Source organism: Nuphar pumila, chromosome 5, assembly GCF_984573655.1.
Source record: "Nuphar pumila chromosome 5, dmNupPumi1.hap1.1, whole genome shotgun sequence".
Classification (NCBI taxonomy): domain Eukaryota; kingdom Viridiplantae; phylum Streptophyta; class Magnoliopsida; order Nymphaeales; family Nymphaeaceae; genus Nuphar; species Nuphar pumila.
Genome location: NC_143253.1, coordinates 125,747,682 through 125,819,770, shown reverse-complemented (window position 1 = coordinate 125,819,770; position 72,089 = coordinate 125,747,682). Strand labels below are relative to the sequence as shown.

General features: G+C 38.4%; 1 protein-coding gene and 1 long non-coding RNA gene across 3 annotated transcripts; one reads left to right on the top strand and one right to left on the bottom strand.

Annotated features, from left to right (window-relative positions):
- Window positions 1–23,006: 23,006 nt before the first annotated feature.
- Window positions 23,007–34,104, bottom strand: LOC149838570 (uncharacterized). Its single transcript, XR_016432196.1, has 3 exons — window positions 33,146–34,104; window positions 23,537–24,484; window positions 23,007–23,309 (listed from the first exon to the last, which is right to left on the bottom strand). It is a non-coding gene; the product is annotated as an uncharacterized LOC149838570 (long non-coding RNA).
- Window positions 34,105–40,394: 6,290 nt separating this feature from the next.
- On the top strand, window positions 40,395–59,393 carry LOC149838569 (uncharacterized). 2 transcript variants are annotated; one of them, XR_016431975.1, is made up of 9 exons: window positions 40,395–40,562; window positions 40,667–40,846; window positions 43,289–43,364; window positions 52,417–52,543; window positions 52,775–52,886; window positions 56,777–56,868; window positions 58,114–58,183; window positions 58,435–58,593; window positions 58,675–58,862. XR_016431975.1 is itself a non-coding variant. In XM_090006667.1 (9 exons), the coding sequence occupies exons 1-9, from the start codon at window positions 40,449–40,451 to the stop codon at window positions 59,009–59,011; spliced, it is 945 nt and encodes a 314-aa protein (XP_089862793.1). In that variant the 5' UTR covers window positions 40,395–40,448; the 3' UTR covers window positions 59,012–59,393. The 2 variants fall into 2 exon arrangements, 1 of the variants encoding a protein (XP_089862793.1); XM_090006667.1 differs by lacking the exon at window positions 58,675–58,862 and adding an exon at window positions 58,923–59,393 and having other exon boundaries at window positions 58,435–58,519.
- Window positions 59,394–72,089: the final 12,696 nt, after the last annotated feature.

Sequence of the window (72,089 nt, the reverse complement as noted above, 5' to 3'; positions counted from 1 at the left end):
CATTATTACAGTTTTTTTACTACATTAGAACACAAATAAGCATGATTCAATCACTATGAAAGTTTTTTCACTACCTTAGAACACATATATGCATGATTGAATCACTATGAGAGTTTTTTGACAACCTTAGAACACATATTTGCATGATTGAATCATTATGAATTTTTTTTTTGTCAGAATTAGAACACATCTGAATTTTGTTAATATCCTTCACTTTATTGCTAGCTAGACTATGTGTAATTCACTCATGTTACTTTGATTGCCTTAGCTTAGGTGCATTGCATATAATTTATTTCATTATATTTTGTTTATCAATACTAACATTTATTTTCTCTTGTAGGATGTTAGAGATAATCAGCGTAGAGGAGCTGAAGGGGCAGATCGAGACAATGAAGATGATGACACACAAAATCTTGGCAATGATTAGATTCATGTGTTGAATTTGTTATACCTTCTTGTTGTTTCAAAAGAAACTCTTTGTAAATGTTCACTTGTAAATAATTAGAACTTGGTGAGGATTATAGTGAATCAATAAATTGTTTTTAGTTGCTTTATTTATGTATTTTTTATGTGTACTTTGTTTTTTATTCACAGGATATATAAATTGTATCACGAGAATTTTTTTCTCGATATTTATATTTTAAACAAAAATTTTTAATTTTTTTTAAATTTTTTTTATTTTTTTTTTAAATTTTTTTAATTTTTTGTGACGGATTAGCGATGAATTTTATCCGTCGCTAATTGGTATCGACCTCTAATTTAGCGATGGATTAGGGACGAATATTTAACCATCACAAAACTAACTCGGGTGATGTTAACGACGGATTTTAATCCGTCGCAATTCTGTCGCTACAATAACGACAGATTCATATCTGTCACAAACCCAAATCTCTACAGATTAACGATGGCCTTGCGATGAATCATAGCATTCGCTACTTTATCGCAATTTAGCGCTGAAAGTAGCGACAAATATTTTCTGTCGCCAATTAGCGATTAGAAATTTGTAATGAAAGTTAGCTGCCATTAATCCATCGCTAAACTCTATAGTGAGGGATTGGCGACAGATTGTGGCAGTCGCTAATCCATAGATTTCTTGTTGTGTCAACTCTCACCATTTAGGGACATGAAAACACTGACAACAGTGATATGTTTGGTCCAAGATATTATAACGACCAACGTACCTTAAGATGATCATATCCTATTGCCACAATAATAATAAAATTGCAAGGTAGCAGTGTTGGCCTTGACCTGAGCCCTTGTGAAGATCTTCCATCCTTAGTCTTCACCATTTGCATGTGGATACCTGCTATTTGGATAAGAATTATAGAAAAATAAGAAGCTAATAGAAAGCAATCATGATGGTTTGCATAAGCCTAAACAAAAGACTAAGCTATAAGTTGTGAACCCAATCAGAGAACACACTACCAATAGATGAAACACATAGGGCACGTTTGGAAGAGAGAAAAACTCTCATCATAGGAAAAGAAAGTTTTGCCTATGAGAGTTTTTGATATAAGAAATTCTCCAAAAGAAAGTTTTCCGCTTGTTTGTGTCACATGAGAAAAACAGAGTGGAAAAATGTAAAAAAATGAGAGTGAGAATGGTGGTGGGTGGTGGTGAGATGGATGGTGAGATGATAGGTGGTGGTGGTGAGATGGGTGGTGGGGAGCGTAAAAATAAATTTTCTCTTGTTAGGAAATATTCCTCGACCACCTCCCATGAAAAAATGTTTCCTATAAAAAAATTTACTTTTTAGAAAAACTCTCTTAACAAAAAAATTTCTCATTTGAAAGGGTCGGAAAATCCGTAATGATTTTCTATTTTGCATCACTTTTCCTACATCTTTCTCTTCCAAGCGTGCCAGAGTGTGTGTGGACTTAACCAAATCCATCTAAAGATCCACAGACACATGAATCAAGGCATGAGGTTTACATTATATCCGAGCTTCCAACAAATAGAGGATCTCAAATTCTTGGATCTGAGACCCCATACCCACATAAAGATTCTGGATCTCTAGTTTAATGGTGGGTGGTCGGAACAGAGATTGGTTGGTTTGAGATGAACGGAAAAAGTGAGATCTTCATGATAATGTAATTTCCTAGCTTATCATGTTTAACTGGATAAGTGGGTGCACCCAAACACTTCCTTACGAGGTTGTTTTTTCTTGGCCTAACTAAAAACCAAAAAAAATTTGTTGTACGTTAAGTGTAGGGTCACTGGAAGCAATATAAGAGGGTGGGAAATAAGTTTTTTTGAAAAAAAAAATCGAAAAAAAAAAGTTTTTTATATTTGGGAAACACTTTTGTCATGTGTTTCCCAAACATTTTTCTTTAGTGGGATGCATGTTTATCATTTTTTTCATTTTATTAATTTATTATATTACTTTTCTTAAATGTTTACCATGTGTTTCTCAATCATTTTTTTGTTCTGCTCGTTTCTTGTTTTCAGTTTTAGATGCACTTGAAAAACCTTGTTTCCCATTTTTGTTTCCCAAGACATTTTTGGATTCTTTTTTTTTTGGCAATGTTGGTCAAGGGCCACCTCATGTGAATAGCTGGTACTGGACCACCAATATATGCAACTTACAACCATGTGGTCAAATTTTCATCTTGAAACCGATGGCATGTCGACCTTTCAAGAGTGGTGCCAATGTGATCCTCATGTGAAACAAGATACTAGCTTAGTCTTTGAAATCAATACATCAACCTATTGTGGCACTCTCAAAGATCATCCAAATCCACTATTATGGTGGGATAATGGCTACAATGGAGCACAATGAATTATCATCTCATTGTACACTTACCCTTTTCTTATATGTTTTCCTTGTAACCAAACCCTCGAATGGTGGGATATACATGTAGCTTGTATTTAAGCTAGTAATTGTTGATGGAGAAAGTATCTTTCGTCTCCCATCTTCACACAATCTGGGTCTTTTCAAGCATGGACCCCTGATCAAAATTGGGTCTATTCACATGCATTATCAATCTGGGTACTCAGAGCGATTATTCTTGCACTCAAGCCCAAGCTAATCCATTTGTTCAATAGTTGGGACCTCTTCGAAGGTCAATCTAGCTTGGGCCAAGTATCCAAGAGTCAATAACCTTCCTTGCCAGATGTCCACCCCTAACTTCTCTTCAATATAATTTGTAGCTCGTCAGAACTTAGAATTCAATTGACTAGAAGGTAGCATTTAACTCATTGGAGAAACCCTGCCTGGATGTGCCAGCCAGCGTTTGTCCAAGACACGAGTCGCACCACTAGCAGCACAACTCACACATCCCTCAAAACATAGCCCATGGGAGGACCACTTTTGTCCCATGAGTCAAATGCAGGACAATCCAATGCAAGGCTGCCATGTCCCACATATCGAACACTACCAAAGGATCCAATCTTGGGTTTATTAAGCTTTTGGATTTGGTCTCTTAAGCATGATTTACATCTTATATCTTATTTAAGCAAAGCATCCTAATTTGGGTATAGTAGCTTAGCATTAAAGATTACTTGAATAATCTCCAAACAATTTGACTTGATAGCTATTTGTAATAGGAATACAAAGTAGGGGAATTTCTTCAAATTTATTAGACTGCTAATTTTGAAATGAATGAAGGCAGGACCCTTTAGTTTTGCTCTATTGTCAAGATTGAGACATCAAAGTATCAACATAAGGAAAACTAATCCCTAAGAGCACGTTTGGAAGTGGAAAAGATGTAGGAAAAGTGATATCCAAACGAAAGAAAAATTCTCTCTAAGAGAGTTTTTCTAAAAAGGTTCTATTTTGATAGGAAAGATTCTTCCACCCCCTCTCATCCCTCTTTTGTTTTGCTGCAGTCTAGGAGATATGCCTCCTCGCAGCGTCCTCCTCCGTCGCTGGTACTCCCTCTCTCTCTCTCTCTGTTGTATTTCTCTCACTCCCCCTCTTTCTCTCTGTTGTTTTTCTCGTCGGTACTCCCTCTGTCTCCAGTTTTGATTCGTATGTTTCTTATGGTTCTTCCAGTTTGCAGCATTGTTCCACAAGGTTCTCAATCTCCAATTAGCACAATAGTGTACACTACTTTACCTGGAGAAACTACACTAGTTTACCAGAAGAAACTCATGGACTCGAATATACAAAAATTTTAAGGTATGCTTTTGAATGTTATGGTAAATATGGTCTTAGTTTATGGTTTTCCAAGTTTCAACATGGTCAACTTTTGAGTTGAACAAAAAATCAGTGTCTCTCTTTCTCTCTATTGATCTTGAGTTTTTGTTGAAATTAGATTGTCTTTAGGAGGTTGTTTTTTTCTTTTTTTGGATTGAAGTGTTTTGACAATTTTTCTTTTTTTTTCTTCCTGATTTTGCTTCCATTTCAAGTTTTTGATGTGCACATGTTTCTTGATGATTTTGCTAATTCAATCCATTGGTGGCATATATATTAATCTTTTTTTTTGACGTAGGAGCATATCTATTAATCTTAATCCATACCTTAGGATAGAAAAAAAGAAGTTACTTTTCTCTTTGTAGGATAATTTTTTTATCATGGTAGTTCCAAATTAACCGAGTGAATTGGCAATGCAGTTGTTGAAGTTGAAGAATTAAGCAGTCCTTTTACATTTACACCTCAACTCTAAGAAATATATTGGTAGAGAGAGCAGAAGAATAGAGTTCTCAATTATATGTTGATCATGCCTTGCCTGTGTAACACCCCAATCTGGGACCTCGAGAGTCCGAGTTCGGTTGATATTACTTTTCAAAGGGAAAGCATACAGAGTTCACACAGAGAAAACATGGCTAAATTTTTTTTTTTTTAATAACTCACTTTCTCCCACAATGTTCATCATTTATAACAAAAGAAAATAACAAATATAAGAATGTTCAATGACAAGAAAGATAAAACTACCAAGTACTATGCTGAAGAAGAAGTCGATCACATCTTGCTTGTGCTAGTGTGCCTGGAACCTACAGTTGTAATTATATAGAGGGGTGAATCTACAACCCAGTAAAAAATAATTCTAAGCAAATAAACACTTAAAACTTACAACTGTAGTGGGCTCTAAGTTCCTAGTCTGAATTTAGTTTTTAACACACCACACAAGTTTGTGTATTTTAATTATCCCCCTATTACTCTCTTAAAACCTCTATCACACAAACTAATCCTAAGTCGGCTATACCGGTCATAACCGTCTATGGGCATAGTAACCCATGTAGAATACCTCAATTTTACATGTTGGCCGGACAATAAACCATACATTCTTAGTGGTCTCCGAACCACTAGGCACTGCAGTGAAACAAAAAGGAGACCCTACCGGTAGCTAGCCGAGAGGTCATACTCAATCTCAATCTCGGTATGGTTAATGTTATATCCTAACCATGATAGTTCTCAACCATTCATAGTCATCTAGAGTCCCCAAACACTGTGTAAGTGTAATCTTAAGTCATAAGCTAAGTTCAATACATTGAACCATATTCTCAAACTCGTATTTCACTTGTTCTCTCACGAGTAATATCGTGAAATGATCACGACAGATCGCATTCTTTAATCTCAGGATAACATTAGAACTCATACTTATCTCATAATAAGTACACAACGATGTAGGGTCTCCACATCGTTAAATCACCGGTGACCGACTTTCTATGATGGCTGCACTCTGACCGCGAACTAGGTAACCCTTTCCACAAGTCGCCACTTCCGAGATTTAATGAGTTATGCATGCTAATATCAATATGTTCATTCATATAACATGAATAAAATAAATAGGACTGAAATCTAAACACAATCTCATCATAATAAATATTATCAATAATCACACAGATATGCTATTACAAAAATAATCTATTTCTAATATGCATGACATACAACAACTAACATGTATATGCAATCATCTCATAATATCATGCATGGTCATTTTACGCATATCATGTTCTTGCTAAAAAACTATCATGCTAAACATGCTAATTCACAATATTATAATAACATGCAACGCAAATGTTTATTCATATCTAAAATTACTTATAATATCATTTACCTCGAATACGAATATTGTGCTCTAGTCGCAATCGAGTCTCAAGATGTTTTAGCAGTAGGATTTGATCATTACACAAGTAAATTTATATTAATATATATCATATCTTATATTTTAATAAAATTACCAAAATACCCTTCCTAACTTGACTCATTAGACTTCAATTTTTGTGTCTTTGATTTGACCAAAATTAGAGGAAAAGTAGATTCTTTTCTACGATATGAGTCAAACACACCAAATCTTACTCGATTTCGAGTTCGGGGTGCAAAGTTATGTTCATTTTACCAAAATGGATCTTGGATACTCACAATGGCATTTTGGTCATTTCGAAATTATTTTTAAAAATAAAAAATAACTTACAGCCCGATAAAAATCCATTTATGAATTGGGTCTAAAACTATCTGACTGGATCCAGACCCATTACTGATCTAGTTCCAGAACTGTCTAACTGGATCCAGACCCAATTCTGATTCGGATCCAAAACTTATTCAATCAGATCCAGTTCTGATCTGGATTTAGAACTAATCCGAATTAGATCCAGTTCTATTTTGGATCCAGCAGAATCAGTCTGGATCCAAACCCAGATATCTCTGAATTTAGTTCTATTATGATCGGTCCAAGTTAATTGGATCTAGAATAGGTATGGTCCAAATCAAACTAGATCCAAATTGAGAAACGAGACTCAGTCAAACCCAACTCGTTATTCTCATCCTCCGCTCTCCTTTACGTAGATCGGGGAAGGTGGTTCCTCAATTTTGGGGGAACCGCCTTTCTCCCTTTTTTCAATTTTTTTATGACTTTATCCCCTCCGACAATTTCATTCAAGGGGGTTTTACAGCCTGCTTATGCATATCATGATGTTTATATGAGCTTTTCAGAGATCAATTAGAATTTGTGGACTACACGAGAAGGAGTTTTATTGAAGATAAACTTGTTGGATGTTTGAATGCTTTGACTGGTGGACATGGAGTTGCTCTCTCAGTTAACTGTTTAAAGACCCCATTAAGCTAGAAGAATATCATTTGAACTATACAGACATTTGTTAACTAAGTTGTCATTGTGTTGTCTACTAATGTGCTCATGTGATGCTGATCGTGCTGAAAACATGCTTTAGTAAAGCTTTGGAAAGTTAAACATGGATAATGGACCTGGCAATTTCTTAGAAAATTTACAATTGGATTTGCAAAAACTAAAGCCGGCTTTCAGAGTTTAATTGCCTTGTGCAGCTCTTTGAGATGCCTCCACTTTGGTTGTCTGATCAAACATGCCAGAATGAAGCTATTATGAACTAAAACAAGATTGTAGATATGGACAGATTTTCTGGAAGCTACTAAGCATTGCAGAACTCCTTTTTCTGTTTTTAAATGTCAAACCTGATATCATGTATTTGAAAGTTAATAGATGATAGTGAAAATGCAGATTAGTCTAAGCAGTGAGTCAGTGTCTCGAACAATAATTTTGCAATCTTGAATGCAAAATATTAAACGAAAAAAATGACTCGCAAGTTTAAGAAAAAATAAAAAAATGGAGGGCATGAAATTTTTTTATTTTTAAATAATAAAAAACTAATATTTTGATATTTTAATGTTAAAATGCATTTTATTAGTGCATATTTTGTTTTATTAGCAGTATTGTAAGAGAAAAACTATCATTTGTTAGCACTTTATATAAGAGGAAAATTTTTCCATGCACAAACAAACAAGTAAATTTTTTTTTCTCCTATCATTTTTCTCATGCTATACAAACAAGCAAAAAAAAATCTAAAAAAGAAAATTAATCGTATCAAAACTTTTCATTAAACAATTTTTTTTCTCTGAGAGCTTTTCTTGCTTCCAAACTAGCCATAAAGTTTTTGCTCAATTTGGCACCATTGGTAAAGAAAATGAGTACACACCACATCAAGCCAACGGCAGACCCGTATGGCATTATGATGCCAACAGCTGGGCCATTGGTGAGTCATGCACCCTATCTTGGGCTTCCCCTGTCCGAATAGGTCAAAGGCTAATATCGTCCGAACAACACAAGCCCCAAGCCCTAGGCCTTGCCCACGCTGGGATCTCCCCACCATAAAAAATCAGAAAAGCCGCACCACCAAACAGTTGGCTCATAATTACCACACCCCTCCCTAAGCTTCTAAACCCCACACGCCATCCTCTCGCCGCATACACTAGGATACCTTCTGATCGTTCAACACGTGTCCTCCATTACTCTGATCCTCCAATTCCTTTTTGACACATGTCAAAGTCACCTGCCATGGTGACACGTGGCGTAGTATCTCCCCTAACATCTCTCTCAAAAGACTAGGAACTAGGAAGGCCAACTTGGTAGTTTGGTATTGCTAGTTTTACGGAATCATTTCACTAAACTTGCGTTTGCGACTTACGAAATTCAAATGAAACGACGCTCCAAACAGAAATTCCGGCATGTCCACCGGGAATTTTTGTTCCCATAGTTTTCATACAAAAACTCCTAGAAACAACAGCCAAATCGCGGAAGGAAGAAAACAACAAAACGGTGAAGGTGGAAAATGTTCATTTCTCAAAAGAAGAGAAAAACTTTTGAAAAAGGAAGGGAGAAGGATGCTTGGTTGAGATTTTCATGTCTATTATACCTAATGGTGTGGAAAAAGCACCATGTTTTTTAATTGCAAAAGCGGGATGACAAGAGACGGCACCATTGGTTGTCTGTTCTTTGCAGAACCAGCATCAGAATTTTTATTCTCTCATTGCAAAATAAAGAAACGGAGGGAGAAAAAATGAGACACCCACCTCTCTAAAACATAAAACATAGAAAAAACAGAGGAAAGAAAAAATGTGATTGCCACAAAAGAAATCCTCAACTTCTCATTCCACTAAGAAATTTACATGTTTCCCGGTCTCTGAACAACTAAAAAGAAGGAAAATTTACATGTTTTTGGATCTTGTTCTCCTGTTCCATGAAAACCAATCTCTTCCATTCATTCATCCACCACCATTTCTTCAACTCTCCTCTCAAACCCAGAAACAAACACACAAAACCTGGATTTTTGAGTTTTCGAATGACATGAAAATGAAGAATAAAGAAAACCCATCATCATAACCTCACTGGTTTTCATCACCCTCACTCTGGTTCTGGTGCTTTGTGCTGCTCTTGGTTCTGGTTGTGATCACTCTGCTTCTTGTCACCACCTTCATCACAGCTCTTGATCACCTCCTTGTTCTCATTAAAGGAAGAGGCCTTGCTGGAGATGGGTTTTGCAATAAAAGTTGGATTGTGGTCACCTGCCATGATGACCACAATCTTCTGATCCAGGTCATTGAGGACCTTGATGGACTCCAAAGGCTTGTCGCCACCGTCACCCACATCACTCTGACCACCTTCCTCACCATCGTCAAAGTAGCCAGAGAGCTTCCAGTAGGAGCATGCAAGGATCAGCAGGGCAAATGCAATGAGCCCCAACATGGCAGCCAGGCCGCCAAAGAGGTATGGCACAGGGGAGTGCCAGTTAGAGTGCTGCTGCTGCTGGTGTTGGTACCCTCCTGAGAGTTCTGTTGCATTGAAGGTGCTGTCTGGCCTCATCCTTTGAAATTTGAATAGAATAGGCAAAGGCACGCTGACAAACAAGAAGAGAAGTGTGGGAAAAAAAAAAAGGAAAGTAGGAAATGAATGATGGTGAGGGTGGTGGGTGTTGGATTTATACAGCATGAAAAAACTAGGGTTTTGTTGGGGGAGGGGCCTCCCTCTCATTAAATGTCGTCACCCTCCAAGGTTTAGCTTTGCGAGAGTGGGTTTATGGTAAGTGGAGAGAGACCCCACCCGGGTTTGTCTAGTTAACCTTGTCTTGAAACTTTTCCGGATACCCGGATCTCTCTCTCTCCCTCATGAACAGTGAATCCCACTACATGCATTGCAGAGAGAGAAACTGCAATCATTAAAACAAAATGGAAAGGGGAAAGGGTTTATAACTTTATATACACTATTTTGTTGAGTGGGGAGAATGATTTTAGAATTATGAGTACATATTTGCCCCTTACCAATAATAAAGGGGTCGACCTATGAATTAAGGTTCCCTCGGCTGCTTTTTCTGTGGGTGATGAATGACTAAAATGGGTATAGATTCTTGCATCTGGACACACAAGAGGAGGCAATGGTTTTGAAAAAAACGAAAGAGGAACTTTATACTCCTCTCCATGCAATTAAAAAAAAAAAAGACCTCTCTTTAGATCAAAGGATGAAATCACCTAATTCACTCGCAAGCTCATCAGAAAAGTACACTCAACTTCAGCCTCGCTGCAAGAGACCCACCTATATACAATGGGAAGATGGCCATGGAATAAGTGAAGAGCAACAGTTATTTCTAGCTCTAATTTGGGTTGTATCTAAATTCTAAAACATGGTAGTAAAATCACCTTGGCAAATGAATTCATTAACGGCTTTCAAAGCTATTAAGTCCCGACTCGTGATTATGCTCATAAAGGCATGGCATTGACTCAATTGTCAAGGGCATAATAGAAATTGAAGAATCGGCATGTTCCGGGAAGCGGTTTTGGATGACGTGTGAGGCTTTTTTGGGAGAAACCGTGAGAGAGACGCGCATTTCGCTCCACCGTCACGATCATGACATCTGAGCTGTACCTGTCAGACTAATCTGCCACCGAAACGACGAAACTGTCCCTTTCCCTTTAACTTGCCTTGCCCGCAGCGCGCGGCGTTTTCTTTAAGACTCGGATCGGACCGGTTACGGCTTGAATGGTTCGTACATAACCAACATGGTCTGGTCCAAGACCACGCTTTCCAAGTTCACAACGGACATGGATCTCTCCTCATTGAAACACGGTCCATATGCAGCGCTAATTAAACACATGTAATGGGTTCACTAGTTGTTGTTTCCAAAAGGTCCATAAAAGTTCTAACAAGGTTTATGTGAGTACGGGTCTGATCATTCATAAGTGAGTCCTGGTTTAGGACCCGCTGGACATTATGCGGATACTGATACAACCAAATCCAACAAATCAAGGCACAAGCACCAAGCCTGGACCAGGACCGAGTTGTTTGTTGTTGAAACACCGGGTCATGCCCGAGCCAAGGACTGAACCGGAGAGGCTCGGCTTTCAGGTGGCATGACCAGTACGTGGGCCCCATGGTACCAAAGACATTCATTTGGGCCCCCACCACTGGTTCGCAAGTCGGCTTTTGTTTCATAAAAACGGCCGGCGATTCGGGAGGGCCGTTACGCGGTGGGCCCATGCTCACGCGGTGTAGAGGTCCATAGGCCCCCACCTTGATTCCACTACGCGCAAGCGCCAAGGACAACTCTCTCTCTCTCTCTCTCTCTCTCTCTCTCTCTCTCTCTCTCTCTCTCTCTCTTAGACCGTTCGATGTACCAATCATATCATAAGTGTATTTTACGATTGGCTTAAAAACAGAAAAGAAAGAAGAAAAAGCTTTTCCAAAAAGTATTTACGTTTTCGTGTGGCACTTTCTTAGTTGATTTGATGGGTGCTTTGTTGGCGAAATACAGTGATTAGTCATACTTTCATTTTTTACTTTGGCACATTGGTTTCTTGATGCCTGAATGGTTTTGTCTTTAATGACATCGTGATCGGTGTCCTCTCGTGTGTGCTTTAGCCTTTCCGGTGTGGATTAGTTTGGTCATTAAATCACTGATTGATGACCACAAACGAATTGTGGGTGGAGGGCATCATCCATTATCGGTTGCTTGAGGTTTGGGGGTGTCAATGGATCTGGTTTGGTTCGGACCCAGGTAGAATCAGACTCAGGCTTGATTTGAGATGATAGTATCGGGTCTAGATCCAGGTCTAATCGGGCCCACCATGAGATAAATCATACCGGGATCCTATAAAGATTATATGAACCAGACCCAAATCATACCTGATAAAATAATATTTTTTCTTTTTTACATTAAAAAATTATGAATCTTAGTTGAAACTTGGGTGGGATCTGGGTCTGGTATGAAACTTTACAAGCCATACCGGTTCCATATATTAATTGGATCCTTCAGGGTCTGACACCGATTCTAATCGGACTTTCTCATTTATTACCAAACCATGACCCTATAGGGTTTGGTTTTGGTTTGGTCCGGGTCAAACCAGACCCATTGACACCCCTACTTCAGGGGGGGTGTAGGGTAGTGTTGTTCCTGAATCGATTTTCAAAATGATTTATAGAATTGAATGAACAGGATCGAGTTGAATTGGCCAATTTTTTAGAATATAAAAAATCATAAAATATATAAGAAAATGACTGATTCCACCCTATTGGAGCTGAATCGGGTTGAATTGGTCATTTTTTTAGGTGGGCTTCATTTGGCCTGAAGCAAAATCGATTTTTTACCGATTCAATTTGGATGGGTCAATTTGCTTCATTTTTTTTAACTCCGAGAAACTGATGCAAGCGCATAGGCCTAACCATCCATGTCAGCGTAAAAAACTCTGAGGGCTTACCTCTTAACTCCAGGGAGTCGCCAAGCTTTAAAAAAAAATGATTTTTAAGTCTTAAACATATATAAGAATTTTAGACTGTTGATTTTTTAATTTTATAAAAACCTGCCTATACGTGTAAGAATTGGACAATCCAAGCGTCGATTCATATAAAATCAAACATGTAGAGCACATTTGTATGGTCATATTTACGAAAAAAAAAAAAAAAAACTTTCAAAAGCTTGGCAGCCAGGCTGTTGGCCAAAAAATAGCACGTCAGCTACTACCTGACGCACGCGTGTTAATGAAAAAAAATGACTTTTATTAGTGGTTGCTACCACTTCTGAAGATGGTTTTATGCCAACATCTTTAGTGGCGGTCAAAGATCGCCAGTAATATCCATGTATCCACACGGCGTTCGACATTACTCCTGCTCTTATATGTATACATTGAACTATGATAACTACAACGTGAGTTTTTGAAAAGTTCATTTCTATCACTTATTTCACAAATTCAACCATGCATGATGCATTTGGTAGGAATGAACATTTAGATCATGTTTTTTTGCCAACAAATAACAATGTTTTTTTATCATTAGAATTTATAATGTGTGTCTATGAACATTTAGATCATGTTTTTTGCCAACAAATAACAATGTTTTTTTATCATTAGAAATTATAATCTCTCTCTCTCTCTCTCTCTCTCTCTCTCTCTCTATATATATATATATATATATATATATATATATATATATATTAATGAAAACTTGCCAAGTGAAATATGCAAAATGGGTTTTTCCTTTAAATTATGACCATACAAATATGACTTATGTGCTTCATTTCATATGAGAGAGAGAGAGAGGGACCCTTATCAATCGATAACAGGTGGATATGACTGTGGGTGGGACCCGGAGGCATAGCCTGTGGCCGAAACACAGGACAGCCGAACCGGGCCGCGCATTATTGCGCAGGTTTTGGTCTATACCCATTTGGTTCGGCCGGCTGAACGGGCCCACCTCCATTATATGCCAGCCTGTTGTCCGTACATGGTTGCGGCCCGCCTGAAAGTCGCTTCCCCACCACACACACACCAACCTAACGAACAGGGACCAGGCTTCGTTAGCATAAGTGCCCATCCCTAACCAACTCAATTTTTAATTTGCACCCTACTGTTGATACCAATGTTGTCAGTCGAATCGGCTGATACCGATTCTCAAGTGATTCCTTCTGAATCAGCTAAAAAAAAATAAAAAATATTTAATGTCAATCAGAACCTGACACATGTTAAAACCATTAAAATAATATTAAAAATTAATTTTAAGCATTTTTTACGTTTATTAAAAACTAGCCGATTCAGGTTAGTATCATATCGATTTTCTGCCGATACGATAAGTCCGGATCAGGTGCAATCACATGGCACGATACAGGGCGATACTGACAACAATGGTTGATTTGATACTCCCCATTTTTACTCCGTACGACTGCATAATCATCATGTACCCCGTACCTCCATCCTATGACCACGGCCAGTCCGGATCAGGTGCAATCACATGGCACAAATTTTGTCCATTAAAGCACCTGATCGCCCTCCATCAGACCTTGGCCCCACAACTGACAGGCCTGCCCCTGGAGGCTGATCAGGTGCTTAACACAAAAATCTGTGCAATCATATTGCACCTGATCTTTTCACGACCACAGCCGCTGAGCCTGACATGGTCTCTACAGCCCTGCGAACGTGCTTGCCCATGCTCATGAGTTATGACAGTCGTCGCACACTGCACATCCTCAAAAGCATTACATGTTTGATACTAATGACAGTATGGTAATATCTAGAATATGGTTGCTGGCGTTGCTTGCTCAATTGGACCCTGTGCATGTGTTGTTTATGGTTTTCTTGTTAGGAAACAATACTGACATGCAGAGCGGGACCTGTAAAGAGGCCAATGAGGCTTGGGCTCAGGGCCCCTGGGCCCAAAAAAAATTTAGGGGCCCATTTTTAAGGCCAATGAGTATTGTTTAGGTATTTTATATAAATATTTTATACATTTTTATTTAATATAATATAAATATTTGGAATATTATATTTGTTTAATGTGAATGCAAATTTCATTGTTATTTTGATTCTTTAAAAAAAAAAATCGGAGGCGCTGCGCCCGAACTCCTACAATTAATAGGGGGCCCATTTTTTCCCTCCGCCTCAGGCCCCATAAAACACAGGTACAGCTCTACTGACATGCTTGTGGTGACATAAAATTCCCAATTTCTGTATCAAAAAATTTTGGCACATCGTTCGCACTACAAGAAAAATTGTTTTTGTTTGGTGAACAGATAGTGCCAGCAAAAACTTTTGTTGGCTCAAGAATGCTTCAGGAATGGCATCGCCGTTAATGCATTTTCTGGTGCAACTTTACACTGCCAAGAAAACGGTAATACCGGCGCAGTTGTGCGACAGTAATTAAAGATCATACACATAATTGAAAAGATCTTTTACTGGCGCAGTTCTGCGCTAGCAAAAATCTAATAATTGAAAACACAATATTTTGAAAATGTTGTGAGATGTTTCCAAAAGAAAATATAATTCTTGAAAACACAATAACGCTGAAAACATTGAACTCGGTTGAGCTACCACTTGTCTCAACCATTTCAAAATTAAAATTCATTCTGTTTTAAAATTACAAATTGGTGAAAGAAACCAATTGGAGGTCTTTAATTAATGCATCATTCTTCATCATCATCACCAACTGAGACCACCTAAAAGAAAAAAACCACAATCCAATAAAATTCAGTAAATATTTAAAGAGTGCCTTCATTAGGTCTGTCTAGATAAGGTTGGACCGACTGAGCAGTCACAAAGGCCATTGCATGTGTTTGACCAAGCTGCACCTCAGCCATACCATCATTCCTACAGGTCTCAACATAAAATACCAAGTCAATTTATAAAGAACCTTACATTCAATTTGCCAAGGAATAAATCTGATAAAGAAAACAGAAAGCATTAAATACAGGGGGAATATAGGACTGTAAATGCTTATATATAACAAGACGAGGTACCTTCAACAAGATTAGACCGTATCTGAAACAAAATGTGAAAGACCTTAGCTTAAAAACAGGACAGCATATGTGTGTGTCGGCATGTGTGTATAACACCCACATACAAAAGAGTAAGGCACATTAACTTAAAAAAAAGAAAGGTTAGAGAACATCAACACTTTATCAGAATCAAACATGATAGATCAAGCTTAAGCATAGTTAAGTCAAATGGAATCATCGCCAGAAGTAAGCATTTTGAAAACACGAGAGATAGAAGGGTCAAACTGAAAGCTTCTAGAATTATTCAAAGGGTAGGGAGTAAGCAACGGTAACCTACATAAGGTACCTGCATCAATCACTCCATCTCTGAACTATGTCAATCTACCTCCCGACATGGGAGAAAGTTGGAGATTAAGTACCAGAACAGAAAGGGGAAAGCACATATAATAGAAAAATTACAGGATAAAGATGTTGATAAGGGCCCTAGAGGCTGCTCTTTCTTATATAAAAAAAAATCCTTAATTTGTCAATGCTGATTCCAGTATTTATAGTAAACTTGCAAATATTTGTACAATGGTGATATTAAAAACTAGTAACATACTTGATACAATAAACAATATGATCCAAAATCCATGTTGCTGCACAACTATAATAAAAAAAGGACACTACTATCAATGTTGAAGCCATGTCCATGCCCTCCATAACCTACAATAGCAACACATGAAAAAAATAATTCTAAAATATATATATAAGCCTTTTATCATTAAAGAATATGAAAACATTAGAAGTTTACCAAGGGTTTTAAAAAAAAATATAGCACACTAATACAAATTTTTTATAACTGGTATCCAAATCTCCAAATATTTTTTACACAAGAGCCTATCATCTTTCCAATCTACCTGTGTCGGTGGACCTTTTTCATGTTCTTCTCCTTCTTCACATTTTACAACAATTACTTCTTTATTCTTAATTCATTTTGGTTCTCAGTATCTGGGATAATTAATTTTTCTTTGTATTCAGAGTCTACTATTTGTATGTCATCTTTCGATAATTGTGGTTTTTGTGTTGCCTGTGCCATTAGACCATCATTATATATTTTCTTGCTCTTCCTCTTCCTCTTCTTCTTCTTCTTCTTAGGAATAATTAGTGCTCTACGCACCTCATTTGTGTCATCACTGACATATGATGGAAGGTGAGGTGAGGGAGACTCAATTGCCAAGTGGTGTTTGAAAGGAATGGTGCCATCCATAAAGCATAGACCACAATAATTGCACTTTAGAAATTTTACTTTTATATATGTACAATATTTTGTCAATGGATCTTCATGTCCCCCCATTTTTATATTTATTAACAAAATAAAAAAAACAGTTAATAATAAAATAACAGTTCTCATAAATGCAAAATCATGTTTGTCCATTTATTTGTAAGATGAAATTGTAGAGGCAAAAAGAAAAGGAAAAAGAATCTATTAAAAAACAACATGATCTGTTCAAAGAAACGAAAACACATGCACTCAAAATGGCAACCCACTACATCACAATATTGAAGGAGAAAAAACAAAAAAACACAAAAAATCAGGGTATATCAGTTCGTGAACAGGCTTGTCACCACTGAATCAGGGCCATTTGTGAATATCTCAATAATTAGTCTTACAAATTGCCCCTTATCAATTTATTTGCTGGTGTTCACCTCTTACAAGTGATAAATGATCCGTGCAAGAAAATGAATCTATACAATCACATACATAGAAAGTTACTCAAGGCTTTTTGAAAGATGCATATCAAATAATTAACAATAATGTGAAATCTACCTTCAAAATGTCGATATAAGAACTTATATAAAACTGACTTCAATTCACATGGCCAGTTAACTTTATAAATAGTTCAATCTTAGAGTTCTAATTACTAGGGCATATTCACAGACATAAAAGGTTACTCAAGGCTCTCTGAAAGATGCACATCAAATAACTAACAGTAATGCAAAAACCTGTCTTCAAAATATCAATATAAGAACTCATATATGACTCGTAGGTCATTTAGCCTACATGATAACGATTGATATTGTCAGCCGATCGACTTCATAAAATAGTTCAATCTTAGAGCTCTAATAGGCAGGGAAAGACAGTCATTCGGTTGGTGGGATGTCTAATTTTCGTGAAGCCAGCTCACTCTTGAAAAGTTCATAGAAAATGAGGGAAACATCCAAATGAGAGAAGCTCTATTTCAACGATGGGCAATCATTCAGGAACCTAAGACACTAGAATCTGATTTAGGACCAACCATGTTTGATCAACACAAAAACTTTGTGCAGCTCTACAATGAAATATATCAATGAGAGCAAATAACCACATTGGATATTCCAAGTAAACTCATAAAATCACATCCTGGCAAAAGATAAAAGCAAGATAAACGAGAAAGATGATAATGATCGTCATGGTACAATAGATTCATACATTTTCACATGAAATTTTGAAAAAAAAAATGAAGATTATGAAATAGAGACCAACAAGAAACACTGAATTGAGCCGTAATTCACATGAATCGAACTATTAAAATAGCAAAATAACCAAAACACCAAAAATTCACAAAAATACACACACACACACACACAGAGAGAGAGAGAGAGAGGCTAGAAACCCTCGGAAACCAAAATTGAAAAACTTTTCGAGAAAACTTTCGTCGGAGCCCTTTTTCCTTGACTTCTGGCTTTTAATAAGACTAAACTCGGGCAGCTTAAACGAAGACGAAGGAAAAGAAGAAGAAGTCGACTTCTGGTTGGGGAAGACAAAGAAGAAGAAGAAGGGAGGAGGGGAGAGAGACTGCAACTATGCCGTAGGAGAGAGAGAGATGGGGGGTGGAGAGAAGGAAAAGGGAGGGTTTTCAGGAGGGAACGAAAAGGAAAAAGGGAGCACGTGAAAATTCTTATGAAAATACGACTTTCCTGGCGCAGTTCAGTTTTGGTCAGGAAAGGGCTTTTTTTTGGTGGCGCAATCTGTAACTGCGCCAACGAAACTGATTTTTTTCTAGCTCAAAGTTGTTGCGCCAGAAAAAACTCGTTTACCGTGGCGCTACCGTCTGGCTGCATCAGCAAACCCCATATTTTCTGTAGTGTCGCAAGTAATAGGCACAAAACGCATCCATTCTTGCTCACCTTGTGGTTCGGAGAAAATGAACAGTTAATTTCATGCGTTTAACCCTTACATCTTTTGTCGTTCCAATTTTTTTTGCTTTTTAAGTCGATTCCGTTTTGGTTGATCCTTCTTCTCCCAATTCTTTTCATTCAATCAATGAATGATGTGTTGGATTCAGTAGCTAAAAAACAAAACCATATCGGCATCCAATTATAATCAGACATGGTTTTGGCTTACCAAATGCAATTAAATGAGATTGAATCAGGTGAGATATCTGATAAAATCTGATTTATTGGCATCCCTAGATTTGGGGCATACAGGAATCCTGTTTACCCTATCATTCTTAGGACTGGGGTATCAATGAGAACACTAGTACAAGGATTTCCAGGAATCTTGGTGGTAACAAGTATTCTGTTTGGTGCATGTTGAACATTATTGTTCCTTGGGTAGATCTAGTTGCACCATGTCAACTGAATCTTGCAGGAGAGTATCCCCAAACTTGCCTATCAAATCAAAACCATCAGTACAAAAGAATAAAATCACCCATCCATCTTCAAAACAATGGGAACATATCCAAGTTCCTAGGAACCTACTCTTTTTACTTAACCAAAATCGACTTAAGTGGGCGTTTGGATGCACCCACTTGTCCCAAACACTTGGATAAGTTGGAGTATTGCATTCTTCTCCATAAACAAAAGATCCCGAACTGCTTTTGGGGTTCAAGGTCAAGAGGAGCTTGTTTGGTGGACCATGGAGTAGCATAGGTCTTTTATTCATCTAAAAACTTAAGTCAATTTTTGTCGACACTCTTCCTAATGGCTTCCACAGAGACTAGCATCTTTTGGCAAAGTCGCCATGGCTGGACTTGGTGCTTATCCATATCTAACAGATGTCTAGAAAGGAGTGCCCTTTCTATTTTTCTGTCTCATTTTTTTCACTTTTTAAAGCCAACGCACCATATCATATTTATGAGAATTATCCTTACTTTTATACAGTGATGCTATTGTAAGCAACTGCCTGACAGCTCTCCATCTCATGCCTGTTTCTTGAATAAGTGTGAGATGGACGGCTGCTGTATCAGCACCTTTATGGAATATCACTGTTTAAAAGTATTTCTCAGTTTTTTTATGTGCATGTTCTTTCCTTTTTAATAATGTAAAAAAAAGAAAGGAGGGCACAAAGCCTCAAAGGGTTTGGTTCAGTGGAAGGGGCCTTGGCCACTAGACAAGTGGTGAGAGTTTAGTTCCCATATAAGTGCTTAATGATGACAAGGAATAAAATTCAAAGTGGGTAATTACGCCCTTGCTTATACCTTTGCTCAGCCTAAGTTGACCGGCCCCTTTGGGGGCAAGGGGTACACCATGGGTTTATTACGCCATTGGAAAAGAGATTGTAAGTACGGTAAACTTAGACAATGCGACTGAAGGTCTCTGATCCTGAGGGTATGGTTTTTTCCTTCTTGATGGGAAAAAAGAAAAGGAAAAAACTGAGATATGTTGAAATCTAGTCTACACACACAGCAATATGGCGTAGTGCACAAAGTTGTTCCCTCCGTAGGTGGAATGCGTATGACGTCGTCCCTCACCTCACTTTATTCCCACTAGGCAGTTTTCTTAGCCACCTTTACTATTCCATCCTTCTTGAACAGTCGAGGATGTAATTCTTTATAATGATTGATTCTTATGCCCTCACAGTTAGGACATGAGCAAATTTTACAAGAGTTCAAGGTAAATGGTAAAGAGAAACGAGGCTTGAAGGAGAAGAAAAAGAACTACGTGGTTCAGCAACCAGAGTTGCCTACGTCCACGGGAGAAGGGATTCTTTCTTATTTTTCACAATTTCATACACCATGTATTTATAAGAAAGAAAACAGAAATCTTATGTTTATCCGTTTTCAATTTGTTTTGAATTTGAACCTTCATTGGCTCCTTCTTTTACGCCTTCCATCATGCAACAGTTTTGGCTGAAATGTTGGGGGTTTGTTGTGTGAGCATTATCTCCATTATCCTTGCGTGATCCATTATTTTCATGTGATTGGTGGCAGCACTTAATTCCAGCGTTATGCATATCTTCAGTATCATAACGGTCCATGATATTAGCTTCATGTGTGCTGTGTGTATCTTATATGCCATTACACGTGCTTTGGCGGTTATGCTGATTACTCCCTCGCAAATGAGTCATGGGATTTAACCACAGGTCGAGTTTGGTTCGTAATGTTGTGAACACTCCCTTGGTGAGAGGTTTAGTGAGAATATCAGCCACCTATTGAGAGGAAGAAACAAACTTGGTAATAAGTTGTTGTGCCACTTTTTCACGAATAAAATGATAGTCAATCTCGATGTGTTTAGATCGATTATGAAAGACAGGATTGACTGTCATGTATAATGCAGACATATTGTCACAGTAGATGGTTGGTGATTGTTTGATGAATACTCCAAGATCTCGAAGGATGTAGGTGACCCAAGTTAGTTCAGCTGCAGTTGATGCAAGTGCCCGATATTCCGCTTTTGAACTAGACTTAGCAACAGTAGGTTGCTTCTTTGCACTCCATGATACACAGTTACCTTCAATATAAATGCAATATCCAATGGTTGATCGTCATGTCAATTGGCATCCTGCCCAATCAGCGTCAGAGAATCCGTATAAAACCAAAGGATTCTTTTTGAACATATGAATCCCATGTGATAATGTGCCCTTTATATATCGTAGTATCCTCTTGACAAGTTGGAGATGATACTTGGTAGGAGCATGCATGTATTGGCTGACATAATTTACGCTGTAAGCAATATCAGGTCGTGTGAATGTTAAATATCGAAGACTGTCGACAATACTTTGATAAGAACGAGGATCTGAGTGGTTCATCATTTGAAGGATTCTGAGGTCGTCCAACCATAGGAGTAGAGATAGGCTTGCAATTAAGCATTTGAGTTCACTCTAAAATTGCAGAGGCATACCGTTGTTGATCAAGGAAGAGTCCATGATGGAAAGAAGTTACTTGAATACCCAAAAAATGATGTAAGGGCCCTAAATCTTTCATTGCGAATTCATGACTCAACAACTAAATAATATGCTGAAGTAATGAGGGATTACTGCCGGTAATGATCATATCGTCAACGTAAAGAAGAAGGAAGATACTACCTTGAGAACTATGGTAGACAAATAAAGAAGAGTCAGAAATACTACAAAAGAAACCAAGTGTGAGCAAATATATGCCAAATCTGTCAAACCATGTTCGGGAGGATTGCGGAAGACTATATAGAGCCCTCTTGAGTTTGCAGACATGGTGTGGGTGTTGAGTATCCATGAAACCCGGAGGTTGTTTCATATACACCGTTTCATCAAGGAACTCGTGCAAGAAAGTGTTTTTTATGTCAAGTTGCTTAATTGCCTAATTATTCATGAGAGCAATGCTGAGAACAATCTGAATGGTTGCAGGTTTAATAACTAGTGAAAAAGATTCAATAAAATTGACTCCTTGTATTTGTGAATATCCTCAAGCAACAAGTCTGGCTTTTAATCGTTCAAGAGAACCATCAGATTTAAGTTTGGATTTGAATACCCATTTGCATGAAACAATATTGGCATTAGGAGGTGCGGGTACTAGTTCCCATGTACCTGTTTGGTGTAGAGCATTTATTTCTTCCTTCATAGCGTCGAGCCATCCTGGATGAGCGAGGGCCATCTTGATGTTTGTTGGTTGCTGTGGTATTTGTTGTTGAGCCAAAAAATATTTTGGGTTGGGTTTTACAATATCCGATTGGCTTCTAGTAATCATGGAATGGGTGATAGTAGTTGGAGCAGAAGATGTGGGAGTTGTGCCATGTTGCAAAATTGGACTTAAGGAGTCTAATGAAGCATCAACTTGAATGTTTGGAGAATCACCACAGGAGCTATGTTGCTGAGCGATTGCGATAGTCATTGGTATTGGTCGATTCTTCATGAATATCTTCTTCAAAATCTTTGATCCATCTAGAAAAAACAGATGAAAGTCTAGCTGTAGATTGATTATTTTTTAAAGGATATATACTTTCATCAAAAATTACATGGCTGCTGATATATTGCTCATCGAAAATAACGTGAGCCTGAAAAAGCATAGAAAGAGCCAATTCTACTATACTCCGGTGTTTTCTCTCAGCTCTCCCGTTTTGTTCAGGAGTGTGAGGACATGAGAAGGTATGTTGAATTCCTCTCTTTCAAATATTGCTCAAAATGATTTCCAATGAATTCTCCACCACACCACCATCTGACTGAAAAGTCTTAATGATTTTTTGATGTACATTTTGAACCATTATAACAGACTCCTTGAAGCAATTGAAAAATTCTGATTTGAGTTTTAATGAGAAATACCATGTAAAACGTGAAAAATCATCAACCCTTATAGAATAATATTTGTATCCTTGTTGTGAACATACGGGAGATGGTCCCCAAAGATCGCAATGTATTTTCCCAAATGGTTCTTGACAACTTGATTCCGAAATAAAAATGGCAGTTTCGTAGATTTTGCCATAACACAGCTATAACAAATATTTTTATTCATGCTAGAAACATAAATATAGTTACTATTTTTCAAGTCTTTGATGACTTTCATGTTGATGTGTCCCAATCTTCTGTGCCAAGTATCTCCATCTGCACTTTGTTGTCTGGTGGAAAAGAAAGCTTGCTTATGTTCATTGAGGACATATAGCCCCCCTTTTCTACGCCCCCGAGCTATTTCTTTCATTGTTCTCTTGTCCTTTATCACGAAATAATCAGAGAAAAATTCAAAAAACAGAGACTGATCAGTAGTTAATTGGCTGCCAAATATTAAATTCTTCTGTATCTGAGGCACAACTAAAACATTGTAGAGTTGAATTTTTCCATCATTTAACTTTGCAGTTCCTGTGTGTGAAATTTTCAACATATTTCCATCTACCATGATTTTTTCTGAACCTGTATAAGGAGAAAGGTTGGTTAGACTACCTGGTTCTGACGTCATGTGAGAGTTGGTGCCCGTGTCAGGAAACCATCCATCATCAATGCTTTCAGAAATGGACATAGACGCCAAGGCTTGTGGTATGTCTCTGGCCTGGTACATTTGGTTAAATCGATGATAGCACTTAATAGCTGAGTGATTTGGTTTATGGCAGATCTGGCATATGATGCCTTTATCACTCTGAATCTGTTTGGGATGGCTTTTGTTCTTATCCCAATTTTTATTCATTATGGGACTATTTGACTGATGTTCTTCATGTGCTTTGCGAGAAGATTGCCCCACTTGAGTAAATCCTCTGCCTACAGAGGAAAAATTGTTTATGCTACCATTGTTTCTGTAGTAGTTTTGTTAAAGCATTTCTTTTGACCAACAAAAGTTGCACTGTGATTGGTAGAGTTTTGACATGCATGAAAATTTTTGAAGGTATCGTGACTTTGTAGAATCCCTGTAACTTCTCTATACGATGGTATAGGTGGCTTTATCATAGTCGTAACAAATGACTCATAATCGGTCCCTAGACCATTCAGTAAGTTGAAAACCATCGACTTGTCACTCACTGGTTTTCCAATGGCAGATAACTTGTCACAAACATTCTTGAATGCTGCTAAGAATTCTGAAATACTTTGCCCTCCTTTACGAAGGCTTTGCATTTTTTGTAGGAGATAACACTCTCTTTCTTGAGAGTCTAAAGCAAAAGTTCCTTCAAGAGTGTTCCATACCTGAGCGGCCGTCTCAAGGCCAACAACAAACCTGAGTACCTCTTCTGTTAAGGTGCCGGTGATCCAGCCACGCAGAAGATGATCTGACTTTCTCCAAGCAATGCAGTCTGGATTTTTAGTATCATGTTCGTCGGCATCGACGGTATACCTTGTTGGAGCAACTGTGGCGTTGTCGATGAAGGTTTGCAGTTCTTGGCTTTCAATCAATCCTAAGATCTGTGTTTTCCATAATAAATAATTGGAATGGTTTAGTTTGATAGACACAAAGTTTGCAACATTTAGCATTGCTGGGTATGGATACTTAGCCTGGGTTGCCATAGAATGAAATGAACCAGATATAGTTGGTTCAGAGCTCTGATACCATAAAGAGAAACGAGGCTTGAAAGAGAAGAAAAAGAAGTACGTGGTTCAGCAACCAGAGTTGCATACGTCCACGGGAAAAGGGATTCTTTCTTATTTTAGACAATTTCATACTTCATGTATTTATAATAAAGAAAACAAAAATCTTATGCTTATTCGTTTTCAATTTGTTTTGAATTTGAACCTTCGCTGGCTCCTTCTTTTACGCCTTCCATCATGCAATGGTTTTGGCTGAAATGTTGGGGGTTAGTTGTGTGAGCATTATCTCCATTATCTTTGTGTGATCCATTATTTTCATATGATTGGTGGCAGCACTTAATTCCAGTGTTATGCATATCTTCAGTATCATAATGGTCCATGATATTAGCTTCATGTGTGTTGTGTGTATTGTGTATGCAATACACGTGCTTTGGCGGTTATGCTTATTAAATGGTAAATAGATTGCAATGTACTCTTAGATCAATAATGGTATTAGATGATGTGTGCTATGCTGTTCTACAAATCTGACAACTGATACTTGTTCCTCCATAATAACGCCTTGAGTTAATTCCATAAAATCCTAAGTTAAAGCTCTTGCGTAAGATCCAAATCCAAAGCTCTATCGCAGGTATCTCCAATATTTCGGAGCATATATATCACTGCAATTTTCACTTAGATCTTCCCAGGTAATATAACCTAGAGTGTGCTAATCCAGTTTTCACTTAGATTTTCACTTAAATGTATGACAAGATTACCTCGATATATCAAAGCTTAAAGAGAAACTCAAATTTTTCTTCGTTTCTCTTTCATAAACTTTGCCATGATTTTTTTGGAGCTACTTCGAGAAGGAAAAGAAGGCTTCCAGAAAATCTAAAGAAATAATCACTTGCTAAGATATTTGAAGTAACAATATACTTTTCCTGGAATACATTGAGTAAAAAACTAGAAAAAAAATAATCACCCGCTTAGATATTTTCAAGAATGATAATTAATCATGATGAAAATCCACGGTAATGCCACTCTCACACCACTTATGCCATATATGTATATGATCCGCCACCTTTCATTTTCAAGGTAACGCTTGTTAAACACATGAAGAATCACCACAAGAATCTGACAGATTAGCAAAAGAATGTAATACGGAGATACCCACTAAAAGATCCAAAGATAAACGTAGCTGAAACCCACTCTGCCACAAGACACCCAGAATCAATCATGGGTCAATTCCACTTGTTTTTACGTAAATCCTTTATTTCCCCCCCTTAGACACCTCAAAAACTTCTCTGATTCTGCTATTTTACAAATTCCACTCCAGTTACTTGGGTTCTTTATGTCTACTCATGTTAATGATTGAATCCCAAGAGAGAATAATAATACAAAATATGATGACTATGCTGACATATATATAATTTCCCCGGCAGACCCAGTGGGCCAAATTCACTATTTGTTGTCCCACTTGGGCTCAAAATTCTCTTAATTGGAATGCTTGGTCACCCTCCTGTACCTTGGATATGTCCTTGGTACTCTTCCACTTGGAAGAATTGATCCAACCAAAAGAATCACTCCTTATGATTTTTCTTGCACCAACAGTGAAAATTAGTCACTACAAGGAAGAGGGTCAATAGCGATGACTCTTTTTCAGCAAACAAAACCTTGTTGTTATTGATAAAAAAATAGCGGTGAGATTTTTGTTCTTATTAATTGATAGGTAATAGCAGAGAGATAAATATCTCATCGTTATTATTCTACTACATCCATGAATCTCATCGTTATTAGCTTATCAATAATGGCGAGTAACATATCCCCTGGAATGCCTTAGCCCTGCACATGCTCTCATCGTTATAGGTTTTACTCTATAATAGTGATAGTTATATCATTGTTATAGGGTTTCGGTGATAGTTATATTGTTGTCATAGAGTTTATAAATAGCGATGAGGTTATCTGGCTATTAGATATTATCATTAAAACACTTTACGATTATATTTAACGGGTATAAGATCTCATTGTTATAGATCAATAACGATGACAGTTATGCCACCATTATAGGCTTTTAATCTATAACGGCAACAATCATGTCACCGTTATACAGTTTACAAAAGGGGCTTTGATGGATGCTTTTCATATTTTTCTTTCTCTAACCTTTCACCAGCCGCCTCCACCTGACGCGGGATTCTAACAACCTTCTATGGGGCTATCGCCAGCCATCTCCTCCCTCACCCGAATATCTCTCTCTCTCTCTCTCTCTCTCTCTCTCTCTCTCTCTCTCTCTAACCCTCCACCTGTCAGACCATCATCGACCATCCCTTTCCTTTGGTGTGCTCCCTCCCTCACTCTCTCTCTCTCTCTACTCGTCGAACCACCTTTATGGATATTTTTTGTATTTCTTTCTCAATCAACATTAAACACGATTCCATCATTTCTTGCTTGATTTTAGTTAAAATTTTAGGGTTTTATTTTTTTAAATTAGTATATTTATAAGTGATGTTTATTAGGATTTATGAATTTGATTTATTTATTTTTAATGACATAAATATTAAACTATGGTTTCAGTTTTTTTTGTATTTTTAATTACTATTAAACATGAATTCATGAATAATAAATGATTGATTTTACTTAGAATATTAATATTCAGGTGAATCAGCCCAATATTGTCAATTTTGTATCTGGCTTTCAATCTTTTTGAAAACTATTAAGGTGAATAAACCAATTTGGATTTGAAGTTGTTTTTTTTAATAGTAAAGTTGGGGTTAGGCCGACCACTACCCATTCATTCATGTATGTTTTTTAATTAGCAATAGCCATGTAACTAGTGCTTGATTTTAGTTAGAATATTAATGTTTTTTTAATGAATGTAAAACCATGATTTTTTAGAGATTAAGGAATTGGTTTGCATTTTTTCAAATGATGCGAACCTTTGATTATAGTTTTTGGGTTTTTTTGTGATTTTTTTTTATATACCATTAAGCAAGATTTTATTAATGAATGCATGATTTTGGTTATTACTTATCAAACCTCTAAATCTTCATTTTTTGTTAGAATTTGAATTTTTTATTTGGTTTTTCAAATATCATAAATATATAATTAAGTATTTTTATTTTTTTGATCCACATTGATTCACCTATGCTGGATCGGCAAAGCAAAACACAGACGCAACCACAAGAGCCACAACGCTAGCCCTAGCGACGGACTCGCCGCTCGCGGAGACGAGATCAAACAAGATCTCGATTCTCCGCGACTTTGTTTCCTGCCAAACAAAGAAACCCTCTGGAAACACAGAATGCGGGAACCCAGGAAAAGAAGGGAAGGGAAAGTAACTCACCGAAAAATGTTTCCTCCTGACCTGAAAATCCACAAAGATGATCAGGCGGAGCTTCGATTCCTTCTGGCATTAATGGAGAGGGAGAGGGAGAGAGAGAGAGAACATTCACCATTCAACATTACCAAAATACATCCAACAGAATATTGGATGGGAGAGACAAAAGAGAAACATAAGAGCAAAATAACCACAATCTAGATGGTGATTGTGCATAGATCAGAGTACAAGCCGATCAGCCCCTCCCCCCTACAATGTAACTTAAGAGCCAGATACACATGAGACATGACCCATTGTCGAAGCCTTCCGAAATCGAATTTGATGCCCATGAAAAAGATGTCGTTTCTTTCGGTCCATATGACCCACCATGTTGAAAGCAACCAAACCCGCCACAATAATCTCCATTTTTTTTGTGTCGTACAATCCTCGGACCAAGCAAGAGGTCCCGAATAACGGAGCACGGACGAGTTTGAACAGGTGGCGCACCCCAAGTTTGAAAAAATAAGTCTAGAATGACCGAGCAGAGCCAAAATAGGTGAGTTGTGTCCTCTACAACCTTCTCGCAAAGAACGCACATGCTTGGAAATTGAATCCCCCGTTTCCTGACATTAATTTGGGTTTGAACACGATCCAGAGCCACAAGCCACGCCAAAGCTTTTGCCCTTGGAGCTGGCCCCTTACCCCACATACAATCACTGGGAAACCAGTCCATCCCGGACGGCAACAAGGAATGGTAAACTTGCTTAATGGAGAACCTATCTCCGCTCGCCATGGCCCAGTGAAGCCACGGCAGGCCATGGACCGGCCTAAGATCTCTACCACTGAAGGATCGAAGTGTCTTCCACCACTCCAGCCAGAGGGACGAGTGACACACTGAACTGGGTGTGGAAAGAAGGGATTCATGTAGACTACCATATTTTTGCCTAACAAACGTAGCCCAAGAATATTGAGATGTGGAAGCTTCCCAAGCCCACTTCAAGACTAAAACAATGCTCCTCTTTCTCAGAGCTGGAATCTCCAAGTCGCCTCGCTGCCTCGGGAGAACGATCTGTTGCCAAGAAACAAGCGGGTACTTTTTGTGCAACACATTCCCAGACCAAAGGAAGTGCGAAAGCAAACGGTTAATCGTCTGCTCTACTATCGTCGGTATAATAGACATGTTCATTCGAAACTCTGGTAATCTGGCTAAAACATGGCGAATGAGCGTCACTCGTCCCGCAAAAGATAAATATCGAGCCTTCCAAGCCTGCAATCTCCCTTGCACCCGCTCTATGGTAGACATCCAAGTAGAAGTTCCTGCTGGCTGCAGAGAGTGCAACGATAGACCCAAGAAATTGACAGAAAGGTCGGATATTGGGCAGTTGAAGATCATTGCAGCAGCCGATTGGAGAAGAGGGTCAGCATTGAGTAAGACCAGAGCACACTTACTCTCGTTCAGGCGAAGGCCTGAAATTGCAGCGAAGACTTTAATAATGAAGCACAACCTGGACATTTGATTAACATTCGCATGTCCAAATATTAAAGTATCGTCTGCATATTGAATTGTGTGACCAACAAAACCAGGAATGCCCAAGGATTCCAAGAAGCCTGTTTCTTCTGCCCTTTTCATGAGAATAGGTAAACCATCTACCGCGATATTAAAAAGGATAGGTGCTAGAGGACAACCCTGTCGTACACCTCTAGCCAACTTGAATTCTTCCCCTCTCATTCCATTGATGCAAACTGATGATACGGATTTTGTGACCAACTCCTTAACCCATGCTATAAACCGGCTGTCAAACCCCATATTTGTTAAAGATTCAATCAGAAAATCCCATGCCAGACTGTCATAAGCCTTGTGAAAATCCAATTTTAGCATGAAGTGCGGTGATCCAGTCGACTGTAAAGAGTGAAGAAGCTCAGTTGCACAAATAAAAGATCCTTGCAAACTTCGACCTGGAATAAAGCACCCTGGTTCGGAGAAACAAGTTGATCAATGACAGCGCGCAATCAATTAGCCAACACCTTAGATATAATGCAATACAGAGCACCCATCACCGAAATCGGCCTGAAGTTGGATATGTCTGACGCCCCTTGCCTCTTAGGAATCAAAGAGATGACTGCCACATGATATGGTTTAGGCAACCTCGCATTACGATAGAATTCATCAAACAAGTGGAGCAGGTCAGTTTTAACACTTGACCAAAATGCTTTAAAGAATTCGATGTGAAAAGCATCAAGGCCTGGTGCCTTCCATCCCGATAGTTCGCTAATAGCATTCGAAATCTCCACTTCAGTGAATCTAACCTGCAAAAAAACAGATTGGTTTGCCGCCAACCGCTTATAGCCCATATCGCCGATGACACCCCCGACGCCTAAGTCGGCCGAATACAACCTGGAGAAATAAGAAGTAATAGTTGGCAGGCAATTGTGCGGACCAAACTGACATCCATCGATCTCGATCGAGAGTATCCAGTTCTTACTGTATTTATTTGATGCGTTCATATGAAAAAATCATGTATTATCATCGCCATTAGCCAACCATGCAACTCTAGCCCTCAACTTCCATCTAAGCTCATCTCGTGCTCTTCATTCTGCAACGAGAGCAAAGAGTACGACGATACGCTCCTGCAACTGAAGCACTTGACCCTCCGGTACACCAACAAGATCGACCTGACGTTGGGCCAAATCGAAGAGCTCGGCTTCCCACTGGCCGATGAACCTAAACTTGTTCAGGTTATTAAAACTTAGTCATTCCTTAATACGTTTCCGAAGACGAAGAAGCTTAGCATGGATGCGGATGGCCACCCAAGATCCCGTAGCAGGTTGATCCCACGATTGACCTACCAACTGTTGAAAGTCTGGCACCCGAAGCCACCATTCCTCAAAGAAGAACCTACACGCCTTGAAGCCTGCGCCCCACGAAACAGTCATTTGTTCATGATCGGACATGGTCCGTGGCAGCAGACAAGCAGTGACATCCGAAACTGCGTGAAATAGTTCTGTGGAGAGAAAAACGCGATCAAGTATCCGCAAGCAAGGGCGAGACCTCATATTTGATCACGAGAATTGCTCCCCCACATGAGGTACTGAGTAAAGTTGGTTCCGCTGAACAAACTCTTGAAACCCCCTAATGGAGGGGTTGAGAAGAACCGGTAAACTAGAATCCTGCGTGGACAACAGGCAATTAAAATCCCCTCCTAAACACTGAAGAGCTCCAAATGTAACCAGAACTCGATCCAAATTAGCCCAAAACATTGGTCGCGAAGTAGACACGACAGGACCATACACAAAGGTGAGAACAACATCTTGCAGCGACGGCAACAAGTTTGCAGAAAGGGAGATTGAATAAAGACCAATATCTACTATCGCCACCTTAAGAGAAGCTTTCCAAAGAACCAGGATTCCCCCAGCAAACCCAACAGACGACTTAAAAGCATATGCCGCACCTCTCCATAAGAAAGATACCACTGTTAATGGAATATCCTCCATTTTGGTTTCACAAATTGCAACGACATTCGGACTTTCATACCTAATCCAATTAGCTAAAAACAACCGCTTACGGGGGCAATTCATGCCTCTAATATTCCAAATACACATCTTCATGATAAATAATCAGACAACACCCTAGTACGCCTTTGCCTGGCTGAGCGTCGAACTGAGCTGGAGCCATCTGCCTGAATCTGGGCTTGCGAATGGGCCAATGATTTAGCTCTACGAAGACTATTTGTGACCCTTACCGCCGATCGTGCTCGAGGAACAATCTATTGTTGGATCGAAGAAAGCTGCCCGATTGAAATCTGCACTCCTAGTGCCTGCACAGCCTCGACGAATGACATACCCCATATGTCAAACAAGTCATCGACCCCCTGCAACTCACCCCCCGAACTTGACGAATATGGTCAAGGTTGTGGATGCACTGGTTGCAAGCAGGAGGCCCCCGAGTTCCCCTGAACTGATGCTTTGATACCCTCCATGGGACAACCCCCGTCTTGATCGGGCAAGCAGTCTACCGAACTCAAAAAGTGAGTTGGGTGCAGCATGCAAGGTGACAACGAGACCACGCAGGTAAAACCCAAAACACACGTTGTGGCAGACCCCATGCACACCAGGACGCCTTTGCATGGTAGGAATATCGTCAAAATACGAATTGTAGAATCGACTGAACACAAGCTCCCAAGATGATCGAAAAATGAACGGGCCCAGGATCCATCATGGGCGACAGATGCAACACAACTCCCTGAATCAAGATCGTGCTGGCGGCCCAAAAGTTGAAGAGGCAAACCGGATGAACATATAGAGCCCAAAGAATTCTCAACGCAAGTGGACCCACACTCCATCTCGAAAGCAGTTTTACTCATTAATTCATCAGGGCGGATGAGACAGATTGTCGGCTTGGAAGGACGCTTCTCGATGGACGCTTTAGGATACGAGCGGTATAACTCTGACGAACGACCGACATCATGGGATGGACAGACGACACTGGATGCCTTCAACAAAACCCAAAGCGAACCTATCTTAACCGCCGAAAATGAAGAGGTACCTGCCACCATGGTACACACCTGCGCCACATCACTGAAAGATACAACAGGTTGACGAGGGTCATGGACCCAGTGCCTGGCGCGTGATGAAGGTTCCGGCATACGAGACTTGCCGGAGAGGCAAATAATATGACAAATTTTTTAACGATACGAGCCACACCTGTGACAGAAAACTCTTGAACGGAAGTTGCGATTGAAACAGACAGTACACCACCAGTCTCCCGGCTTCGCCCGACACGTATCCGCCCGTCGCCTAAAGCTGCAGAAAGAAGGTTGCCACGTCGGCCAAACCAGATTCCACCCCTCTAGTACATCCTTGTTAGAGTAAGGCCTAAAGAAAGGAGCATTAAGTGACCCTTGAATCTCATTTTCTTCCAAAGCTTCCCTGTGAAGAGACTTGACAAACCACTGAACATCCCTTATATCAAGCGCTCGTCGACACAAACCGCGAACCAAGAACCCAGATAATGATGCGAAGAATCCCTGAGATAGCCTAAACGGGACCCTAACCGAAACTCCCCACTTCTGGAGCGACACCGCGAAGGCCCAAGCATTAATACCCTTCGCTAACTCCAAGAGAGCTTTTTTGTTGTGTGAAATTGACCGACTACACGAGAGACTCCAAAATCGATCCGACCCCCGCAACTTGCCTCTCATCATCAACAAAGAGAGAGAGAGAGAGAGAGAGAGATGAGAGAGAGTTACCCTGCTGCTTCGACAAGGATGTCTTCGTGATGAAGGCGCGAAAGGATCTGAAGGCGGTAGACGAGAAACTTTTTCTCTCGAACAGGAACAGGGAATCCACCAGAGCTCTTTGGGCACCGAGGGTCGCAGCGACGAGACGATGGGGTTGGTGGTGCAGTCGAGGCTTAACGCACTCCTGGCTGAGGATGACGCGGTGTAAGGGCGTGAGGTGCTCTAATTCAAAAGGGGAAACTAGGCGTGACTGCTGGGGTTTTTCATAGAGAAAGAGTGTGGTACGGAGAAATGCACCGGTTGGAGAAGTCATCGGAATGTTGGTGTGGACTGGGGGTGGTCGGATGGATTGCCCGGCGACCCAATCGAAAGAGGGGGGGTGGGGTGACACGGAAAACAGAGGGGAATCAACACCGAGAGATTTAGGGATCTGCTGGCTTGGTGGAGGATGATGGGGAAGTGGGGTGGCACCGACCGGAAAGCCCCGGTGGCCGAAGGAGGAACCGGATGAGAAGGGGAGGGGGGGAAGTGGTGTCGGGTGAGGGTTTCACTTAGATCAGTGGTTTACGGCAGCCCTCAGATGGAAATACACGATGGCTTCTGGTCGATGATGAAGGAAGAGAGAGCAGGGGAGAAAGGGTAGTTGGCAAGACGGAGAGAGAAAGAGAGACAGAGGAAAAGGGTAATCTTCCAGAAGCTTGTTAGTGAGAATGCATCTTCCGGGCAAAGCAGTGGCAACACAGCTGTGGAGGAAGGTTGTACGAAGGAGGGAGATGGTGCTGGTGGTTTTCACTCAGGTGGCCGGGAGGAGGCAGAACGTCAAGGGAGGAAGGAGATGGGTGAGAGAGATCGAGAGAGAGAGAGAGAAGATGCATCCCTCTTCGTCGGCTTTCCAATGGAGCACCTCTCACCGACCTTCTGGAATTCATCGATGGAAGGAGAAACGTGCTTCCCTCTTCGGACTTTCACTTCGGATCTCTTCTTTTGGGAGAGGGAGAGAGAGAAAGAGCCTCCTGAGGTGAGAGAGATCCCGAAAGTCGGCTCATCTTTTGGGGTCCATACAATATTTTGTTATTAATTTTTTTTAACAGTCAAAAAGTTAACGACGACACGCCAATAACGAAAAAGGTCAAAAAAAAAATTAAAACACGTGGCACTCATAAAAAAATTGATAACCAATGGTCAAGATGCTCGGATGAGTTTCAAACTCATTTTAGAAATGACCTGATCCGCTTTCAACAGGCAGGGGTCGGCCTAACCTGAGCTTTCTCAGTCGAAAAAAAGGTACAAGTTCTTATATTTTTTTCATCAATAAAAAATTATTTTTTAATATTTTAATAAAAAATATTTTTTATTAAAATATTATCAAAATTATCTAATAATGATTTAAAATATTAAAATATGTGTCAGAGTCGATGTCATCATGTTCGAGCATGTCCGACTCTGTTACCAAGGAGATGCCACCACAACGGCATGTCATTGTGACATAGTGGGGGGGATAAAAGCGAAACGGTGTATTATTTCTCATCTTTGGACCAAATATAAATTATATAGTAGGGAATAAAGATTTTCTTAATGTTTTCATATTTGATTTCTAATTTAAAATCTACCTGAATCGGATTAAATCAAAACTTTTTAATTCATTTATTTTAAAAAATGATTTAAAAAACATAAAACTATAAAAATCTAAAAATAAAAAAATTCAGGAAAATATCTAAAAAGGGACAATATAAAAATGAAGTGATAACTTAGAGGTTTAATCAAATTCTAAAAATTACAATAGCAAAAAATATCATAATTATCACAAAATATTTAAAAAATAAAATGAAATTTGATTCAGATCAGTTTTTTAATAAATGGGTAAAGTGATTATTTAATTCGGAAGGACATATTCAAGCCATTTGATTTTAATAATATTGGTTTTCCCTACTCTAACAGTCTAACCTAAATCCTACCCTGATTGTAAATATATATTAATCCTCAATCCTACGCTACCATACCTCCATCCTACACTATATTATTAAACAAAAACAGAAACTGGCCAAAAAGTTTCCACCTTATAACCTTTTTCAAATGACATTTTTTGTCTATGCTTTTGAAATGGAGAATTTTAAAGTTTCGTTGAACATTCAATATGAGAGTTAGTTTTTCTTAATATATTTTTTAAATTGTTTTACCCGTTGTACAGTTAGAAATTATTTGACCAGCACGAAAGTTGTAAAACAAGTTGGATATACTAGTAATTTATTATGTGAACTTGATTGGCGAGATAGTGGGTAAGGGTATGGACATAATAAGTTGTGTAAATTTAATAACTTTTATTTTTGGTAACCTTTTTTCGCATGTATTTTTAGATGCAAGTTTCTAATCTTTGTTTTCATTCTGCATGTCTTTCGGGGAGCATCGCTAGGTTGTTCCTCTTAAATAGGGATGGCAATGGACAGGGGCGGTGGCGGGGGATAGGGTCTCCACCCCCGCCCCCTCTCAAGATTAGAACCTCCATCCCGGCACGGGGATGGATTTTAACCTCCACCTCTGCATTCATCCCTGTTTCATGTCCTCTATCCCCGGTTCAAACGAGGATGGGGCGGGTGCGGGGCCCCGTTCCCCATAGTCTATTGCCATCCTTTAGAAAGACGGGGGATGAGGAGGGGCTAGGCGGGGATCGTGGCGGGGTGGGGAAAAGTGCAAGTCCATCCCCGCCTCCATCCCTGAACAGGGATGAATTTAACCTTCGTCTCCGTCTCCATCCCTGTTTCATACCCTTCATCCCCAGTCCAAACAGGGAGGGTGGGAAAAAGTGTAAGTTCATCCTCGCTTCCATCCTCGAACGGGGATGGATTTTAACCTTCGTCCCTGCCTCCATCTCTGTTTCATACCCTTCATCCCCGGTCCAAACGGGGCGAGGCGGGGTGGGGCCCCACTTTCACTCGGTCTAGTACGTAAGGCCTTCTAAAGTTTATGTTTTTTTATTGGAACGTGTATCTAAAAATTTTGACGCCAAGTTTTTAATTAATAGACATTGATACGAGATTTTGGTACACGATGGTGCGAGTTTTCGAAAATTACATCTCAGCATTTATGTTATAAAAATAATACGATCATATATATATATATATAGTATAAAAGAAATGCTAAGAAAAGCAAAACCACGGGCACATTTAGAAGCCAGAAAGATGTAGGAAAAGAGAACTGAGGTCAAAAAACAGTACTATTTTTCTGACCTTTCCAAACGAGCGAAAATGTTTTGCTGAGAAACATTTTGAAAAAAAACATAACTTTTGATCATAGTGTTTCCTATAAGGAGAGACGCCCCCTCTCTCGTCCCTCCTCTCTCACCCTTTCTCTGTCTTTGCAGTAGCTTGACCTACCCAAACTGGCCAGATGTGTCCACCATTGCCGGCGATGCCATCATCGTGGATGGCACCCCCATCGACGGCGGACCAAGCACTAAATCAACGGTGCCATTTTCACCGTCTTGGTTGGCTGCCCTGTCACCCTTCAACAACAAGATCGAAGAGGAAGCATACATTTGGCTCATCGTTTTGGTAAATGGGTGGTCAAAATTTGGGTTCTGAGAGTGATGAGGGATCAAGATAGTTAGGAAGACTAAGGGGGGGGGAGAGATGGAGAGAATTTTAGCCAAGAATAAGATAGTTGTTTGACCCATCTGCAGTTCATGGACGAAGGCAAAAGGTACCTAGGTTGGCCACTTAACCAAAGGCAATAGGTAAATCGTCTGTAACCATGAGGTTGTGACAAAATGCTGGATCAAGCACCATCGTGGTAAAAAAAACCAGTTGAGCTATGACTGTGACCACTGTCAATGGACAAGACATTCAACCCGACTCGAACTCCAAAATTTCAGTTACGAGCATAAAAAAGTGTCAACCCCAATAATATTCAGTTCAACCTGTACTGGATCCTAACAATATGCAGGTTGGGTTGGGGCTCTGATCCATGCAACTCCAGTTTTTTCCAGAATTTTAATTCTGCCTTGGAGAGAGGGAATACTATTAGAGGAAAGAGAGGGAATACTATTAGAGGAATCACTAATGCAAACTAATTTACTGTGAGATCGTCATAGGACATAGCTTAATTTAGCATAATTGACAAAAGGTTTCCCAATTTAAAAGCAACTTACAAAGAACTGCCCATCTCAGATATTACATTCAACTGTCGTGTTTATCTACAAATTGGGAATCAGATAGGTTATAATTGGATATCCAATCTAAATCCAACACTTTCCAGATTTAATCCTTATAATGAGATCTGGATGTGGATTCCGATTTGCTAAATCAGATTGTTTTTTGCTGAGAAAATCAATGGTCTTTTGGTTCTGTCTTAATCTAGAAAGCTGATCCATTTGTTCAATTGTTAGTGAGCCCCAACTGTCCATGGATGATAAACTGTTTTTTGTGTAGCATGAGAAATTTTTTCATGCACAACCAAATAAGCAAAAAAATTTCTCTTTTGTTTTCACCCTGTTTTTTTCATCCTACACAAACAAGCAAAAATTTTTCTTTTGGAAAACTTCTCATAGGCAAAACTTTATTTTTCTATGAGACTTTTTATCGCTTTCAAACTTGCAAAAATCAAAATATCACATAATTTGACTAGGTATAGTTATAACAATGGGCCAATATCTCAAGCAACATGTAGAAGCAAAATATTGAAAGTAATATATTTTTAAACAATAATTAAATAAAAAAATAAAGAACAATCTCAAGCTAATGATGTAAGGGCTGCCTCTTGTAAAAATTTATGAAAAGTATACACAAGTATGAGAATGATCTCTTGCATGCCTTCTTGAATCTCAGAATTGATATAAAAACTATACAAATTATGTTTAATTTAAAAAAACTTTAGTGGCAACCTCAATGGAAGTGAGAGAAGCAGAGATGAGAGATGTCTGATGGTTTCAATGAAAGTAAGCTAAATTTACACATATAATAAAGGTGTAAGAGAAGGTTGCAAAGGTCTTATTATCTCATGTCTTACTTTGTTTGAGAGAGATACAATTATTGTCACCACAATAAATGAAACTAAGTTTGGTATAAGTTTTACTTATATAAGAAACAGGTTTCCTATATTTTTAGGAACAAGTTTCATATTCATTTTATTTATGAAATAAAATTTGATACTGGTTTCACTTATATAAGAAACTGATTTCTTATATTCTTAAGGACGAGTTTCTTGGTGTTTCTAAAACTAGTTTCAATGTTTTTTAAACCAGTTTCGTACTGGTACCAGGTAGGGATACATGGGAAAAAATATGGTTTATATGTAACTATGACATCATGTCTCTTTGATGGTTTTTAATTAGAAAAGTAGGACCAACATTTGGTTTGAAAACTTATAAATTTGATGCAAGTGCATATACAACTTATTAGCTGTTCAAACCTACGATATTAAACCCAAACCTATTCTTGGGATTCAATATGAAATCAAATCAGACATGTTTATTGGCTGTCAAAATTCATATAGCTTACCGACTTCTCATCCAGTTCCAAGTGGATTCAAGGAGTGAACTCAGTTATCCCAGTACTCTAAGTAAGCTGCCAAGTTATTCACAAGTTAAATAGAGAACTTTTAGACCTTTGGATGGGGGTAACAGGTGGCTCCTTGGTACAACCAATTGGATTTGCTTGAGGTTATTTGAGACAAGTGAAACATTTAATTAATTTAGCCAGGTATGTTTATTTTACCTTCACAAAAATTTTGAGGGCAAAGAGGACTCATTAATCAGATATTTTGTTAAATTAAAAATGCACTAAAGTTTCAATTGATTTAAAAACAAATTACCAACAATGGATTTAATATATAAGGAAAACTCAGTTTATAGGATGAAGAGGAAGCGACCTCAAGTAAAATGAAAAAATAAACTCAATGTCAAGAATTCCATGAGAGGGAAAGAGAGATAAAGGACAGAATGGGTTGGCTTCCTTCTCCTAGCAAAATGTAGAGAGAGAGAGAGAGCACCTGCTGGATTCTTGCCGATATTCTTTTGCATTCTCCTTCGTCAATTTATGACAATTAAGGCTTAAGAAGAAAAAAAAAAGTAAAAAAAGGAAAATGTTAAGGGAAAATTTGTTATTTTCTTCACAAACTCATGCTAAACTTGAGTTAGCTTAACATTGGTGGTGTGGATTCCAACTGAAACCTACAAAAGTTGGGTGGTTAGTTGTAAGATTCTAAACATTACTCAGGCCTAAGTGAAAAATCCGACTTCTCTTCTTTTGTAAACTGTTTTTTTTTTTTGATAAAAAGTAGGAGGGTTTTAAGTTTCAAACTTAGATAATTTTACGAGTAGCTAATTGTTCGAAGCACAACCATAAGCTTCCCTCCAAAATTAAACCTCCTTGATCTCTCCATTTCCTTTTCAAGTACTTCATAATCTAGCTTTTTGTTTTACGAACCAACTATTTAATTGTTCACAAAACGCATACAATTCTCATCTTATATTGATTTATTATTTCCCAAGACTTTCTGATAAACAAGCAAAACGAAAACCAAAGTCTCACAAAAATTAACAGGGACAATTTGCCCTTCTAAGCTGTTGTCCACTAATTGCCGTGGGGAACAGGCCCGGCAGCCCGACTAGCCAAGCTGACCCAGCCCGCCAAAGGCCGGGATTGGGTTATGGTTTTAGGCCCGGGATGGTTAGCTACCGGGACGAAACACAGCCGTTATATACGTGGGCTGGATTGGCCCGCTGGATTCCAAGCCAGCCCAACGTGCATGAACTATTTATTATTTTTTAATAATATAAAAAATATAAAAAATTTAATTAATTACATAGTAACTTGATAACTATTATTATTTACCTAATTAGTTGTATTAATTTATAAAAATTAGAAAGATAATTAGTTGGTACATGAAATTTTGTTAATTATTTATTATTTATCTAATTAGTTGCACTAATTAATTGGGTTTGGTTTGGTTTGGGTCGGGCCCCGACCCAGCCCGCATTGGGGGGGGGGGGGGGGGGGGGGGGGGGGCAAGTCATTGACTGCTCTTCAAACTCGAGCCCATTAAAAATCGGGTCAAAGCCCGACCGTTAATAAAATGGGCCGGGCCACATTTAAAGCCCGGCGGGCCGAGCGCTAAACGGGCTGGTCCGGCCCGATGCCCACCCCTAGTCATGACTCATATCATACCCAATGATTTCCGATATTACCATACCAAACTCGATCCATTTAATCCGACCCATTTAACCTCCTTTTTATCAGCCATCGACCCTGCGCACGGCGAAAGTAAGCAACCACCTCTCTCTCTCTCTCTCGGGTCTCTAGGGTTTGAAGGGGGCGCAATGGCGGGAGCGGGAATGCCTCCTTACCCACAGCCATGGGCTCCATCGCCCGCTCTACCTCCACCTATGCAGCCCGACATCCCTCCCATGCGAACCCAACCTACCTACGACGAGGTACCCTCTCTCTCTCTCTGTGCTTCTGTGGCTCCTCCTCTTCTTCTGCCTAGGCTTTTTTTCTTTTGGGTATTCTTCTATCGAGTGTTTTATCTTGTTTTCAGATGAGGACCATCTTCATATCGGGCCTCCCCGCCGACGTTAAGGAGCGGGAGATCCAGAACCTCCTGCGGTGGCTGCCCGGATACGAGGCCTCCCAGATCAACTACAAAGGCGAGCAGCCCATGGGCTTCGCCCTCTTCTCCACCGGCCAGTTCGCCATTGCCGCCAAAGACGCCATTCAGGTAATTCCTTCCCCCACTTTACCCGCCTGCACGAATCTAGAGTTTCTTCGCATTTGTTATCCTTGGTTAAGCGTCGCTTCCGATTCTTGAATCTGGAGCATTTTGTGAAATGTAAATCCAGTCGTTTTATTACTTAACGCGAAGACGTTGCTTGGATTATACGCCATGTCGTTGCAATTGAAAATTGATTGCCCTTGTTGTTTTTGTTGTTTCTTCCTTAAAATTCAGATAATCTCGGATTCCGTCTTGCAATACGCTATGGCATGGTCGAGAACTAGAGATCGTAGTCCCAACTCCCAATTTATCCTGTAGATTGTGCCAAGCTTGGAAGATTATGAGATCATCTGTGTATTTGCAATGTTTCTCTGTCGTAAAAGATTAACGGTTGAGCGAGCGTGCATCATGTGAAGGGTTCTTTGAGTTTTTGTTATGAAATGAGAAAATAAATTCTTTGAAGATTACTGTACCATACCTCCCTGATATTTGAAGTCCATTTTGCAACCACTTGTGGGTCTATCCATAGTGCACATTTCATTATAGTGTCACCTAGGAAGATATGTATAATGTTGTTCTTTTACTAGTTATCTGATATTTTTTGTTTCTGCGGCTGTTTCATCTCTTCTGCTTATATGTTGGGGTATTTTGGACATCTTAGATGACTAGGAGAACAGTTTAATTATATAACTAGTTTGTTTCATGAATTAAATATATTTTTATTCTCATTTGTACTCTAGAGTTTACATGCTACCTAAGCTACTTCCAGGGCCAAGGTGGGATTATTAAGTTTTTTGGTATATATGGTCCAGTCTTATTGAAGATTTATGTGAATCTTCTCTCAGTATAAAGGAGTTTACTTTTGTCTTGAAATTTGAGCACAATCATGGGTTGAGATTAAATATTCAATTTCAAGTGTCTGCCTCTGCACATTGTGATTTTTCATATTGGGAATTTCTTGGAGAGGAATATCCTCTGGCTACTAAGATGCTTCTGTATATAAATGTGGTTTTCTTTTTGAAAATTTGTGGTCATCTTTTAGGAGTGTATCATGCACTTTTTGGGACTTGCAGTGCACTTTTGTTTGTGTTGCAGGTTCTTCAACTGTGCTCATCATATACTTGACATTTCTCATCTGTGATGTCATTGGAAAAGTCCTGCAAAGTTCCATGAAAGGAGAAGTTTGAGTTGGACAGCTGTTTGCTCGTCTGAGTTTAAGTACTTGAGGGCTTAGGACGAATTCTAACAAATATTCTGGACTATTATTCTGTGCCTGTTTGGGATGAAAAAAACCGAAGTCATCTTACAACTTTGGTTTGTTATTATGCTATAGGAGGTTTCAAGTGTTGTAGAATTTTCCTTTTTGACCGTATTATTTCTTTTTCTAACTGGGACTTAAGTCCACACCCTGACAAAATTGGGTTATTTTTGGTGGTTTTTAGTTTATAGTTCTTTTCAGAGCACAACCACTTTTATTACAGCTTGGATGATGAGACAATGGTTTCCTTAGGGATGGAAATAAAAATATTGACATACAAGTCCAACAAAGTCGATAGTACAAATTGATGGCCTAAATGTTCAAGTCTTATGGTGTGTGACTAATTGGCCATTCAAACGATGCCCTTGAAAACGACAAAGGGGAACACAGAGGAGACAGATGAAAATATGTGAGAATAACACATCGTAAGAAACAAAATGTATAATGGTCATGCTACGTAGGCCAGGGTGGCAAGGCCTGATTCAATCAACTACTCATATTGGTCCATTGCAAAAGATCCCCTTGCCCTGATATTACTGCAAGTATAAATACATATAGACCAGAGTGGGATCCCATGTATTCAAATTTCAAAGTACTGATAAATCCTCTTGAATCACAAGCGCCACCAAGCGGCTTTGATCTCCCTATCTCCAAACATCATTTTACTTTATCAATATGATCAAATCCATGGCATGCCCCTTGAAAAGGGCCTCCTCGATGAACCTCCTATTAAGGGTCAGAAGTGAGGCACAACTTTAGATATGCTACTCCACTCCCCCCCCCCCCCCCCCCCCCCCCCACCCCCCCTCCCCCCCACCCCCCCCGATTTTTGTTGGAATTATCAACGTCAGTTTCCCATAATTCCCTTCTATGCTGCATTATTTAGCCAGAATGTTAGCATGACTCCATATTAATTTTGCTGTTATGCTTTGGGAGGCTAGCCATGAATTATGCTTTAGTTTTGCTCAAAATCTCAGTGAGCTTGTGTTGGAAAACATTCATATGGATGGGTGCGTTTTGGTGAATTGGGCTTTTTCTTTTTAGATTTTTTATTTTGTATAATTGGCTGGAAAATTGAGTTTTTTTGGGTGTTTTCTTATGCTTGTAGTATGTTGGTTTGAGTTTAATCGCTCTAAGCAGTGCTAATAATTGATCATTCTTCTTTTTACATGTGTTATATATGTCTTCAGGATATGGTTTTTGATAGAGAGACACAGTCGGTTTTGCATACTGAGATGGCAAAGAAGAATTTATTTGTCAAAAGAGGTTTGTTATTGCAGTTTTAACCTTCTAGTTGATTAGTATTGCTGGACTTGGAAATTATCTTTCCATAACTATTTATTTCCACAATGGCTGTGATTAGTATTGCCGAAAACTGCCTTAATGAACTAAAATTCTTATGATCAGACATTATCTCATTATTAACATAAAGCTTTTATGTTTTTTCATTGTTCTTATGATGAGAACATGGTATGTGCACATAAATGGATTGAAAAAGGGTGCTTCCTGCCTTATCTTTTTTTTTTTTTTGGGTTTTCGTGGGATGGCTTTTCGAAGTTTATAGGGGAATGCAAGATTTTCATGATAATAGTTGATGGGCTTATGGAGAGTTTGAACTTTGGATAGATGAAGAACAAATAAGTTTTATTTTTAATATTTTTTGAATTGAAGAAAGTTTAAATCAATTCAAGCAGCACCACAATGTTTTTCAACATATTTTTTGTAAATATGAGATAGTGTTGCGTTGCCTATGTAGATGATTTTTTTTATGCTTTTAACACAATTTAGAAGTCAACAAGAACCATATATGGAAAAAGAAAGGATAGTTTAAAGAGTAATTTGTAACTGTAATGCAGGTACACATGTGAATGTGGACATAACATAATCATTTTTATTCTTTTGTTGATAAGCTTCCCTTGGTTACACAAGTTATCTATGTTAAAGTCCATCCATTCATTTATGTTTCTGGCTAAAAGTGAAGTCAACCTGTGATCTTTCAACCTCTCATTAACTCAAGGTCTTTAACATTTATAGAATATGCCTTCCTCCTTGACTTAAGTCCACCCATTTATTTATTTTTCAGGCTCAAGCTTAAGTCCACATATGATCTTTCAACCTCCCGTTGCTTCTCTTCAGGTCTTAACAGTAATGGGCGGGTCACCACCTCCATGACTTTTTGAATTCTACAGAATTGTGTGTGTGTGCACCATCAACATTGTCATTTCTTTTGTTGACAAGCTTATCTTGTCTGCAAAGTTGGCTTGTTAAGTCCTATTTTTCTGTTATTTATGTTTCAGGCTAAAACTTAAGTCACCCCCTTGGCCCTTGCAATCTTTTAGTGTTAATGCCTTCCACCAAGTACTAACGTTGATCTCCTCCTCCTTGACTTTCTTCCATGTGTGGGGTCACGTGCATGTGTGTGTGTGTGTGTGTGTGAGAGAGAGAGAGAGAGAGAGAGAGAGAGAGAGAGGTTGGGTGATTTGGTCAACAATGTTTTGTGATTTTTTTTCTCCCACTCCCTCTATATTTTCCATTTTGTGAATTTGACAGCGTAGATCATGGTCACAAATCTCGTTCTCGGGAATTTCTTGGCAATGGAATATCTTGGGAAATTTTCAAAATTCTTGATTTTTGGGGAAAATATCGAGAAACAATTGGTTTTAAAAATGTCATATTAAATATTTAATAAGGATATTGTAAAAATTTATGAATAAATACATAGGTATGGGTGGTTGCAAAATATTATCTTTTGATAAATAACATACACAAATAATCATGTATTAAAAAGGAAGTGGAATATGTGCTCTTCTGTGAGTCTTAATAACATACATCCTTTTTGGACCATTGGGACTTTGGTTGTTGTTTGAAGCCTATGTCACATGGGTGCGGGTACGGGTGCGGAGCAATTTAAAAAATTTTGGACACGGGGACACAAATATATATATATATTAAATATAAATATATATATATATATATATATATATATAACAATAATAAGATTGTAAATTTTAAAGCAAAAATAAAAAAGTAATTCTATTGAAGTAACAACACAAACTTACCAAAATATAACACATAAAGAAGCTTGTGAGTGAAACTAAAAACTAAACACAAAATCGTATGCAGTACGCACCAAAATATGTAAATAAAGTTAATAAACACTTCAAAAAAAAAAATAACGGGAGCTCCACCCCTCTCACTGTGTGCCTGACAGAAAATAACAGAGGCAGGGGGCTCCGCTCCATGTTGAAAAACTGTGACGGAGGCAGGGGCCTCCGTCCCCTGTTGAAAAAATGCGATTGAGGCAGGGGGCTCCGGCCCCTGCCGGAAAACTGACCTGAGGTAGGGGGCTCCGCCCCTTGCCGGAAAATCAAACGGAGGTAGAGGGCTCTGAAATGAAATGGGGATCTTCGAAACACGAGCTTTGATTAACAAGAGCAAGTGTCAAGAATGACACTAAAGCATAACCCTTAAAAAGGGTATAACTGGAAACAAAATAAAAATAAAAATGTATTCTTTATTGATATGAAAAACCAATTGCTTAAGAAGCATTGGAGTAAAATACAAGAGGGGCTGCACCCCTTTATATACACAGCTGAAAGAGGACTCAATAGAGCTGTTGGGCACAGTCCAACAGCTCTATTGCTAGTCAAGTCTGGACAGGACTTGACTAGCAACAGTCATTCTAGTTCAAACTGAACTAGATGACATAAAGACAAAAAATAAAAATAAAGGAAAAAATACAGAAAAGAAAGAAATTAAAAATGTATTTATATATATATAATAATATAATATTATTATATATACATATATGTACAGTTTTACATTTTAACACTCCCCCTCAAACTTACGGTACAATGAGCGAAAGTTTGTCTAAGAGAAAGTGAAATCGGGGAGCAGCGAGAGGCTTTGTAAAGAGGTCTGCTAACTGATATTCTGAAGTGACATATGGCAGATCAATTATCCCGTGTAGATATTCCTCTCTGACGTAGTGACAATCCATTTCGATGTGTTTGGTGCGTTCGTGGAATGTTCTGTTACTGGCAATGTAGATCGCACTTTTGTTGTCACAACACATTTGTGAAGCCTTTGTTGCTTCAACTCCCATGTCCGCAAGCAGTCGTCGGAGCCAAACTACTTCCATGGTCGTGGTTGCCATGGCTCTGTATTCAGCTTCGGTGGATGAGAGAGATACCTTATGCTGCTTTTTACACCTCCACGAGATTAATGATTCCCCTAAAAAGACACAAAAGCCAGTGGTTGAGTGTCTGTTATTGGGATCACCTCCCCAATCAGCATCAGTATATGCAATTAAATCAAGAGAAGAGGAGGAAGATAAGAAAAGTCCTCGTGAAAGAGAGGACTTGATGTATCTGATAATACACATGACTGCTCCCATATGAACAGAAGTAGGAGCATGTTGAAATTGACTTGCTGTATGAACAACATGTGCTATATCTGGTCTGGTAATGGATAGATAGGAAAGTGCCCCGACAAGCTGTCTGTAAGGAGTAGGGTCTGCAAGAAGTTCTCCATCATCAATCTTCATTTTAACATTAACAACTTCTGGAGTGTCAACTTTCTTATCATCAGTAATACCAGACCTGAAAACAATATCAAAAGCAAATTTAGTCTGAGATAATAAATATCCTTTAGGAGAATAAGCAACTTCAATGCCTAAAAAATATCTCAACAAGCCCAAATCAGTCATTTCAAAATGAGATTTAAGAAGTGTTTTGATTGTTTCAACTCCCTGTTTATCGCTTCCGGTGATGATCATATCATCCACATAGAGAAGAAGCACAATGATCCCTGCATCAGAATTCTTAATAAACAAAGCAGTGTCAGTTAAACAGAATTGAAAACCAATATCAATCATAACACGACTAAACCTATCATACCAAGCTTTTGGTGCTTGTTTAAGTCCATAAAGAGCTTTTTCTAAGCGAAGGACTTTACCCTTAGGAATACTTAGACCAGGAGGGGGTTCCATATATACTTCTTCAACTAGCTTTCCATTTAAAAAAGCATTTTTGACATCCATTTGAAAAATAGACCATTTTTTGATAGAAGCTAAGGCAATTAAGGTTCGGACAGTAGTCATACGAGCCACCAGAGCAAAGGTTTCTTCATAATCAATCCCATATTCTTGGGCATAACCTTTGGCTACTAAACGGGCTTTATATCTTTCAAGAGTACCATCACTCTTGGTTTTTATTTTATAAACCCATCGACATCCTATAGTTTTCTTCCCTGGAGGAAGATCTTGAATATTCCATGTAGAAGCCTTTTCAAGTGCATCTAATTCAACTTTCATGGCTTCTATCCATTTGATATCATTTTTTGCTTGAAAATATGTGGATGGTTCTTCATATGAGTGAATTAATGCAATAACTGCCCTATATGTGGGTGAGAAAGACTCGTACGATACAAACTTTTCTGGAGGCCTCGAGATTCGGGATGATTGTCTAGTTGGAATGTTAGAATATTTCTCAAGTGCACATGGAGTATTAGACTCTTGTCGCCTGGAATATTGAATACTAGTATCTCTATGAACTTCTTCATTTTCAACATTAAGATCAATAATTCTTGGATCATCATCAAAGTTACAATCAAGGTCATATTCATCAGATGTTGATGTTAGATCTAGCAAAAAGGAGTACTCAGTGACGTCTTTTAATTTTCTAAAATCAAAGAAGCTCTCCTTTTCAAGAAAGGAAACATTTCTAGACACATATAGTTTATTATTTTTGAAGTCAAAACATCTATAACCTTTCTTGTTTTTAGCATATCCTAAAAAGGCACAGGGAATCGCACGAGGGGAAAGTTTATCATTTTTGTCAGTAAATATAAAACATTTGCACCCAAATATTCTTAATCTAGAGTAGTCTGGAGAAATGTTCATAAGTTTTTCAATGGGAGTGATATTTTGTAACGAAGAAGATGGCATCCTATTAATGAGATAGGTGGCAGTTAAGGCAGCTTCTGCCCAAAAGTCTTTAGGGACTTGATTTGATATTAATAAAGTTATAGTGGTTTCTATAATATGGCGATGTTTTCGTTCTGCCAGTCCATTTTGTTGAGGTGTATAAGGACAAGATCTTTGATGTGTGATGCCATGCAATTTAAGATAATTTTGAAAATCTGTGGATAAAAACTCTCCCCCTGAATCTGTGCGAAAAATAGTAATATCATTTTGAAATTTGTTTTTAACCATATTATGAAAAGTTTGAAAGTATGAAAATACTTCAGACTTATGTTTGAGAAAGTACATCCACGTATGTCGGGAGAAATCATCGACAAAAATAACATAGTAAACAAATCCTCCTTTAGAAATTACTGGTGCAGGACCCCAAACATCCGAGTGTATTAATTCAAGTGGTCTTGAAGAGAAAAAGGTTCTGTTCTGAAATGGTAATCTTTTCATTTTGCCGAGAATACAATCTTTACAATTAAATGATTCAGAGTTACAAAATTTCCCTAGATTTGGAAAATGTTGGATTTTGGCTATATGTGGGTGACCAAGTCTCTTATGCCACAGTTCCAACTCTATTTTTTGAATATTATAACAAAAAGCTTTCTTCGGCATTTCCAAAAAATCCATGTAATAGAGTCCTCCTTATCTATGGCCTTCCCCAATCAGCTTGCCTGACTGGCGATCCTGTACCCAACAACCATGAGAAGAAAAAGAAATATTACACCCATAATCAGAAATTTGAGATACAGATAAAAGATTTAAATTTAATTTGGGAACATGTCTAATTTCTGGAATAAAAAAATTTTTTGTTTTATAAATTTTTTCAAAATCTCCTATTCCTTCTATTTCAAGAGAAGTCCCATCAGCAGTAAAGACCTTTGACACACTTGTTTTATTTTTAACACATTTGGATAGACTTTGATTATTTGGGGTCATATGAAAAGATGCACCAGAGTCAAGAAGCCAAGAAATTTTACCTAAATCAGAAAAAGATGAGGCTGCTGCGCCGGTTGAAGCTTCAGATGAGGAAGAGGCACCTTTGATGAGAGGCTGAAGGATCTCCATTAGTTGGGCCAGGGAAACTGGTGCATCCTGATCTTTAGGCTCCGATCCAGCAATTGCAACTCTTTTTTCTCTCAGCTCCTTAAGTTTGGGACATTGTGGCCTGTAGTGTCCCGGTTCATGACAGTGATGACAAATAACTTTCTTCTTATCATAGTCACCATTTTGTCGGTTAAAGTGAGGAGGCCTATATGATCGAACATGATTCCCTGGTCTAGACACGGCTAAAACGGAATCATCTTCAATTTTTAAAGAACCTTTCCGGAGACGATTTTCTTCCATTGTTAACTCTTCAATAGTTTCAACAATAGAAGGAATTTTTCCCCGGTGAAGTAGGGCCGATTTAGTGGATTCAAATTCCGGCCTTAATCCAGTGATAAACTGGTAAAAATGTTCAACATCGAGTTGTTTCTGACGAAGCTCGATGTCTTCGGCACAATGCCACTTTGGTTCTAAAAGGGAAAGTTCTTCCCAAAGTTCGGACAACCCATTGTAATATTCACGAATAGTTTTGTCTCCTTGTGTCATCATTCGAACTTTTTATTGGAGGTTGCACACGTGTGCAATATCTTTAAGGGAATACATATTCTTAAGGTATTCCCATGCCTTATCGGCATGATCAAATTTGGCAAGACTTGAGCATTTTTTAATGTCAACGCTATTGATAAGCCATGACATTATCTTCGCATGAGATATTCTCCATTCTTTCCATTTCTTCTCGTATGAGGCAATAGCCTTGATTTTCTCTTCTTCCGATAGAGGGACGTCTTTATCTCCCTCCTTTTTAGTAAGAGATAGCTTAGGTTCCGAATCGGAACCATCCACAATCCCCCATAAGCCTTTTCCCCATATATGGTGCTTCATGATTGAAGCCCATGTTACATAGTTCGTATCGCTTAGTTTCATAGGCATGATGGTGACTTTATCATTGTCATCCATCGATTACAAGGAGAGAAAGAATAGGGATAGAAGAGAAACAAGAAGGAAAATGAGAAAGAAAAAAAAAAAAACAATACAACAAGATGTGAAATCTTCTCCAATGAAGTGATAAAACACTTCTCTTCAAGTGGCGAACACTTTTGCAAACGGGCACGAAAACCGAGGCAGCTTTTCCTCAAGATTTAGTACTTCCGCGGCTCTGATACCATGAAATGAAATGGGGATCTTCGAAACACGAGCTTTGATTAACAAGAGCAAGTGTCAAGAATGACACTAAAGCATAACCCTTAAAAAGGGTATAACTGAAAACAAAATAAAAATAAAAATGTATTCTTTATTGATATGAAAAACCAATTGCTTAAGAAGCATTGGAGTAAAATACAAGAGGGGCTGCACCCCTTTATATACACAGCTGAAAGAGGACTCAATAGAGCTGTTGGGCACAGTCCAACAGCTCTATTGCTAGTCAAGTCTGGACAGGACTTGACTAGCAACAGTCATTCTAGTTCAAACTGAACTAGATGACATAAAGACAAAAAATAAAAATAAAGGAAAAAAATACAGAAAAGAAAGAAATTAAAAATGTATTTATATATATATAATAATATAATATTATTATATATACATATATGTACAGTTTTACATTTTAACAGGCTCTGCCCCCAACCGAAAAAGCAAATTGAGGCAAGGGGGCGGAGCCCCATACTGGAAAACAGATCCAAGGCAGGGTGCTCTGCCCCTTGCCGGAAAAGAAGCTTAGGCAGGGGCTTCCGCCCCCTGCCGAAAAACAAGAACGAGGCAGGGGGGCTCCGCCCCTGCCGGAGAAAGAGGAAGAAGAACGGAAAAGGGAGGAGGGATATACCTGAGAGGACCGGTGGTTGGGGTCTGGGTCGCCAGCGAGCCTGAAGGGGACGAGGAGCGAGGGATGGGTGGGAGATAGGGAGCGATCGACGGGGAGGAGTCTGCCGTCTGCCCCTCCCCCTGCGTAGAGGGTCAAGCCCCGACCCGATACCGTCTTGGAACCGGCTTGGGCCCAGATTTGGACCCGACCCGAGTCCAAATTAATTTTGATAAATGGACAAAAATAGACTCGGTCAAAGTTGACCGAGTCCAAAATGTAGACAGACTCGGCCCTGGTGCGTTGACCGAGTCCGATACTTAGTTGACCGTGTCCGCCCCGTGTCCGAAGCCGCATCCGTGTCGGGGCGTGTCGACACGTGTGCGTCGACCTTTTAGCCGAGTCCGTGTTACTTAGCTTGAAGCATTTTCTTGAGTATAAGAGAAATCTTGGCATCAACAACATCCTACATAATAACTTTTGGTTGGGAAGTGCTTTCTTTGTGGAAGTGATTGTATGATCCTTAACCAAATATTTTGAAATTTCCTTATTTTGATTGAAGGATGGTCCCAGGAGCTTTTAGCCGTTTGGTTTGTTACAAGGCTATGTCACATGGATACAGCCATTTTTATGAAGTTTCCAGTATGACTTGTCTATTAGGGGATACAGAACAGCAGTCAAAATGAAGTATCCATGTGACATAGTTATAAGGTTACCACAATGTTTCTGGCTGGGTATCCAGATGGTGATGTTCCTGATTGATAAGATTGCCAGCCATGGATGTAGGGGGCAGGGGCCGGTCAACATTTCTCTGTTGTTACCCTGTACTCATGTTGTCTTACACTCGATCTTCCCAGATGACTGCATCCTGTTTTCTTTGGTAATTGTAGATATCTTAGCTAGCTTTTTAGTTTCTCTGGGTCAATTGATTATTTGCTATTCTTGTCTTTATCTGGCATTCTTTTATATGCATTTGCTGATCTTAGCTATCTTTCTGCTTTCTGTTTAGCAGCTATTTTTCTTGGAGTTTCCTTTTCTTTCAATCTAAAATATAGGTACATGTAGAATATTACTACACGCACACAGGATGGTTTTTGTAAAGAAGAATAGCCATTGCCATTTGGTAGATATTTTTCTTGGAGTTTGTGTTGTGTTTCAAGCCAAAATAAATCATGTGGAATTTGCTGGATAGTCACGTGATGTTTATAGATACATACTCACAGGATGCTTTTTGTAAAGTAGGCTAACCATTGTCTCTCGATCTTGGCTATTGGCTGTTGCTATTATCATGTTATCTATAAGATTCCATTTGTTTGATATGTAATGTAGCTCCTAACAACTGCATCATCTGCTCGTTTTGATTAGATGGTTTTACTTATTTCATACATAAATATTTCCAAAGTATATTCTTTGTTTTTTAGTTGTCCCCTCATGGTCATGTATGACTGTTCTTGCTGTATAGAAGGTTGGTAATCATTTGATCTACTTTTGTGATTCATTGCTAGGTGTAGTTACTGATTCAACTGCATTTGATCAAAGTAAACGCATGAAGACAGGGGGTGATTATACTCATGGTGGTTATCCACATCCTGGTTCTTACCCTCCTGCTCCACCTGTCTGGGGACCACAAGGGTATATACCTTTTTTTTCCTTTTTTCCCTTCTGATGATTACTACTAGATGTGGACACTATATGATCTGAAATTACAAATTTGTTTATTTAATTTTCTGTTTCATTGATCTGAAATTATATATATATATATATATATATATATATATATATATATATATATATATATATATATATATATATATACTTTCCCTCTTTATGCAATGGTGTGAAATGTTTGTCTTTGGTTATCAGATATATGCTGCCTGCAACTCCATATGATCCATACGGAGCCTATACTGTTCTTCAGGTGCCCAGGCCTGCTCCTGTCTCTCTTCCTGCCCCATCCGGCTATGCACCTCTTCAGGTACAGAAATTGTACATCCTGCTGATCTGGGTGTGCTGCATTGCACAGGCGTGATCTTGTGAAAGCCGTATGGATTGCTTTTTTATTCTTACCAATAAGTGGGTGTACATTTGAACTCCCTGCAACATATATGGTGCATGCTCATGTTGGAATGCATGCTTGCACATGCATGCAGTGTATGTGTGGTAAACAGTTAACTATCATGTTAGATCGTTTCAGAGTAGTTTACTGGCTTGCCAGAGGCATGCATCCTGGTTGCTTCTTCCAGTCCCCTTTTATCGACCTTGTGGGTGTGTGGGCATGCACACATGAATGCCTTTGTGTGTGTGCATGCTCACCTGACTGGTTTTCTGTTTCATCTGTATATACTTTGGTGTCCTAAAATTGATAGACACATAGAAACAAACTTAATTAAGGCAAAATAAAGAAACACACTTGGACTGAAGGTATGGTACATAGCTGGTACTTGCTTATGAAAACCTCATTTCAATGACTATGATACTTGCTCATGAAAACCTCATTTTGATTACTATGATGGCATTTTTCCACCTTTGGTATACAATTTTTTTCTCATGACAAATCCATAATTTGAGGTGGGTATGAACAATGGTATTTTGTGATGCCCCTTTGTGTATTCATGCCAAATGAGACTGACAAATCTTTGTCTCCACACAGTAGTCAATATGATCAGGGTACGTCTTCTGTCTTAAACATTATGAACAAGGAAACACAATTTGTTTTTCATAATTTTGGGGATGTGGCACCTTTATGAGCTGCCTGATGGGCTATTTTTGAGAAATTCAGAGATAAGGGAAACCACTGTCACCGATATCGCCGATATTTTGAAAATATCATGATATTATCAGCTATTTCAAGGTAGCCGATAATATCGGGAATATATCATGATATTTTTTGAGAAAATTTATTTATTTATTTATTTTAAGTTTGCATTTCCTATTTTTTGTTTCTTTTATATTTTAAAACCTTTAAAACATGCTTTTTTATATATTTTTTTAAAGAAAAATAATACAAACCTTATTATTTTCTTAGTTTTTTTGTTGTTATTTATATATTTTTTAATTTTTTAAACTCCCGAGATTTTCCTATATTCCCTAGATTTATCAACTTTTGAAAATCTCTCCGAGAAATACCCTCGCCGAGAATCTCAATACAATGTATAATACATCTGAATGGCTTAGGATATCACCTAATTGGTGATATGGAAAGATCTGCTAAATCATCCTTCTCATCAAACCAATACAGTTCCTGGATGATAAGTGTTGGGGAAGTATGTTGTGGTGTCTAGAGAGCGGCTAGAATGAGAATGAGCTTGCTTAACATGGTAATAATGGTCAATTTCACAAATATTGTTGTTGGAATTTCTTGGCTAGGGAAAATCTCATGATAATATATATATATATATATATATATATATATATATATATATATATATATATATAGTAAATATTGGCTACTAATGAGGGTAAGGAACTAAGTAATGAGTAGAAATCAGTCTTTTGTTAAAAAAATTACATTTTTTTAGATCAAATGTTATGGATGTGATCTACATGGTTTGTTTAGTAGGAAACTTGTTTTGAATCATGTGATTATCACAAGTAAATTTTTTAAAGGGGTACAAAAATTAACAGCCCACAATGTGCCAAAATTTCATAACTCAAAACGTCACACACACACATATATAGTTAATATTTGGTGCTATTGAAGGCACAAAATTATATCGAACTATTGAGCTGGAAATCATTAGTTTTAGATTTCTTTTGCAGATTAAATCCTATGGATGTGATCTACACGCTTTGTTTAGTGGGAAATGAGTCTTGACTCATATGATTGTGATACAAAACAGGTTTTTAAGGGCTTCAAAAATTAATGGTCTGCAATGCATTAAAATTTCATGACTCAAAAATTCATATTTTTGGATTGAAATAACACGATCCAAGGTTTGATCCTTGGCGAATAAACTATCTTGAACACATCTTTGTCGTTAGATTGAGTCAATAAAGCTTGAAGCTCTGATTTCTACCTCAATAATTTCATATAATTTTGTGCCTTTAATGGCACCAAATATTAACCCATAAATAAATAAATAAATAAATATATATATATAGTGGTAAAATTGCTATATTCTCAAAATGGGTGATATTTGGAAACATCATGATTTTGTGGTATTTTTATCATGATAAAAAGGCATAATATTTAAAAAAAATCACCGATGTTTGACACATTTATTCATATAGTACTTAAACTACTCCAAGTATAGTTTCTTGTATGCATGTAATGTTTCCATACTATATATTTCTATCAAGTAGGCTGCAAATGGATTGTATTTGTTTGGGTTTTCAGTTTGTATCCCAGTGTCCCACACTTTATTTTCAGATATGGATTGTAAATTAAAACCCAAAAGATTCGGATCAGATTTGGATTCATACTATAGGTGTTTTTCAGATTTGGATCAATATTTTATGTTGGACATGTATTCATATTTGGATCAAGTTGAAGTTTTTACGTGTGGAAAGTTGAAACCCTTGTTTTCAACCTTTTTCTGTTCAGTACTACCACAAATTTTGGTCAAGGATTCAACTGCACTGTTATCCCATCTAACTTGGATCTGGACTTGCATTCTGACCTGCTGCTTAAATTTCAGATTTGGATTTGGATCTGGATCTGACATAGTCCAGCCAAAGTCCGACTGTTTGCACCCCTATCCAGAATCTCTTAATTGATCCAGTATTACCTAAATTATGTACATCTTTGCATTGACCATATTGGACAGTAATGTGCATGGAAAAATTTGATCAGCTGAGTCGGTTACAATTTTCCAGATTGTTTCACGTCAGATGCCCGTAATACCATTCAGGATCTCTCTCTCTCTGATGTTTTATCATTTACAATTGTCTGATTAACTTTCCTGGTTGTCACCCGTCCTTTTTTTGTGATGAAACTCATGCCTGCAAGATAGGTCTTAAAGCGTCCAGTATGTTTAAAGTAACGGCCAGTTCTGATGATAGCTAATACCTTGTTTTACAGTTTTTTGGAAATAGATATGTGAAGTGGTGTTTGGCTGTCACTTGCACTTGGAACTTCTTTCGAAGAGTGTAGAATGAGATCAAACATGTTCTGAGAAAATGGGCATACTTGTTTTATCAAAATTGATTTTATATTACCGGTACCCCTGCTCTTGTTCTCTCTCTTTTCTCTTCTCCTCACACATACCCTTGGAACTTTCATCCATCATTTTTGACACTATTCTTTCCATGGGTTTGCTAGAAAATGATTGGGAAGGTGCTTTCCCACCCTATGCACTACTTTCCAAGCAAGCGTTGATTAGAAAGTTACCAGAAAAATGAGGACTGAAATCTTCATTTCCCCACAAACTCATTTTTTTGACAATTTCTGTCCTTGCATAATACTACGGCTGGTTCCCCAACATAAATGATGATCTTTTCTACTTGCTGAACTACCAATGTTTGCATTGCTGCTCAAAACTGAAAAGAGAAAAATTGACAATTTGCAGAGTGCTAGTGGCGGGGTTTGTGAGAGAAATGCATATGTCCATTCCTTGGGGGGGGGGGGGGGGCATGGTGTGTAGGGATTTGCATTGCAAATTCATGGTCAACGTGAAAAGAAACTCATGATGACTGTGGGCCCTGCCGGAAACTGGAGTTGGCATGCTTGTTTCACTTGTGTACGAAAATGGAGGGTTTCATATGTAAACCCCCATTTTTCATGTGTAAATTGGGTGAAACAAACGAGCCCTTATTGTTTGGATGTTTTTGAAAGCTTATTGTCATTCAAGAACTGATTTAGCACAAAAGTAATTTTTGAAGACTGATCCAAGCAAGCTAAACGTTTCTCTTTTACTATTTTGGCAGAATATGAAAGACAATCCTCCTTGCAACACTCTTTTTATTGGTAATCTTGGAGAGAACACTATTGAAGAAGAACTGATGGGCTTGTTCAGTGGGTATGCTTTCCTGAGAATTCAGAAGATTCTACTGCTGCTTTCTGTATGCTGCTTCCGTTATTTTGTGTCACATGAACGTGATGCAGATTTAGACATGGCGTGAATACAAAACATGGATTTGTGAATTTTAAGAAAATTAGGACACACACACAGGCGAAGCAGTTATTTCTGACTCATTGGCAGCTAAGGATGTTATGGCCATTTATTTGATATCAATGGGAACTGCAGGTCATTAAAAGAAAATAAAAGTAGGATTTCTGTCACTCAGAGAGGTTGACATTAGCAGAGAGTAGGGCTGGAAAACGAGAGCCGAGCTTGGCCTGTTCAAGTTTGACTTGTTTAGGCTATACCCAACTTGATCTTGTGAGGAGCTGAGCTGAGCTCGAGTTAAATGAGCCAAACCGATCTCAAGCTAAATGAGCCAAGCCGAGCTCGACGTAGAGATTGGAAACAGATGAAGCAGATCCACTTTGATAGTAGCATCATCCCCTGTGGATTCATCATAAATTCATGGTAGCATGTCCATGATTATCTCTGGGGTAGATGTGGTCACAGTGTGACTTACTGCAATTAGTGTCATGGAATGTACATTACTACATTTATGTTTACTTGACAATCACATATCTAATACCATCGAGTTCATTTCACATGATACCAATGGATGGGGTTATTTCAGATGACTGCTACGTTAATGAATTCAATTTATTGTAACAAACAGCATCAGGGGATGCATCAGTAATTGCAATTATGGCCTCATCTAGCATTATGATTTTATAAAATTTTGATAACTATTAGAACTTTTATGCGAACTTTCTATCCCATGAAGGATTTTCCTGGTCATTGTGCCATGCAGAACCTGCATTATTCTTTATGGGTGTTGTAAAGTGGTTGGTGAGTATCTTTTTCAAAAATGATTGTTGACTTCTGCTCATTCAATTAATTAGTTTTCAACAATACCAGGAAAATGCTCAAAAAAGTGGACACAATATAACCTTGGGCACTGACTTGATCACAGCCAGACTTGGCTTTGATCATGTTCTGACCATGCTGCCATATTGTTAGACTCCATGTTGTGTCGTGTCATGCAGGACTCATACTTAAGTATGTGTCCTTGCAGTGGTATATTTCTCATTGGTGAGTCCCTTTGAATTGTTTTGTGGCTTAGAGTCTTAGACTGCTGGTTATGAACTAATATCATTGGTTAATAAGTAATTTTTCTTGGTTTTTGCTCGCCTATATATACAGACAGCCTGGCTTCAAACAAATGAAGGTTTTGCGGCAGGAGAGAAATACAGTCTGTTTCATTGAATTTGAGGTAAGTGAATCTCTACTCTGTAGACAAAAAGTATCGCTTGCAATGTCTTGGATCATCTGAATTAGTTTATGCTTCTGGATCACTTTGCTGTTTCGCTTGAAAACACTGGTTATTTGGAAAAGAAATTTTTATTTGTTTTGCATGTAACTTTGTATTCATTTGAACTGCTATTCACCTTAGTCGCCAACTTATGCTTTGTGTAATGACACCGAGTTTTTCTGCTTATGCTTCTGGCTTACGTTTCCTTGTAGGATGTTGACAGTGCCTCAGCCGTGCACCAAAACTTACAAGGAGCTGTTATCCCTAGCTCCGGTCGTGGTGGAATGCGCATCCAATATCCTCTACATAATTGAAAATAACTTTTGGTTCATTTCATTTTCACATTTTCTGCCTTTTACCTCTTAATTCTGGTGAGTCTGTTGGTTGTCCATATACCTAAATATCAGTAATAGGCCTAATGTTTCCAAAATAACCAGTAGCTCTGGTCATAGGTTTGATGCACGCTTGAAGATTTACCTGGCCCCTAACATTTGTCTGAGCTCCTGGACAGTCTTCCAAAGTCTGCTTTCCTTTTGGTTAAAGACCTGAAGCTGAACCTTGTTTTTTAAACTCAGATCTTTACTGCCAATTTTCTTCTGTATAGCAGTTACTGAGAGCTTTGGCGTCATACTTGTGCTGTTGGATAACTGCAGTTCTCTATATAAAAGTAGCAACATTGTTTCCTTGACAGTTTGTACATTTTCGAAAAATCCATTTGGGAAAAGAAAAGACAGAGGAAATGGAGTTGCTGATGCTAATGGTGGTGTGCCTACCTATCCATTAGCCTGAAGGGATGTATTCTGCTTTTTATGCATCTAAAGGAAGATTTGAGTGTAGAAATGGGGGGCATTGCGATCATCATGTTTCATCTCACATCATCCATCATCTCATTTTTGGTAGTGCTATATGCATGGTGATCATTGGTGCCATGGCATTATTCTAAGGGTGGCTGGCAATACATTCCGCATTATTGGTTAGCAGAACCATGGGCATCCAGCATGTATAGAAGACATTGGATTGTGGTTTGGCATAAATGTGTATTTGATAGGCAGTAAGCATGTCTCAGGAATTCGGTTCAGAATCTGCAGTTGTTTTACATTGACATTAGGGATGACATTTTAGTTACATTATTTCGCTTCAATGTTTGCTTGTTCTCATGGTTACTCATCTATTTTCATTTGTCTCCAGTTTCATCTCTTCTCATACTCATGAAGATTTCAGTGTCAATGTGCACATGCATGCATGCTCATACATAGAACATGCTCATGCAATAATGCATGCATCCTGACATTTTGAGCCATGGTTCCCTCGATGGTGGCCATGATATTGATTATAACTTTCTATGCACCTCTGACTACCGATTCACCTGCTCTTTGGTTCAACTCTGGTTCCTAGTTTGTTATGCAGATGCCTGATTTTTATGTGCAGCCTGAATATTGTGTTGAAGAGCAGTGGATGCTGGTTTCAACGTCAGCCAACTTAGTCAACCTGTTTGTTCATTCCCAGGTTCGTTACTGTTGCTGAGGTATAAATTAATTCTGTTCTTTGTACTCATATATGGTGTGATCAAAGTGAGTTCAGCACGGCAACAATTGTACATCCTAGCGGGTTGTGTATAATTGTTTAGTGTTTGCTAGTTGCTATCTAGTGGCTGGATTTTGCGTCACCATTTTGTAAACAAAAAACTGCAGCTTCTTCAAGAGCAACTCAGAAAATTATGGCATCTAACTAGAGTTTTAGGATGTGAGAAAGGCGTTGAAGAATGTAGTTTGAAGCCAAGCCACTGGCCTTAGAAGACTTCCCAAAAACCTGGGTGCTTCGATGAGGCCCTTGATGTATCTCTGGCGATTCAGCGAGTTGATCTTATGTTGCCTATTAGTCTCTTTGAAATATCCATAGGCTTGGGTGGCTTCACAAGGCTGTTGTTATATGGTTGTTTGAGGAAGGGCTCTGAATCTCACACCCAAATCATTCTTGCCTAAAGACTGAACCGGATGGCACAATTGTCTTTGGGCCGGGTTAGTCATGCCAGCATATGTTTGATGCAGTCCATGCAAACAGTGTTACCTGCAAAAATGTGTACTTATTTTTTCCTCAGAGGTAGTGGCTAATTATGTCATTATCTGACTTAACTCAAGAATAGCTTGTCTCGTGTCTTTTGGCCCGGCTAGCATCCAAATATTATTATTCACGTATTATATGGGTTGTGACTTAAGACCTTCTCAGTGCTTAGTTGGTCCAATTATCAGATTTGGCTCTTAGCCAGACATTTTTTGGATAATCCAAGGGAAAACCTCCCCCCATCACCGGCTGCACATTGGCTGGTCTTCCGTTGTTAAAACCCTTGAGGTCCCCCTGCCCACGTGGGAGTACACCCCCATCTTTGACCTTGCGGATGCCACCTCTGGGTTTTATTCTTTGACATCCGGTCAACTTAGTCACATCCACAAGTTGCCCCTACCAGATGGGCACATCCATTGTGGACACTCATAGTCAGACATTGATATATGCTTAGCAGCATTTTTTTTTTGTATCTGGTCGGACTCCAGTAAATGAATTTGGGATTCAGTTTGACAAGTGGGCGATGCATTTGCTCGTAGCAGTTTCGTTTTTGCTACATTGGTATTTAGAAAAAGGAGTTGGAAGACCGTTGTGGTTGGTAGGAGCTGTCAGTGCACTTCTCCTGGTCGCACGTTGTAAGTTCAAACCCCAGTGGTACGCTTGGTGGGATGTCTGCCTGACGCCAGCTTGCCTTTCAAAAAAAAAAAAATGATAGGGAAAGATCAGGTGGTGATAGTGAGGTCTTATGATAGGAGTTTCATACGTTGTTACAAATTAGTAAATAATTGATTCCGGCCATTTCACACGACAAGCCTCTACAGCTCTCCGCTGCCATATTTAGACTGTCAAAGCTTTCTACTCTCTTTTTTTTATTATTATTAATAAAATATTTCGTTTTTCTAATAATAACAATCCCACGACCCTGGCATTTTTTTTTCAAAACTGGTTGCGTGATATGACTACATATTTTCTTTTGGTGGTTTATTATTTGACGGCGTGTGACTATCTGAAAAATCTTCAATTTTTTTTTTCATTATCTACGGGGTGAGATGTTCTTGATACGAGAGGGTGTCATGTTTGGTTGTTAAATATGGAATGAATTGGGGTCGGTTGATGTTGATTTCCATAAGCTGGGAAAGTGGGAATGGATTGTATAGAGTCATGCACGTTGGAAAGTGAGTTTTCAACTTGACCTTACTGTGGCATTACACCTAACCAGATTGAAGTACTATGCTTTAGGGATTAGCAAGATCTTCCCTATGATTAAAAAAAATTCTCCCTCGGTAAGATTAAGGCCTTGCTTTAGGTTGGTTTTGGACTTTTTGGCAACTTGCTCTTGTTTCATGAATTATGTTCCCGTCAGTGGATGCCATGCAAGGAGGATTTATAATATATTGATGGTGTGTTCTGGCCATCCCCGTTCGGATTTTAATGCAAGCCTCTTTGGCCATGGTGCTGAAAGCTAAAAAATTATTTTATAGGGATACTCTATTTTATTCACTCCTCTGTGTCCTCCCTTGTGTTATTCTTATTGGAAAATAACAAACGGTGAATCTCTGTCCATTTTTTTTTTCGTGTCCTTGTGACATGGGCATTTTTTCTGTGTTGTGAACTTCTGGAGATATTTTAAAGTTTTCCCATTTGATTGACAAATTTTTGGCCAAAAACAATAAACCAGATTTATTAAAACATCAAAAAAGAAATAAAGATGGATATTATAGGTAATTCATGGAAGGCATGCGACTCTCCACCTGATCACGCGGCATATGTTGGGAGGCGCATAACAAGTTGTCAACGGCCTGTTCATGGCAAGTGGCATACGTTCAGATGGCACTTCACAATTTCTGTTAAATGCGACTGTCTGAGGTGGGTGGTCCTGTACAAAACATAAACCTTTTAATGTGTGGCTGACAGAATTCAAGATGGGATTGTCACAATGTAATCAGGCTATTGTATTTGTGGGCCATCATTTTACAGGAGTTCTACGGTCTGCTCAGTGTCTGAAGGTTGATCACGAGGAAGACAGTCCCACATAACTGCTCTTATTAATGTTTACACAGTTCATCCCTATATTCAGCGTGCGGATGACGTTTGGTGGGATTCAAACTTTCAAAGGTGAGAGACACTCTCGTTCAAGATGCTGTCCCTTCATTAATCCAGTTACCATACTCTAGCTTTGTTCACGTACATGGTTGAAACTGTTATTGTATCTAGTTTCTGAAAACCATCGCTTTATGACTTCCACATACCCGTGGTGGCCGAGTAAAGCAAATTCAAAAATTGAAAGTGATGGAATGTTGAGGTTGGCGTAGTGGGAAGGGGTCCTTGGCCACTAGACTGGTGGTCAAGGTTCAATTCTCATGAGCGTCACCTCCCTGTGCAAGCACCCAGCATAGGCCCCAGGGGTGGTGGTCCTAGCCTCAGAGTTTTTCGCCACCGGCACAATGACCTTAGGGATTGTCTTCGATCAAGATTTGTCAAGTTGCTGCCTTATGTTGATGCCATTTTGCAGTTGGCAGATAGGGTGTTGTCTATATGAAACCCGCTCCCTTGTCGTGTTGGGTTAAATTAGTATGTTGGTGCACTTTTTAGCGATCTCACACAGATGTGTGAACTCGAGGACATGGGATGCAGGTTTGACTTGTAAGTTCAAAAAAAAAATTAAAAAAACGAGATACAAAGATAATTTCTAATTTTCAATCAGTAAAGAACTATTTCTGTAATATTTAAAATTAATTTTATTAAAATATTATTAAAACATTATTAAAAATTGTCCTTAACAATTTAAAATAATAGCAATATGAATCTGTGTTTGATTCAATGTGTCCGCTCATGTCACCAAGGACACAAGGCCAAAATGTCACGTCTCTGTGACATGGCGTTTGAGAGAGTGGCCTGTGGCCATCCTTTTTGGATTTTCTTACTTCTTTGTATTCAAATAGATATTAATAAGCCATGAATAATGACTACAAGAATTTTGGTGCTCCTGTACCGGCACAAATCTGTTATGTGGGCCTTGACATCACATAATTGTAGCTATAATTTGTTTGTGGACCATTTTTTCTCAGGAACTGTGGGCCGCATCACTGTTTGGAGTTTGATCACAAGAGTCCATTCTTAATGTCACTTTGCTTCCCGTATTTCCATACGGGATAAACTTCCATTGGATTTAAAGTAGAGGGCCTTGCTGTCAAGATGGTGTGCATTCAATAACGCAACTACCATCTTCTGCCTCTCTTTTTTTATCACACTCTGTCTCTGCTCTTCTCACATGGTTCAGAGTATTGTGGTGCACAGTTTCTTTTTTTTCTTGAATGGTCGAAAAAAAAAATCCTCCATCAACCGCACATTGGCTAGCCTCTGGTTGGTCAAACCCTTGAGGTTTCTCCTGTCCACCGGGAAGTATACTCAACTTAGACTTTATGGTAGGTGACTCTACCCGTGGCTTTGAACTTATGACGTCCGTCAACTTGATGAGATTTACAAGTCACCCGTACCAGATGCGTGTTGCAAAGTTTCAGAAACCATTGATCCAGCACTCATCTGCCCTTGGTGACATTTTCAAACCGATTCATATTCTCCAGTTTTCTTGTGTCTTTTTGGTAATACTCTGTTTGCCTTAATTCGTCTGTTCATTAATATAAGTGACAACTGCCTCGCAAATGACAAATGGGACTTTGTTTTTCTCTTGAAAAAAAAAAAGACAAATGGGACTTTGCTTTTCTCTTGAAAAAAAAAAGACAAATGGGACATTGTTTTCTCTCAGAAGAAAAAAAAAAAGGACAAATGGGACATTGTTTAGGAAAAGACAGACACAAGTGAAGAGTGTCCAGCCTTACGCCTGGGTAATGGACTAATGGTCCATACATGTTCGTTATAATTAGCTAAATCTTTTGTAAGTTGGGATCAAGACGATAAGATCCTAGTATGTATTTGGATCTGATTCATTCTTGGATCTGAATCAAGTTTTAACCAGTGTCAATTGGTCAGGTATAACCCAATCTCCACCTATATTGGATCCTGCTGAATCCGAGTTTTATAGTAAAGTAGTCCAATTAACAATCCGGGTAGGTACTATAGTGTCTCATTAGTATATGGAGCTGAGTACGGTTTATGAAATATCATACCGAACCCAATTTGTATGAATAGGATCTGGATTATGGCACCCAATCAGACCTGGATCTGGACCTGGTATCACCACGTCAAAGTTGGAACCAGATTTGGACTCGCCTAAGTTTGGTGAAGGTCTGACCCATTGACATATTTATGTAAAAGGGAAAGTTTTGCAATTTTTTAATATAAAAAAGTTAAAATTTATTATTTTATCAAGTATGAATGGGGTCTGATTTTTGTTATCCAATCTGGACCCGATGTCAGCATCTCAAAGTTGGAACCGGATCTTACCTTTATGGAAAAGGAAAGTGCGTAGATAAGGTCCAACTTTGTGTTTTTTAATAGGCAAGCTGGAGGACAACCCCGTGTGGGGGCTGGGAAAGTAGGAAACAAGCTGAGATGTTCGTGGCTCAGTCCGTGTTTGTCTTTTAAAAAACTCGTTTGAACTTGTAAGTTGGCTTGGCAAGCCGAACGTGAAGAATAGGTGTTCAGTTTTGGAGCAGAGAGCATAACCTCATTCAGTAGAAATAATATATTTTAATTATATTTCACATGATATAATATGGATAAATATTTGCTACAACTAATTGTAGCTGCAATCTAGTTGAAATGTGCCAATGGAAATTGTTTTGGCTCATACAAAGGCCTTTATTATACACATTTTCCAAAATAATCATTTATTTGGAAGGATTATTTTGTAATTAAGTTAATTTTAAAAAAAATCTTGTCATGTTTTCCTCACGCCATTCTTGGACACCATCATCTCTCTCTCTCTCTCTCTCTCTCACACACACACACACACACATACACACACACACACAGGTGAGTAGATCCAGCGTAACGTTCGAAGCAGCCCATTAATGGGCCTTATTGCCAATATATGGTGATAAGGCTTATCACCTAATCTGCTCTCCATTATTTCTCCTGCTCTTTTCTTCCAAACAGGCATTTAAAAGGCTTTGAATAAGGACACCAAAAAGTTGGTGCTCTTGTACCATGCTACCAGCACGACCCTGTTATGTGGTTTTTTTTTACTTTTTCATTTAAGACCGGAAAAGCACCTCGGGATCAGAGAACTAATCACGCTCACTAAGCTTGGGTACTTAAGGTCACTGTCTTAACGGTGTAAACCCATGGCGCACCCCTTGCCCCAAGAGAGTCACTTGGCTTAGGCTGGGCAAAGGCTTATCCCTTGCCCTCATTATCCAAAGAGTTTGACACACATGAGAATGAAACCCTGACCAATCTGTTTAGTGGCCAAGGTACCCTTCACTGCACCAAGCCTCTTAAGGCTATCTTGTTTTTTCTTTTTTCAACAGAGAAAGCTGGGGTTATGCAGACCCCTACCAGTTAATCAACCGTACCATTGAAATTTGAACTTGCAATGTCCCTGACGTGCACTAACTGCTCCTGCCACACAAAGGGGAGCCCCTCATTGGACCGTGTTTTGGCAGAGCTTCTGATCTGCGTCACAGTTTGAAGTTTGATGACAACCAGGATATGGTAGCTACGCATGTATGCCACCTTAATGTCACGCGGTCTGTCAGACAGTCAATGCAGACAGCCTCTTGCCCTTAGTACTGTACCCCGATTGCCTTGATACTTCAGAAGTCGCACCAGTTAATAGTTTAATGCTAGAAAAGAAAGGTGGCAATGAAGTTAAGTCAAGATGCAGTTTATCTGTTGCCACCATTTTGGCTTTGTTGGTGGAGGAATACTTATACTTTATGGCCACAAATGTCTCACCATCTCTGAACTTATTAGCTAATTAGAATGCTATTGGGAGTCATTGTTAGGATAACTTTGTTGGCATATCCAAAAAAAAACAAAACCGAAATGTTAGATGCCATGGATGCAATGTGCGGGTGCTTGGCATTCTTCTCAGCCTATCAATGCCTATGATGAGTCTAGGCCTTAGGTTGATGGTGAGGAGGACCCTGAACCCACTCGAAATACTAGAATGTGAGCAATATGGGTGGCACTCATCATACGTACAACCCTAATCCTCTTCTTTTGCAATAGGAGATAGGGGTAGTTACGTGAATTGCAGGTTTGCGCGTATTGCAAACTCTCAACTGTAGAAGCATATGAGACAGTTGTCATCTAGGCCTTTTCATTATTATCTTAACTGAGGATAATCCTTTAAGCTCAATTTATTCTCTTTCACTATGGGTGTTGAACCAAGAGAACAATTCTCCATCCTATATCTTTTAAGAACCTTTAGAATATAAATTTTTTAAAATAGACTAATGACACTCTTAGTTCTGTCACGACAGATCTCGATTCCAAAAACATATGACCTTACACATGTCCTTTATATCGAAATAAGAAAAAAAAAATCTTTTGTCTCATGTAATAGACTCAAATCATTAGTTGCAAGAAAAATATCATCAACATATAAAACTAAAATTATGAACTTACTTTCACTAGTTTTTATGTAAATGCACTGAACAACAATATTTTCAGTGAATTCAAAGTTCATAATTACTTTATTGAACTTTTTATACCACTGAAGGGATGCCTGTTTAAGTCTATAAATTGACTTCTTCAATTTATAAACTAAATGATTCAAGTCATCTACATTGAAACGAAGAGCTTGTTACATGTATACCTCCTTTTTCAGATATCTATTCAGGAAGGCAGTTTTCATATCTATTTGATATAACTCTAAATCAAAATGAGTCACGAGGGCCATGATTATCCTCAATGATTCCTTAGTTGAAATAAAAAAGTCTCATTATAATCAATGCCCTCTATCTGTGTGAAACCTTTTGCAACAAGCCTAACCTTATATCTCCCCACTTGACCTTTAGAGTCTGTTTTGGTCTTATAGACCCACTTACAACCAACATGTTTAACTCCATCAAGTTGAGGTACAAGATCTCACACTTAGTTCTTTATCATAGAGTCAAGCTCTTCTTTTATGGCATTGATCCAATGTGTTGATCTTTCACTTTCAAAGGCTTCTGCAAAGGTGAATGAATCATCATCAATATCTATAAAATTATTAGAATCTTGCAAATACACCATATAGTCTGAATATATAACGAATTTTCTGGTCCTCATAGACCTCCATACATGTACTACAGTTGGTTCAAAATAAACTTTTGTATCTTGTTGTTATTGTATATTCTTATCAACAAATGGCTCTATTTGGGATTGATGTTCATTGGTCGGACTTTCCTTGATATTATCCAAATGGACAATGACAAAAAAATTGGGTATTTCTCCTTCGCAGGTATAGAACCTAAATCTTATATTTTCTCAAAATCAATATTTTGAGATGCATCTATCCTAATAAAATCATTTTCAAGAATTCTCACTTTATCTGTTTTCACTATCTGTGTTGTATGAGATGCACAATAAAACCTAAAGCTCTTTGACCTTTCTGGATAACCAATAAAAAATCCACTAGTCGTCCTAGGATCAAAAACTTTTATATGCAGGTTATACAATTTGACTTTAGCTAGACATCTCCATATACACATATATGATAGAAAATGTTTCTTACCTATCCATAACACGTAAGGAGACTTTTGAATAGCCTTCGTAGGAACCTTATTCAAAATATGCATTGTTGTCCTAAGAGCTTCACCCCACAAGGTCAACAGAAGGTTTAAGTGATTCAACATTGCTTGAACCATTTCTCTAAGCGTACGATTTTTTCTTTCAGTTATAAAATTTTGGTAAGCACTACTAGGCATTATATACTGAGGTACACTACCTTTCTCTTTTAAAAACCGCGCTAATGACCCTTCATTTTGTCTCATCTCAATGAAACGATTGTAATATTCATCACCTTTATCAGACTTGACAACCTTAATAACTTCATCGGTTTGTTTCTCTACTTCTTTCTTGAAGTTCTTAAAAACCTGAAAGACTTGATTTTTTAAATAATAAGTAGAGATACACATATCGTGAGTAATCGTCTATAAAGGCGACAAAATACTTTTTACCTGTATAACATGATAAAAAGGGCCGTAAATATCCGTATGCACTATCTTCAACTTTTCATTGCTGCATTTGACATCTTTCTTATACGTGTTAGGCTGCTTAGCCTTTATACAGTCAACACATGTATATTCATGAAATCAAGGGATTCAAGGATTCCTTCTTTCACAAGTCTTTGGACTCTCTCTTTCGAGATATGTCTTAACCTTCGATGTCAAAGTAAGTTTGATTGATTTTTCTTTAGACTATGTTTATTGTCAATCAATGTTTTCTCAATAAAATATGATTCTTGAATTTGGAATTCAATTTTTAACTAATACAAACCATTACACACATATGCAAAACCTACATTAATAAATTTTTTGATAATAACAAGCTTGGAGTTTTCAAATTTAAAAATAAAACCAAACTTATCAAGTTTCAAAGTTAAAATGAGGTTTCAAGTATAAGATGAAACATAAAATGTATCAACCAAATCCAAAATGATTCCCAACTCCAACACTAGTCTGCAGGTCCCAATGTTATTGACATGCGAACACATCTTATTTCCTAAGAAGATGAATTTTTCATGCTCTGTTGGTTTTCTTTTGTTTAGAAATGTCTGCAAAGAGTTGACAATATACACAGTGGTACCAAAATCAATCCATCAATTATGCAATAGAAGATGAATCAAATTGCACTCATGAGAAACAAATGACTTATTACATTTATTTTCAACTCATTTTTTATGCTTCAAGCAATCCAGCTTCTTATGCTCCTTCTTGCAAAAGAAACACTTTATAGAAAAACCTTCTGCTTGGGATTTGACTTTTGCTTGAGAGTTAGAACTCTCCTCAAAGGCCTTCTTCTTGTTCTTCCTTTTGAATGAACTTTTCTTTGACCCAGGCCTCTGTTTTTTCTTATGAGATGCCATATGTGCACTCAACACCCTCTCGCCCTTCAATCTCTCCTCTTCTTCAACACACTTAAATAAGAGGTCATAAAAAGTTTATTCATCGTTATGTGTGTTGTAAGAGATTTTGAAGAATCCATATTCAGTAGGAAATGAGGTCAAAATCAGATGAATAAAGAAATAATAAAAAATGATGAACTTCATGTCATTCAACTGAGATGTAATATTTCTCATTTCCAATATGTGCTGTCGGATGTGACTGTTACCAATATATTTCATAGATACTAGTTTGGACATTAATGTATTGGTCCTTGCCTTATTAGAAATCACAAATTGAGCCTCAATGGATCCCCGAAATTTCTTTATTGTCCTGCAGTAAAGAATATTGTTCTGAATATTCTTAGACACTAGAGATTATAAAAGCAATAGGCTAAGTCAGTTCAAGTACTCCCACTTTTCAAAGGCAGCCTTTTGTTCGACTGTGCACTGTTATGTAAACGTGAGAGGTTTGTTAGTTCTAAGGGCCAAATCAAGGTCCATGTAACCCAAAGTGAACAACACTAATTCTTTCAAGTCTAAAAAATTAGATCCGTCTAAAAGGAGAATGTTACTAGAACTGTCGATAAGAAAAGAACATGATACAACAATGAACGAAAAATAAGACTTTATTATTGCTCATACGAGACTTATGATGAAAAGGTAAAAAGCGAGACCCTTTATTATTCACCTTTTCTGAGACAAGCATAGTTGAGTTATTATCGTTTAACTTTGGTAGAAACGACAATACTTATAGTTGCTTCGTCTCTTCAATTCACAAGGAATTGACTTCAGTTGGTGAAACTAGCAGATAATATAATCAGAGGCAATTCAACACTTTACCTTTGAGTACAAATATGCTTCATGGGTTGAAATAATATCTACTATAATACCCTATGTGAATTTGGAACACAACAACCTACCTTTGGGTAGAATTGTTGTTTCATAAAGTCACGTACAATCATAATAACAAATCTTAATATGGTCTAAAGAATCCTTAATCAACACAACTCAGATCACTTTGGTGATTGCATGAATCAGTCAATCAAGATCTTTTACTGAAAACATATTCGTATTATGGAGTATGCCCATGCACACATGCTAATGCATGTATATTCATGACAAAATATACATTATATCATCAAAATACAAGTTCATGCTTCAACTTATATGCATAAATTATTTTTTAATGATAAAATATCATGAATTTAATCATAAATTATGCTTAAAAATATTATACATAACTTAACCAATATACAACACATGAATTAGCATACATAAGTCATACTTTCTTAATAATGAACACTTATAAATCATGAAAAATAACAAAAACAAGCTCATATGGGTAAAACCTGAGGTCCTCACGCTAGAATCGGTCTGAAAATACCTCAAACCGATATGAAACGACCCCGAATTGGTCATCTAAGGGTCTAAACCAATAATGAACCGGTGCAAAATAAGAATAAAAGCTCATAAAACCCTATAACCAAATAAGAAAATTCCTATCTTTTTATGAATTCATGAAAACAGAGTCTCTGCATCTCAGAACCGATGAAAAACTGAAAAGAACCGATCAAAAATGGTTTCGAATCAGTCTAAAAAATGATCTTATCGATCGCTGATCCAATTCAGGTTTAAATAGTGCATGAATCCTATTACGGATCCTATCTGGTCCAAACAGGATTCGGGTTTGACCCGATCCAAATAGTATCTGGGACTAACCAGATCCAAATAGGATTTAGGTCTAACCTAGTCCAAATAGTATATGGGTCTGACCCGATCCAAATAGGATCTGGGTCAGACCCAATCCAAATAGGATCCGGGTCAGGCCTGATCCAAACATGACTTGAGATGACCATGTCCAATCAAGATCCGGAACAGACCTGGTACAAACCTGGGTTCATCTGGTCCGAATATGGATCTTGGGTCCAAAAAAATCGGATCAGACCTAGAGCCTGAACTCAAATGGGTTTGGGTCCAATCCAGGACCCTAGGTCCAAGCCATGGATTGGGTGCAGATGCGATCCACCAGATCCATTACAGATTCAGATTCGGATCGTGTCCTCACCAGAATGGGTGGAAAACCCGATCCATCCACAATATATCCAATACTCGATCCATGATGATCGAGTTTGGATCGAGCCACTGTTTCAAATTGGGTCATGTCCGAAACTGACCCGTACTGGAACAATAGCCACAATAAAAACATAAACTGAATGCATTCGGTTTCTCAGAAAACCGAATGCCCTCAGTCATCCCACGTTGTCGTACGACGTCGCCGACTAACGTCACCCAAACATCGGTAGTCGGATGACTAGCCTCTGCAGAAACCCCCTTTTGGCGCATCTGGTGACAGGGGACATCGTCGCTGATGTTGTTGGTGAGGCAGCGACCTTCGACAACAACCAACACTCTCGATGATGACCCACGACGTCCGACAATCTCTGGTGATGGCGACCCCCACCCTGCCCGACGTTACTGAAAACACTTGCCGCAGCCCCCTTTTCAGAGAACAGCACCACCAAGCCCGTTGAGAACAATGACTGTGTATGTCGTAGGCCTTTTTCACTGCAGATGGCGGGTTTCATCGAGGCCGTCGGCAAAAGCTACCATCGGCACAGGTAAAAGGTTTTTAACCCCTCTAATATATATATATATATATATATATATATATATATATATATATATATATATAGAGAGAGAGAGAGAGAGAGAGAGAGAGAGAGAGAGAGAGAGAGAGCTGTCAGGGTTGCTCACTCCACCGACGATCGATCAGCCTGGGTCTTGTTTGGATCGAGCCTGACCCGATACAAG

Excerpts from the sequence above, each read along its gene's own strand:
- LOC149838569 (XM_090006667.1), top strand. The coding sequence starts at position 40,449 with ATGGCGGGAGCGGGAATGCCTCCTTACCCACAGCCATGGGCTCCATCG. Across the intron at positions 40,563-40,666 it reads CCCAACCTACCTACGACGAG|ATGAGGACCATCTTCATATC; the intron begins GTACCCTCTCTC and ends TCTTGTTTTCAG. Across the intron at positions 58,520-58,922 it reads TGGTGGAATGCGCATCCAAT|TTTCGAAAAATCCATTTGGG; the intron begins ATCCTCTACATA and ends CAGTTTGTACAT.